The sequence below is a fragment of the Erinaceus europaeus genome, chromosome 7 (genome assembly GCF_950295315.1).
Source record: "Erinaceus europaeus chromosome 7, mEriEur2.1, whole genome shotgun sequence".
In the NCBI taxonomy this organism is placed as follows: Eukaryota; Metazoa; Chordata; class Mammalia; order Eulipotyphla; family Erinaceidae; genus Erinaceus; species Erinaceus europaeus.
The window spans coordinates 48,680,524-48,752,612 of NC_080168.1; the positions used below are offsets into that span (position 1 = coordinate 48,680,524).

At 37.2% G+C, this 72,089-nt stretch overlaps 2 protein-coding genes across 2 annotated transcripts; one reads left to right on the forward strand and one right to left on the reverse strand.

Annotated features, from left to right (window-relative positions):
* Nucleotides 1-3,208: 3,208 nt before the first annotated feature.
* LOC107522149 (natural killer cells antigen CD94-like) lies at nucleotides 3,209-11,289 on the reverse strand. The gene is made up of 5 exons (XM_060193504.1): nucleotides 11,127-11,289; nucleotides 9,434-9,505; nucleotides 9,144-9,295; nucleotides 7,532-7,638; nucleotides 3,209-3,589 (listed from the first exon to the last, which is right to left on the reverse strand). The coding sequence occupies exons 1-5, from the start codon at nucleotides 11,287-11,289 to the stop codon at nucleotides 3,472-3,474; spliced, it is 612 nt and encodes a 203-aa protein (XP_060049487.1). The 3' UTR covers nucleotides 3,209-3,471.
* Nucleotides 11,290-26,382: 15,093 nt separating this feature from the next.
* Nucleotides 26,383-42,237, forward strand: LOC132539281 (C-type lectin domain family 7 member A-like). The gene is made up of 8 exons (XM_060193439.1): nucleotides 26,383-26,537; nucleotides 27,866-27,960; nucleotides 32,532-32,627; nucleotides 34,047-34,142; nucleotides 36,982-37,089; nucleotides 38,807-38,958; nucleotides 41,148-41,254; nucleotides 41,629-42,237. Exons 2-8 carry the CDS (start codon nucleotides 27,891-27,893, stop codon nucleotides 41,750-41,752), a joined length of 753 nt encoding a protein of 250 aa, XP_060049422.1. The 5' UTR covers nucleotides 26,383-26,537; nucleotides 27,866-27,890; the 3' UTR covers nucleotides 41,753-42,237.
* The last annotated feature ends 29,852 nt before the right edge of the window (nucleotides 42,238-72,089 follow it).

Below are 72,089 nucleotides of genomic sequence, written 5' to 3' on the forward strand. Positions count from 1 at the left end.
TCCCTATTTGCAGATGACATGATAGTATACATAGAAAAACCTAAGGAATCAAGCAAGAAGCTGCTTCTGGAAATCAGGCAATCCAGTAAGGTGTAAGGCTGTAAAATTAACATTTATAAGTCACTGGCATTCCTCTATGTTAACACTAAGTTAGAAGAATTTGAAATCCAGAAATCAATATCTTTTACAATAGCAATAAAACATCTAGGAATAAACCTAACCAAATAAGAGAAAGACTTGTATACTGAAAATTATGAGTCACTACTCAAGGAAACTGAAAAAGACACAAAGAAGTTGACTGATATTCCATGTTCATGGATTGGAAGAATTAACATCATCAAAATGAATATATTACCCAGAGCCATCTACAAATTTAATGCTGTCCCCATCAAAATCTCAACTACATTTTTAGGAAAATAGAACATATGCTACAAATGTTTATCTGGAAGCAGAAAAGACCTAGAATTGCCAAAACAATCTTGAGGAGAAAGAACAGAACTGGAGACATCACGCTCCCAGATCTCAAATTGTATTCTAGGGCCATTGTCATCAAAACTGCTTGGTACTAGAACATGAATAGACACACTGGCCAGTGGAATAGAATTGAGAGCCCAGAAGTAAGCACCCACTCTTATGGACATCTAATCTTTGACAAAGGGGCCCAGACTATTTAATGGGGAAAGTAGAGTCTCTTCAACAATTGGTGTAGGAAAAAAATGGGTTGAAACATGCAGAAGAATGAAACTGAACTACTATATTTCACCAAATACAAAAGTAAATTCCAAGTGGATCAAGGACTTGGATGTTAGACAGGAACAATCAGATACATAGAGGAAAATATTGGCAGAACTCTTTTCTGCAAAAAATTTTAAAGACATCTTCAATGAAAGGAATCCAACTGCAAAGAAGACTAAGACAAGCATAAACCTATGGGACTACATCAAATTAAAAAGCTTCTGCACAGCAAAAGAAACCACTACCCAAACCAAGAGACCCCCTCACAGAATGGGAGAAGATTTTTACATGCCATACATCAAACAAGAGTCTAATAACTAAAATATATAAAGAGCTTGCCAGACTCAACAACAAGACAACAAATAACCCCATCCAAAAATGGGGAGATGACATGAACAGAATATTCATCACAGAAGACATCCAAAAGGCCGAGAAACACATGAAAAAATACTCCAAGTCTTTTATTCAGAGAAATGTAAATCAAGACAACAATGAGATACCACTTCACTTCTGTGAGAATGTCAGACATCAGAGAAGGTAACAGCAGCAACCTGCTGGAGAGGTTATGGTGTCAAAGGAACCCTCCTGCACTGCTCTTGGGAATGTCAATTGGTCCACCCTCTGTGGAGAACAGTCTGTAGAACTCAGAGAAGGCTAGAAATGAACCTACCCTATGATCCTGCAATTCCTCTCCTGGGGATATATCCTAAGGAGCCCAACACACCCGTCCAAAAAGATCTGTGTACAAAATATGTTCTTAGCAGAACAATTTGTAATAGCCAAAACCTGGAAGCAACCCAGGTGTTCAACAACAGATGAGTGGCTGAGCAAGTTGTGTTCTATATACACAATGGAATACTACTCAGCTATTAAAAATGGTTACTTCACCATTTTCAGCTGATCTTGGATGGACCTTGAAAAATTCATGTTAAGTGAAATAAATCAGAAACAGAAGAATGAATATGGGATGGTCTCACTCTCAGGCAGAAGTTGAAAAAAAAGATCAGAAGTGAAAACACAAGTAGAAACTAAACTGGAACTGGCGTATTGCAACAAAGTAAAAGACTGGGGTGTGTGGGTAGGGAGTGGTGGAAATACAGGTCCAAAAGAGGATGACAGAGGACCTAGTAGGGGTTGTATTGTTATATGGAAAACTGGGCAATGCTATGCATGTACAAACTCTTGTATTTATTGTCGTATGTAAGACATTAATTCCCAATAATGAAAAAAAAAGAATAGGGAAGCTATCAGGGGAGGGGAGGGGATATGGAATTCTGGTGGTGGGAATTGTGTGGCATTGTACCCCTCTTATCCTATGGTTTTTGTCAGTGTTTCCTTTTTATAAATAAAAGTAAAAAAGAAATATAATGTGAAACACACACACACACACACACAAACTTGGGAAAGGTGAGGGATACAGCAAACACTTTTCCCTGCATAAGGCTCTGAGTGTGAGTCTGAGCCCTGGCACAACAAGAAACCGTCATGAACAGCAAGAAGAAGAGTTCCATGCATGCTAGAGGGGTGCTTTAATGTTTCTCTCTCGACCTCTCTCTCTGTTTCCCTCTTCTCCTCTCTCCCTTTCTCTAAATATAGAAATTTTGACAAGGGTGGGGGGGCACTCAGTGGTACTACACAGTTATAAGGCCCTTGATTAATTCCATGCTGCACCATAAAATGAATGTATGAATATATACATAAATTTAATTAAAACTTGAAACAGTCTGGGACTTGAAAGGAATCGATCCAACATCAATTAGAAAGTAATCTTTGACAAGAAATATATCTCCTATATGAAAAAAGAAGTTAAAGATATAAATAAAATTGGTGTACTTAAAAATATGCTTTTGTCAAGCCACAACTCCCCCACTTGCAGGAAGGAGGCTTTACAAGAAGTGAAGCAGTGCTACAGGGGTCTCTCTCGCTCGCTCGCTCTAGCTCTCTCTCCTTTGCTTCCTTCTTAATTTTTCTGTCTCTACTCAAAATAAATAAATATTCTTAAATCTGCTGTTCCTATATGTTAAATGAAATTAGTCAGAAAGTGAAGTGAAGAATAAATACTAGATGGTCCTATTTACAGGTGGAGCTTAAGAAACAAGAACTGGAAAAGCAAAACACAAAGCAAAACTTGGACTGGTTGAAGTGTACTGCACCAAAGCAAAAGAATCCAGAGAAGGAGGGGTTGGGAAGGCGTGAAAAGGATCTTGGAGTATTGATGTAACCCTATGTCAACAACTGTGCTATAAGCCATTAACTCCCTGCCCCAATAAAATTTAAAGAGTGAATTTTTTATTTATTGTTTCATGTTACTATTGACATTTCTCTATATATTTATCATTTATTTATGTTATAAATTAAACCACTAATCATATATATTTTACATTGTATTTGTTCTAAAGGTTAGATTCAATGGAGACATAATCCTGAATGAATACATTTAGAAATATAAAAAATAGCCCCCCAAAACTAAGTATTCATGGCAAATGATATGTTTATTAGGTCAACTATATATAAACAGCTCTCACAAAATCAATGTGCTCCTAAATTTCTAATTTGGGGGGCTCTCCTATCATTTCCCATAGTCTTGTAGTCCACCCTTCTTTTATCATAGATTCATTTATCAGTTTCTGTGATGAAAAAAACATGAAATATCAATAAAAGAAATCCTAGAAGATCATGAATCTGGAATATTAAGAAGTGAACTTTCTAGCTTCCCTTTTAACTATCTTTGATCACTTAAAGGGCTTTCTTCACACATGCACATGAAAAGGACTGGCTGCAGTCAGCAGTCTTGGTGGTGTGTTCCATCACATACGCACACTTCGAAATATCCAGACTTGGTTCCAGTGAACTCCTGAGAAATTCAGAAAATACAAATGATTGGCCATACTCACTGTGTTCCAAGTGAATAAGTTTACTTAAGAGCTTACTGGTAAAATTATGTTACCGGGGTTATGTAAGGGACTCAAGGCTATAGAGACACGTGCTCTTCCTACAAGGGACTTCGACATTTATAGATGAGCTTGAGACTGGCATGCGAGTAATAAACACCAAAAGCTTTATAGACTATGATAATTGATATACATATTGAAAAGCAAGATAAATCTGTATAGAAAGAAAGATGATCTGACTTTATTTATTTTTTTTAAAAAAGGCCTGTCCTCTTTTTTTTTATTTTAAATTTATTTATTCCCTTTTGTTGCCCTTGTTGTTTTATTGTTGTAGTTATTGATGTCGTCGCTGTTGGATAGGACAGAGAGAAATGGAGAGAGGAGGGGAAGACAGAGGGGGGAGAGAAAGATAGACACCTGCAGACCTGCTTCACTGCCTGTGAAGTGAGTCCCCTGCAGGTGGGGAGCCAGGGCTCGAACTGGGATCCTTATGCCGGTCCTTGTGCTTTGTGCCACCTGCACTTAACCCACTGACCTACAGCCCGACTCCTGATCTGACTTTAAAAGTGACAATATTCCCTGGACAGACAACCCCAGCAATGTGTCCTAGAGCTCCGCTTCCCCAGAACCCTTCCCCACTAGGGAAAGAGAAAAGACAGGCTGGGAATATGGATCTACCTGTCAATGCCCAGGTTCAGCAGGGAAAATTAATATGCAGCTTGACGATACGAGAATCCGGCATGAAGCCCAGCCAGTCTATCTTAGCGTTACTCTCGATCGCACTCTGTCATTTCACGAACATCTCATAAAAACTGCAGCAAAGGTGGGCACGAGGAATCACATCATTGCAAGACTGGCCAGCTCCTCATGGGGCGCGAGCGCTTCCACACTACCATCATCATCTCTGGCATTATGCTATTCCACTGCAGAATACTGTGTCCCAGTATGGTTCTGTAGCCCCCATGTCCACTTGGTCGACTCCAAATTATACTCCTCCATGAGAGGATAATTTCTGGAACCATCCATTGCACCCCGGTTCCATGGCTGCCAGTTCTTAGCAACATCGCCCCGCCAGATATTCATCGGGATGCGTCATCATCTAAGTTCATTTCCCACATCTACGCTCAACCGGACCTGCCAATATACCCGGATATCTTCGCCCACCCTGTCCAACGCTTGACGTCTCGTCATCCAATCTGGTCTCCTACGCCTACACTGAACTTCTCTGTTCCAGACTTGGAAACAGAGCTGGCAGTCAGCTGCGGTAAAGAACAAACACCTCATCACAGACCCCTGCAAGCGTCAACCCGGCTTTGACCTAGCACATTATGATTGGGCCCTCCTCAATCGCTATCGAATAGGCCATGGCCGGTGCGCCGCTATGTTCCATTGCTGGGGAGCCAGAGACGACCCGAATTGCCCCTGCGGCTACAGACAGACTATGACCCACATAGTCAACGACTGCCACCTCTCCAGATTCAAAGGAGGTCTCGAAACTTTACATCAGGCTCAACCTGATGCTGTTGTCTGGCTACGGAAGAAGGGCAAAGGCTAGAAGAAGAAGTGGGGAAGAAGCTAGACCTTCTACCTTACAGAAGCCAGACCTTCCACCTTCTACATCTCACAATGATATTGGGTCCATACTCCCAGAGGGATAAAGAATAAGAAAACTATCAGGGGAGGTGATGGGATACTGAGTTCTGGTGGGGGGAATTGTGTGAAGTTATACCCCTTTTATCCTATGATTTAGTCAATGTTTCCTTTTTATAAATAAAAAATTAGATGAAAAAATATCTGATTTTGATGTTACTTGAATTTCTGTAGCAAGTAACATTTATATGTATTTATATACTCTAATAAATTAATTAGAGAAATAAAAAAATAAATACATAAAATGTGGCAATAGAAGAGATACAAGATAGATGATGGAGAATTTAAACTTATGTTAAAGTATAGGTTGGCGTAACAGAAAGCTCTCAGCTGTTCATGTACAATTACAGTTGGAGGTGATATACTTATTTTTTGCCACCAGGGCTATTTCTGTGGTTCTGTACCTTTGTGCTTCCATGGATTCCAATTGACTCATAATTTTTAGATAAAGAGTGAGATGCAGAGAAAGAAAGGCAGACAAATAGAAGAAATACAACACCACTGTTCTACGACTCATGAAGCTTCTCCTGTAGAGATGTTCTCATCTAGTGGCCAGGGATTCAAACCCAACTTCTTTGAGATAGTAAAGTATACCCTCTACCAGGTGAGCTATCTCCAAACTGCCTGAAGGAGGAATATTTTAGTCCATAATACACCACATTAGATATGAAAAGTAAAGGTCAGTATAAATGTAGAAATAGGTACGATGGTCTCTCTACAAAAGATAATAAGTTGTCAGAGTAGTGTCTAACTCATTATTCTTTAATTATTAATTTTTATATATTTATCACATATCAAAAAGGTAATATTTAAACCACTGAAGTAAGTTTTTATGTCATTTTATTATTATACAAATAGTAATTATAAATGACTATTATTATAATTTTGTTCATAAAATTTGTATATTTTTCAGGGCTTGAAGTACTTTTACATGAAAAATTGAATCTATTTACTTTCATGGTTCACCATTTTGACATTAGAAATTCATGATGTGAGGACATGATGGTGGCACAACTGGTTGAGCACACATTACAATGCACAGAAAGCCCCAGTCCCCACCTTCAGGGAGAAAGCTTCACGAGTGGTGAAGCAGGGCTGCAGATGTTTCTCTTTTTTTCTCTCTCTCTCTCTCTTCCTCGTTTCCTCTCAAGTTCTGACTATCTCTAGCCAATAAATAAAGACAATAGAAAAAAATGATATATAAAAAGAGAAATTTGTGATGTGAACGTTTTCCTCTACCTCAGACTTTCAGGTCTTCAGCTTTATTTCTCACATCTCAAAATAAATATCAAATCAAGGCAACTGCTGCATATCTAAATGTGAATATGTTCACATGTTAAATGCAAATCAATTTAAAAGACAAATTGCTAAAGGAAATAAATAAGGCTTGTTTTAAAGAGTAGCTGCAAATTTACCATATAAGATATCACTGGCACACAGTGGTGAAACAATTCAATAACTGTTTGCCATGGCTGTTCAGTGGAATGTTTCTGGATGGCAATTTGACAATATGCACTTAAACCCGGCTCCAGCTTATTTGGCTTAAGGATGATTCTGTACTTCTGGATAAAAATACTAGAGAGTTCCCAAAACTCACATACAGTTCCCTATATTACACTCATTATCCAAAATCGTAACCAGACAGATCATCTAATTATCAAGACATATTTATGAAAATTATGAAACATTTAAATAACTATTTCTAACAATATAATACAAAATAATGAATTATTTAGATTTTGTTTCCAGTAATATATGTACTCCAGATCTTTAGGCAAAATACTTTTATTTTTTTCTAAATAGGAAGAAAGAGAAAGAGGTAAGTCTACGGCCATACCACCCTGAACACACGCTATTTCATCAGAAAGAGGAGAGACACCACAGCTACACTCCACCACTAGTAAATCTTCCCTTAGCCTGCTGCTTCCATGTGGTAGCCAGAGACGCAAACGTAGATTATACAAGACGAAGTGTGCACTCTGCTAGATGAGCTGACTGTCAGTCCTGAAAGAGACTTTTTAAAAGTGATCAAAATGTGTCTGGACACATTCCAGTGCACAAGGAGCCGGGTTCGTGCCCTTGGTCCCTGCCTGCAAGGGGAAAGCTTCACAAGTGGTGAAGCAGGACTACAAGTGTCTCTCTGTCTCTCCCTCTCAACCTCTTCTTCTCTCTCCTCTCAATTTCTCTGTCTTTATCCAATAATAAATATATTAATAAATATATAAATGAACGTGTATCATGTGCTAGAAACTTACATGTCAGAAGAAGGCAAGGAACCATCTTCCCACATCCATTTACTTTTCTCTTTCTTATAAGACAGGCCAATCCAAGTATGATTTACTGCAAGTAAATTCATAATTATCTGTGTGGAGCAAAAATACATGACAATATTAATACTAACAACAGTAATGTAGGATTTGTGTCAGATGAGAAGAGACATCTATAGCCATACCACCCTGAACACACCCGATTTTGTCAGGGAAGAGTCATAAAAAAGTCGATATGTAAAAAAATGCAATTAAGGAGGCTGGATGGTGACACACTGGGTTAATTGCACATAGTAGGAAGGGCAAGGACTTGTGCAAGTATCTTGGTTTGAGCCTCTGGCTCACCACCTGCAGGGAGGCCACTTCACAAGTGGTAAGACCAGTCTGCAAGTGTCTTCCTGTCCCCCCTCCTCTATCTCCCCCTCCCCTCTCATTTCTCTCTGTCCTATCCAAAAAAAATTTTTAAATGGCTACAGAAGCAGTAGATTTATAGTGCAGGCATTGAGCCCCAGATATAACCCTGAAGGCAATAAATAAATATAATATAAAATAAAAAATGCAATTTGTAAATATTCACTTATGAATGCAATAAAGAATTAAGTATCTCATCACTGCAGTGTCTATACACTTCCCAAAACAATCATTAGATAACAACAAAAAGATATAACTAATAAAAGCATGCGCTAAAGGAAATCCTAACTTTTTTTTTCATAATTGTATCCTTTATTCGTCTCTATGCCTATTCTTTAAACTTGAGGTACATTATTAAGCAAAAATGAAAAAAAGCAAAGATACCTGAGGTGGGAGAATCTGGAGCTAGATAATTAAGGACATATAATGTGAGAAGTAATGAGTACTATATAAATGAGAGCATGCCTAAGAGTAATATAGGAGGGGACCTGGGATTCACAAACACAGATTATTATTTTAAATAGGGTAGTTAGAACAGGTGTCATTAAGAATGTGGTGACTGGGGGCCCAGTGGTAGTGCAGCGGGTTAAGCGCACTTGGCGCAAAGCACAAGGACCAGTGTAGGGATCCTGGTTTGGGCCCCCAGTTCCCCACCTGCAGGGGGGTAGCTTCACAAGTGGTGAAGCAGGTCTGCAGGTGTCTATCTTTCTCTCCCCCCTGCCTTCCCCTCCTCTCTCCATTTCTCTCTGTCCTATGTAACAAGGACAACAACAACAACAGTAATAACCACAACAACGGTAGACAACAAGAGCAACAAAAGGAGAACAATGGCCTCCAGGAGCAGGGGATTAGTAGTGCAGGCACAGAGCCCCAGCAATAAGCCTGGAGGCGCAAAAAAAAAAAAAGGGGGGGTGGTGACTGATTAGTTCAAGGAAGTGAAGTGGAAGGTAATATCTATACCTGAGAGAAAAGCACTACATGCAGGAGAAAGAAAAAAAAAAGACTAAATGCAGTATCTATAGTGAGGACTTGCCCAGTGTGGAGGGAAACAGAAAGTTGTGTTGAGGAGGAGTTCACACAGGAAAGAGTAAAGAAACAAGGAGCAGGAATGTATGTACTCTGTCCTAGTTTTACAGAAGTTTCAACAGATAGTCAGAGTCCAGAAGTAAAAACTGAAACAGAGCCTCACCATCGATTTATTCCTTTCTGTCATCAAAAAAGTAGCGTTCAGAGAGTCACAAAGATGGGAACAGTTTCTCCAAGAATTCATTTTCAGGGTTCGGAAGTAGCAGAAGCCTCTGTGTTGTACCGGAGTATGCAGAGGAAGTTCACACTTGTCTCCTAGAAAATGCATATAGCTCAGAGGCCACAGAACTTGACAAACAAGGCCTCAGAGCTTCATGTCATTTTTGTCTTTGGAAAAAAAAAGAGGTTGTTATTAAGAATTATTTCAGTTTAATTTCCTCACTTCCTGATTACCTTGCTTAATCCTTAGTTCATGCAGAGACTCAGTGAGATACTCATTCTGATTTTGGAGCCACCTTAGGGTTTCTATATGGAACAAGAAGAGTTAAGTCAGAGAAAAATGCATACTCACTGGAATTTTTTATATCCAAGTCATGATAAAATAATGACTGGAGGGAAAGCTGTACAGCATCTGGCATAGCTCACGCATTACAGTAGGCAGGGACCCAATTTTTCCCACCTGCAGGGGGAAAGCTTCATTTCACAAATGATGAAGCAGGCTACAGGTGTTTCTCAGTCTCTTTCCCTCACTATATCCCTTCCCTTTTCAATTTGTCTCTATCCAATAATAAATAAATAAAAATATTTATTTAAAAAGGTAATGACCAAGTAGAAAAACATAGGAATAATTTTAGTCCAGTTTCTTTCCCTACTACATAAATTTCAATAATGATTGAAATGCTTCCTTAGAAAGCAACTTGAAAAAATGCAAAACACAGGACAAGGGATTTTGCATAATGGTTATGCAAATAGACTCTCATGCCTGAGGCAACAAAGATCCCAGGTTTAATAGCCTGCACCACCATAAACCAGAGTTAAGCAGTGCTCTGGGACAGAAAGAAAGAAAAAGAAAGAAAGAAAGAAAGAAAGAAAGAAAGAAAGAAAGAAAGAAAGAAAGAAAGAAAGAAAGAAAGGAAAAAGGAAGGAAAGAAAGAGAGAGAAAGGGAAGGAAGGAGGAAGGGAAGGAGGAAGAAAAAGAAGAAGAAACAAAAGAGAGGAAGAAAACAAAAAAAAAAAAACTAAAAAGAAAGAAAAAAAAATAAGAATGTAAAACCTAGATTACTGTCAACGGTGTTGTATTACTTAGTCTAATTGTCAACTCATCATCCCCCAAATGAGTATTGTGAGCTGTGAAAAGGAGATGAGCTAAAACTACTATAGTAATCAGACTGTAATCCATAAATACAGAAAGCCTACATATTGGGCACTTCAAAGTTACTCCTTGTATGTTAGTTGTCTCTCATTAAAAGAAAAAAAAAAGAAAGAAACCAGCCTTTTAGCATTGATACTTTAGGACTCTCAAATAGTCGATTTTATTTGAAGTTCACTAGACCTGAGTATTTCACAAGAAGAAAAAAAGCTGCACTTTTAGTGGAAGAATTTTGTAAATATTTTCACACATTTTTATATTATAAGTTAATTAGCATAAGTGAAGCTCTATGATTATTCTGGAAGCTTTAACTCCTTTCCTCTGAAGTTACTTGGAAAATGAAAAGCATTGATTTTTGAGTATTGCTGTTCTTATATTGCCATGTGACCAGAACACTGACACAAATGTCTATTTCACACCTTGACTTCTGGATTCATTTTTTTATTTATTCAAATCACCAAAGGACAGAGTTCATATTGTAATTATTATTGGTCACCAGCCAGCCAAGTGACCGACATACAGTGTAGACTGAATGAACTTTAATGCATAAGTGAATTAATCAACAAATCAACTAATATAGGAAGCTGTGTTTTATATGTGTAAAATTCACTCCATTTCAGAAACTGGTGTGAAGAACAAAAAAAGGTATATTGTATCAAAATTATCAAATTGTTGCCTTAGTGGACCGCTTTTGCGTCATGTGACCAACATTTTGGGACTACAACACAAAAAATACAAACTAGCATTCTGTACCGATAGTCCTAGCTCCAACATTACCTTTATTTTCCTCAAGAACATTTTGGATCTCATTAAACTTTGCTTCTATTTTTGGCAAAGACTCGATCCTTTGGTTCACATTCTTCACAGCTCTGTCTGATGCCTGAAGACTTTCAAAGTCTAAGAATAAAAATTTTTTAAGACAGGTATAAAAAAAATACATGTTAAATAATAGGATCAGAGTAATCTATTAAGAGCTTTAATTTTTTAATAATGTTCCCCATAAATATTTTCAAAAACCCTAAAAAAGATCAAAGTGTGTTTTCACTTACCTACTAGTTATTAAGTATTATTTATTAATGATACAGAGAGAGGGGAGAAAGAACCAGAGCATCACTTTGGCGCATGTGATGCCAGGGATCAAACTTAGGATCTCACATTTTGAAAGTCCACAGTTTAGTCACTGAGCCACCTCCTGGAATACTCCACTATTATTTTGCAAGCTTATCTCTACATTTAAAATATCTAAATTCCTTATGCTATTGAATCTATTTATGTAAATATGGGAATGGTACAATTCCTTTAAAGAAGACACAATAATAAAAACCACATTAGGTGAGTCCTTTGGCACCATAACTAGTTGGTTTAACGTTCAGAAGTTTACTTCCTAATCCATATGGTAAAATTTTGAGTTTTAAATTGTGTCATGAGTGAGAAACTACTCTTTTAAAGTAACCAGTTGCAAATAGTTATAATAATGATGGAAACTATCTAATAGTCTAATTTAGACTTCTGAAAACATGTCTTACTTGAGTACATTATAGAGAAGTTAATTTCTACCTTCAAAATAAAGACAACTAAAAAATCATTCAACTAAATTTCCTGGTGAGCTCTAATTTTCAAAATATTGGTATTATTAGTTTGTACTTACTATCAATATTCCCTGCAGAAATTGTAACCATACAGTTTTCATAGGAAAAAAAAAAAAATCAACAAGACCAGAAGGGACAACACCAAGCGAAACTTGGACTGGAGTTGGTGTATTGCACCAAAGTAAAAGACTTTGGGGGTGCTGGGGGGAAGGTTCAGGTCCTAAAATAAATATATAAGAAAAAAAAACACAGTAAGAACTAACAAGGTCAAATGCATTCTTATAGTAAGAAGGTATGAAACTTTCATGTAAACTTTTTCCCTGTTTTTCTTGTTGTCAGGGAGGGGATAGGATACAGAGTTCTGGTGGTGGGAATTGAGTGGAGTTGTACCCCCTCTTATCCTATGGTTTTGTCAATGTTTCCTTTTTGTAAAATAAAATAAAATAAAATAAAATAAATTAAATATAAAAAGAAAGAAAATGGTAAAAGCTGCCACATGAAAATGATTTAAATAAATGATAACTTGGCAATCTGTCATTTCTGCCCTTCTCCAATTAACCAAACTTACAGTGATAGCCAAAGAATCCACACACCATCAGCAGAAGCAGACTGAGGAGTCCCAGGATCAAAGGAATTGTTCCATACAGACAAATGGAGAAAGAAGCTATGAAATAGAGTGGATTCCTGTTATCGGAATAGTTAGTAGCATTTTCCATATATTATTGTTTTTAAAGTGACCTAAATTTCCTGAGATGCAATATCTACTGTGGGAATGACTATGAATTATTAATCCAAAGAAGAAAAAAAATAATTTCAGTTTATTTGGTCTTTTTGTTTCCAGGGTTATCACTGGGTCTCAGTGCCAGCATTATGAACCCTCTGCTACTGGCAATCATTTTTTTTCTCCTCCTCCTCCTCCTCCTCCTCCTCCTCCTCCTCCTGCTCCTTTTGCTCCTCCTTCTCCTTCTATTTTTATTGGATAAGACAGAGAGAAATTTAGAGGGGAGGGGAAGATAGAATGGGAAAGAGAAAGATACCTGCAGACCTTCCTCACCATTTGTGAAGCATCCCAGCTGCAGGTGGGGATAGGGTCTCGAACCCAGGTCTTTGCACATAGCACTATGTGCACTTAACCTTGTACACCACTGCTGGACCGATGAAAAAAATAATTCTAAGAGGATATGCAGGAAATAATTAACATAGCAGCTCTTACTATTCTGTAAGTTCTGTTTATAAGGTTAGTCTGGGCTGGCATCCAGAATCTGGAATTTCAGAAGCATTCCCACCTTGATTGACTGAGAGTGTCTGACTTTGTCTATAATGGACAAACAACATGGTTGCTGTGGAACATCTGCTTTCCTCCTAGAGTCTGGAGTCGCTGCATGCCAGTCAGACATTGTCTTTGTGATTAATTCCCAGTTTAATTTGAAGACACACATTTCTGATGAGTATCTTGATTGGCAACATTTGACATAGGCTGTCACAATTGGTTGTGAAGGGACTTCACGTGACCTGTATAGCTCTACAGGCAGAGAAGCTTTGGAAGCTTGATTCTTGCCCACCAATAAACTTCCCTCTTTGAGTTTTTTTTTTCAATTGTTATGTGTATTTGTTTTCTGAGTATTGTCATAAATCTTATCTATAACTATATACAGAGTCCTATGAGTTCCATTAATAAGATATTAATCCTGGCCATAATCTTGAGGATTTGTTTTTTAATTAATTAATTATTATCTATTATTGGATAGAAATATAAAGAAATTGAGAAGAAGGGGAGATAGTAAAGGAAAGAGATAGAGAGACACCCGCAACCCTATCTCACCATTCATGAAGTTTTCCCCAAGTAGTGGGAGACCAGGGCTTAAACCCAGGTCCTTGCATACTCTAGTGTGTACGCTTAACCAGGTGCACCAACCACCTGGCCCCTAATCTTGAGAACTTATAGTATAGATAACATTATGCATGTGATCATTATTAAAAATCTTTAAATATAAGATATAAAAATTCAGTTAGATTAGATCATCCTCATTAATATAATCAAATAGGGGACATGCTTATTAGTCATTTTAAATCTGTTATTAAGAATTACTTAATTTTATGAATACTATAAACTGGTGATTATCACACAGGTGGCATTCATAAATATGTAGAGACAGTTCTAGAGAAATGCCACTGGCACTGGCTGGACAAAATCTAAGGGTTATTGTAAGCATCCTACACACAATGGACAGTTGCCACCAACACAGTGTTATCTACCTTACAAATAACAACATTACTGAAGATATTGAGAAACACAGTTCTAAGTTTAATTAGGATCAAGAAGAGGCAAACATGTAGCGTTCTTTTATAGTCTTATCTTTTTCCAAATTTGTTAAATTTTAAAATTTGACCAAGCTTAAGTCTTTCATTTTCACGAAGGATATGTCTAAATTTCAACAAATAGCGTGCTTTAAATATGCACCTCAACATATGACATTTCCTCTATCTAAGAAAAGTTGTTTGGCTTCCATATACTTTTAAATGTTCCTTGCTTTGGTGTTTTGTTAATTTTAATGTTTCCAAATAATAGCAAATAGAAGTAAAATCAGGGAGGCAGGCATAGCTTAATATAACAAGAAAAGAATGCAAGTGAATACCGTCTGACATACCAGGTTTCCCATCCAAGATGGTGGGCTCAGGAATTGGTCCCCATTCATCCTCTGGAGTAGATGCAGAAAGAGGAGGAAGAGGAGAATGAGGAGGAATGGCAGGAGGTGGCTCCGAGTCCATGATAGGGATTGTCTCTGTCTCCTCTGGGGCTTCTTTTAATACAAAATATATATGTATATATATATATATATATATATATATATATATATATATATATATATATATATATACATGTGTGTGTGATTAAATTATAATCTTTGAACACAAATTGAGATTAGACCTGAAAAAATGATTCACTTCTATTTTCAAAGATTGCTAAAAGAACAAACATACTTAGAGTAAAATTAATGAGTATGACAGCATGCAATGTGAAGACATGTGAATAATTCACCTGAAACATAGACAATCTTACAAACCAGCATTATTTCAAGAAAAAATGCTTTAGTCCTAAATAAAATAAACTATTCTCCAAATCACAGTTCCACACTATAGCCCATTCAGAGCTATCAAAACTGTTCAAATTTAAGGACTATATTTGGAAGGAGACAATTAATCTATTTCTTGTAGTCATATTTAAGATCATTTGTCCAGATATGTGGGAAATATAAGAAAAATAAGAGATTAATGCCTCTCTAGTCATAACCAGTGCTGATAATAGACAAAAAAATCACTATAAATTCATTTTGTTAAAATGCAAAAGTACATTAAAAAATACCTGGAGGTTGCTCAGTGTCTGAAGAACTTGACATGATACAACCTTCTTGATGATTTCTTTGTCCCAACAGCGAGCAAATGACCACAAAGCTGTTGGTAGATGAGTGAAGAAATATTTCTGCCACAACCCTTCTCAAGTTCAAGTCTAGACCTGACCTGAGGTGGGGCAGTTTTGCACAGTTGTACGAAGCTAACTTACTTTGATAAAAACCACAGAGGAAATATGAATTGATAATCGGGCATGCTTCTAACACATCTGCTAAAATAAGAATTGCCCCTAATAATTTAAATTTAATAATACCTGGTTTGGAAGGGTGGTACTATATAATTCCAGAAAGAAGTTGGAAACATCCACTAATGTAAAAAATTATAATCAACTCACCAGCATGTTAGCTATCAGGTTCAGGCAAAAATTAGTAAAGTCATGGGTACTTTGGAATATACCTAAAATAGACTTCCTAGCTTCTTCCCACACAAAGACCTTTAGTTCCATCTGCTCTATTCTTACCTTTAGGTTCCTGATTGTTAAACAATTTGTCTTTCTTTATATCTTACTGCTTTTCAGCACCAAGTTGCAGACACTACCATGACACACCATCTTGACCTCCCTGGGCAGATAACCTCACCAAATGTTTTCTGAAACATACCCTCTCCAGATCCCTATTCTACTAGGGGAAAGATAGAAGCAGGGTGGGGGGTATGGATCCACCTGCCAATGTCCACGTCCAGTGAAGAAGCAATTAAAGAAGCCAGACCTTCTACTTTCTGCATCCCATAAAGAATTGAGGTCCATACTCCCAGAGGGAGAATTGTATGGAATTTTACCCCTCTTATCCTACAATCTTGTTAATCATTATCCAATCACTAATAAAAAATAAAAATAAACGGGGCCAGGCGGTAGCACACCTGGTTAAGCGCACATAACTACAGTGTTCAAGGATCCGAGTTCAAGCTCCTGGTCCCCATCTGCGGGGGTGAAGCAGGTCTGCAGGTGTCTCTCTGTCTCTCTCCCACACTACTGCCCCCTCCCCTCACAATTTCTCTCTGTCTCTATTCAAGATAAATAAATAAATTTTAAAAAAAGATTAAAAAATTAAAATTAACTATAATTGAGTAGTTTAAAATGAAAATTCTCACGAATATATATATATATATATATATATATATATAGTGAAGGAAGGCATATACATATAGTGAAGGAAGGCATAATGTATATGGACACCTATATCCTAGACAATCAGAAAGAATAAGTAAACTGAATACATAAGAAACAACATCATTTATCAAAACTATGGTAAGTCTAATACACAGGTAGTATAATTCTATATCCCTTAAATTTTACAACACTGCTAACCAATATTAAATCAATAAGTTTTAAAAGATGGATTCATATGGCAAATAATAAGAAATGACATTAGGCAATAAAAATTAAAAACATGTTACAAATCAGTATATCCAGATATTTGTAGTTGGACCCAAGAATATTTGGTACCATCTCCCCCAACATTTTCACATAGATACAAGTCCTATTCATAGAACTTGTCTTTTGCTACGTGTTGAACACATAGGAACAAAATTTGACATTTGTAGCACTTAGAAATAGATTTTGCACCTAGACTAAAATAGACATACAGACTCCTCCTGAGGTTGCAACCTCATAGAAACAAATATATATTTTAAACAGCCTGTGCAAACCACATAGCATTTCAAACATAGGAAGCTGTATTAAACTCCATGTTCCTATGCCTGGGTAAGATAAAATGGCTTTGCAAATAGTCTGAAATTTATATGTTACCTATTTTTTCTTTAATTTTTTTATTGGGGGATTAATGCTTTACAGTCAAAAGTAAATGCAATAGTTTGTACATGCATAACATTTCTCAGTTTTCCACATAACAATACTACCATCGTGTTCCATGCCCTGAACCCTCCACCACCATCCCTCCACCCAACCCAGAGTCTTTCACTTTGGTGCAATACACCAATTCCAGTCCACGTTCTGCTTAGTGTTTTCTCTTCTGATGTTGTTTTTCAACTTCTGCCTGTGAGTGAGATCATAACCTATATTCATCCTTCTGTTTCTGACTTATTTCATTTAACATGATTTCTTCAAGCTCCATCCAAGACGGGCTGAAAATAGTGAAATCAATATATCCTAAGGAACCAAACACCCCCATCCAAACAGACTTGTTTATACCTATGTCTATAGCAGCACAATTTGTAATAGCCAAAACCTGGAAGCAACCCAGGTGTCTAACAACAGATGAGTGACTAAGCAAGTTGTAGTGTTTATACACAATGGAATACTACTCAGGCATATGTTACCTATTAATATGTGTAAGACTAGACTGAATAAAAAGAAAATTTTACTATTCATTCCAATATTTCAGTACAGCTTGGGACTGGAAATGCAGAAGCTTGTTAAGATAATGTACATATCTTCTATACTCCCAGAGGGCTAAAGAATAGGAAGCCTCCGATGGAGGAGATGGGATATGGAACTCTGGTCATGGGATTTCTATGGAATTGTACCCCCCTTATCCCACAATCTTGTTGCTCATTATTAAGTCACTAATAAAAAATACATTGTACATATCTCAATTTTAAAGTTCTCATATCTATTTATTCATGCACTGTAATATATTATAATTTTGTTTATATCTTGCCTCTTCTAAATATGACTTTATTTTATTTCAGTAGGATTTTGCTGTATCAGATACAATAGAAACAAGTAGAACAAGCAAATCAGAAGCCTGATAGGGCTAATCATGAACATTTAATCATTATATCCTTAAGTGAACATGAAAAAAAATCCAATATGGGAGTATTATTGCATAGTGCTGTCTATTCTATTTGAATGAAAGAGTCCTTACTAGAATTAATTTCTTTATTTCAATAGTTATTAATTTCTTTATTTCAATATGTCCATGCATTTTAAAGAATTTAGAATAGTTAAAATGTTTGTGTTGGTTACCACAGGCAAGTAAGTCTATAGAAGGGTTTGCTTCATTGCTAGGGTTTTTGTTTGTCATATTTTAAAAATAGGAAGCCACGAATACTTATTCACCACTGTTCCACATATTGGTAGAGGTGTTAATTTGCGATTTTTCTTCTGTAATACACTTGTCATTTCATTTAGAAGCCAAAGCGGCATAACACACCCATTTCTGTCTCTCTTTTAGCTTCCTTTTAATGTCTATCTATTTCTAGGAATTTATAGGAATAACATCACTTAAAATCCATTTATTCTAGTTAAACACACTGAAAGTCCTAGGTTGAAATTTCTTTCTTTTCATGCACACCTATGTTATCATAGCACTATTGCAGTGGGCCAGCTATAGAAACTTTCAAAGAGATCAAGCACAGATGAGTGAATAAAAGAAAGTATAATATATTTACACACTGGGATACTATTCAGCTGTACGAAAATTAAAGTAAAATAAAATAAAACAAAATGATATATTGTCCTTGTCCACAAAATGAATGAAGATAAAAAGAATCATGCTAAATTCAGTAAGACAGAATAAGGTAGTAAAAACCTGAGTCAAGAGATAGCTTACTTAATAGCGTCCACAATTTACAGTGTGTCCTCACACCAGATCTGAGACTCTAGCCACAAAGGGAAGCTTCACAAGCAGAGAAACAGGGTAATGGTATTGCTCTCCTCCTCTCTGTCTTTCCCATTTTGTCTCTATTTAAAAAAAGAAGAGTACACCAAGACCAGGATAATTATATATATATATATATATATATATATATATATATATATATATATATATATATATATATAGCCCCAGACAGAAAAAGGCGTAAAACTTTTAAACAAAATATAGGTTACCAGAGAGAGAGGAGAGTGGAGAAAAATAGAAAGAAGTAAGGTTACAGGGGCCTGACGGTAGCGCCGCAGTTAAGCACCTATGGTGTATAGCATAAGGAGCCTTGTTCTATCCCCTGGCTCTCCACCTGCAGAGAGCTCAATTCGCAAGTGGTAAAGCATGTCTACAGTTGTTCATCTTTCTCTCCCCCTCTCTGTCTTCCCCTCCTCTCGCGATTTCTCTCTGTCCTATCCAACAACAACAAAATGGACTAAGCCTCAGCAATAACCCTGGAGGCAAATAAAGAAATAAAGGAAGGTTACTTGTGAAGCGGACATTGACACCTTGGTTGTGGATGAGGATTTTGAAGAAAGATGAAAGGATTGGGAGAAGCATATGGGAAAGTGGGCCTTACCGTAGGGTCCCAGGACTGGGAGAAGTTTAGGCTCTATAGTGCAAATGTGAGATAATATTGCGTCTGCTGATCACAACCTAATCAACGCAATGAGTGCCACCCCAGGATGCTTCACTTCAGACTGTGTCTAGAGACTTCAGGTGTGGAACGACAACCATTCAGCTTCATCACTCAGGTGAGACCTTTCCTTTCATAGTATTCTCTAATTCCATCCCAGGTTGTTCACTTCCTAAAAAAGTCCCAAAACCTAGATATAGACCAGGTTCCAGGAGATAGAGCATATGTTCATATGTATCCATAAACTAGGGCAAATATATACCTGAAAGCAGTAGTACACTAGAGTTTGCAGTGAGTACCCCCCTAACACTTCCTCTCCACTATTCCAAGCTTTGGGTCCATGATTGCTCAGCAATTTGTTTGGCTTTGTATGTTAACTCTCTTTTCAGCCACCAGGTTCCAGATGCCATCACAATGCCAGCCAGGCTTCCCTGGACTGAAGACCCCACCAATATGTCCTGGAGCTCCGCTTCCCCAGAAACTCACCCTTCTAGGGAAAGAGAGAGGCAGACTGGGAGTATGAATCAACCAGTCAACGCCCATGTTCAGCGGGGAAGCAATTACAGAAGCCAGATCTCCCACCTTCTGCAACCCACAACGACCCTGGGTCTATGCTCCCAGAAGGATAGAGAATAGGAAAGCTATTGGGGAGGGGAGGGGATGGGATATGGAGATTGGGTGGCGGGAATTATGTGGAGTTGTACCCCCCATCCTATGATTTTGTTAATGTCTCCTTTCTTAAATAAATTTTAAAAAAAGATGAAAGGGCTCACCTAAAACTTCCAAGTCTTGTAAATCATAATTTCCTCAAAGAAAAATAACACATACATACTACACAGAACTTCTAACTTTAAAATTACTCTCACTTAATATGGGTGAAAAAAAATTAATGAACCTATTTTTGTGAGTTGGAATTCTAAATGTCTCTTTTCATGAAGCTGACCTATGATTCAGCCTATGTAAGGAGCAAATGTTCAAGTTAAATAATCAAAATGTATAAAAGAGCAAATCCTTATAAGATCTACTGAAAGCTCAAGTGCACACATAGGTCAGACTATTAGAATATGACTTAGAAAGGTAAATTAAGAAAGGTTCTAAGACATTCTGCACTGAAGTAATAACTGTTTGCTATAGTAAAAAAAGCACATTGTGGAATTTCATTTTGTCAACGTATTTTGGTGAATTCTTATTCAAGCTTGGCAGCATAGACAGACCTTTTTTATTTTAAATTATTATTTATAAAAAGGAAACATTGACTAAACCATAGGATAAGAGGAGTACAACTTCACACAATTCCCACCAACAGAACTCTGTATCCCATCCCCTCCCCTGATAGCTTTCCTATCCTTTAACCCTCTGGGAGTATGGACCCAAAGTTATTGTGGGATGCAGAAGGTTGAAGGTCTGGCTTTTGTAATTGCTTCCCCACTGAACATGGGCATTGACAGGTAGATCCATACTCCCAGCCTGTCTCTCTCTTTCCCTAGTGGGGAAGGGCTCTGGGGAAGTGGAGCTCCAGGACACATTGGTGGGGTTGTCTGTCCAGGGAAGTCTCATGGGCATCAAGCTAGCATCTGGAACCTGGCGGCTGAAAAGAGAGTTAACGAGAGTCAGACGGTAGAGCAGCGGGTTAAGTACAGGTGGTGCAAAGAGCAAGGACCAGCATTAGGATCCAGGTTTGAGGCCCCCCCCCCACTCGCCACCTGCAGGGGAATCGCTTCACAAGGGGTGAAACAGGTTTGTAGGTGTCTATCTTTCTTTCCCCTTTCTGTCTTCCCCTCCTCTTTCCATTTCTCTCTGTTCTATCCAACAATGATGCCATCAACAACAATAATAACTACAAAAATAAAATAAGAGCAACAAAAGGGAATAAATAAATATTTTTAAAAATTTTTAAAAAGGAAGAAAAAAAGAGAGAGTTAATATAAAAAGACAAACAAACTGTTGACCAATCATGGACCTAAAGGTTGGAATAGTGCAGAGGAAGAGTTGGGGGGTCCTCTATTTTGTAGATAGCTAGTAGGCATATTTTAGTTATATTCCAAAGGGCCTGTGGCTATACTAGTGTTTGTTGTTTTGTTGTTTTGGTTTTTTTTTTTGCCTGAGCCTCAAATCAGATAATCAGATATGCAGCTGGAATTATTGTCTGGGGAGATGATGTCATGGCTGGAAGAAGACCAGAAAGCTGGATTAGGTGAGGGAGTAGATCCCAAATATTAGAAAGGTGTATAAATATTGTTGACTGTGAACATCATGGATTTGATGTGATCTGGCGCTGATATTCAGCTTGGGAGCCTATGTGACCTCTGCACCACAGTAGAGCTCACATTCTGTGGTCATAAGTAGGAACATTCCAAGCTGCCCCAATATCAGGACCCATCTTCTTCAAGGGTAGCATAGAGTATATTGTTCAGTCTCCCATAGGAGACCATTGTTGATCCAAGTTGAGGGCAAGGTCCTATGGGGGCCCACAAAGGGTCTATCGTGTTGTTCCTGATAGAAATGACTGGTAATAATGGAGGGATTTATATGAGGTCTAGGCCCATCATGTCTTTTTGGGAATCTCAAGACTCACTGATTAGGGACCCAGCTGATGAGGTGGCCTGACAGTGACTAAAGAGTCATCGTTAAAGTATGCCAGTCACAGTTTTTGCAGTCCTTGCTTTGATGAGGTTAGCTTTGGAGTGAGTGAGAAAACTATAATAGGAAGTAGGTGAGGAGTATATCTAAGTCTAAGTAGATACTATTTCATTATGAATTTTATACTGACTCACTACAGACTATTGTGTATTTTTGCTTTCAGGTATATATTTTGTCCTAATTTATGGATACAAGTGAACATATGCTCTATCTTACAGGATCTGCTCTATATCTAGGTTTTGGGACTTCGTTAGGGAGTGAACCCACTGGAGCATAATTTGAGAATACTATCAAAGGAAAGGTCTAACCCAAGTAATGAAGGTGAAGGGTTGACATTCCATGTGCAACGTCTCAAGACAGTCTGAGGTGAAGTGTGCTGAGGTGGTACTCCTTGCATTGATTAGGTTGGGATCGGCAAATGCAATATCATTTAGTATGAATTGAGAGAAGCATGCAGGAAAGTGAGCCCCACCATAGAGGTTCCAGGACTGGGGGAAATATAGGCTCTATAGAGGAAGCGGGAGGTTCCTGCTGTATTAGGGTTTAAGAAGACAATAGATAGTTATTGCTATAATCACATTATTTGGCAATTGGGTTAACTTTGAAATATCCCTTTCATAGGATTTTTTTTTATTTTGCTGCAACAGTGAATGGGAGTGATTTCTGGATGTCTTCTTCTAATTTAGTGTTTGCATAGAGAAATGCCACTGATTTTTGTACATTTATTTTGTAGCCTGACACCTTGCTATATTGCCTAATAACTTCCAGTAGTTTTCTGCTAGATTCTTTAAGGTTTTCTATGTATAATATCATCTCATCTGCAAATAGTGAGAGCTTGACTTCTTCCCTTCCAATCTGTATTCCTTGAATTTCTTTCTCTTGCCTGATTGCTATGGCAATAACTTCCATTACTATGTTTAAGAATAATAGTGATAGTGGACATCCCTGTGTAGTCCCAGATCTGAGGGGGAATGCTTTCAGCTTCTGTCCACTGAGTATCATATTGGCTGTAGGTTTTCTCTATATGGACTCCACTATCTTGAGGAATTTCCCATCTATTCCCATCTTCGTAGTGTTTTGAGAATGAATGGGTGTCACATTTTGTCAAAGGCTTTCTCTGCATCTATTGAGATAATTATGTGGTTTTTGGTTTTGCTTTTATTGATGTGGTGAATGACATTGATTGACTTACCTATGCTGAGCCAGCCTTGCATACCTGGGATAAATCCCACTTGATCATGGCGAACAATCTTTTTAATATGCTGCTGTATCTGGCTGGCCAGGATCTTGTTTAATATTTTGGCATCCATGTTCATCAGAGATATTGGTCTGTAGTTTTCCTTTGTTGTTGTGTCCCTATCTGCTTTTGGTATCAGGGTGATGTTGACTTCCTATAAGGTGGAAGGGAATGTTTCTGTTTCTTCAATCTTGTGGAAAAGCTTTAGAAGTATAGGTATTAACTGTTTCCTGAAGGTTTTGTAGAATTCATTTGTGAAGCTATCTGGTCCAGGACTTTCGTTGTTGGCAAGATTCTTAATAACTGTTTTGATTTCTTTGTCTGTGATTGGTGCATTTAGGTTTTGTAGATCTTATTGGTTCAGTTTTGGAAGGGCATATGTTTCTAGGAATTCTTCCATTTCTTCCAGATTCTCTACCTTGGTTGGCATATAGGTCTTTGTCGAAGTTTCACGTGATAGTTTGGATTTCTGTGGTGTCAGTTGTGATATCTCCTTTATTGCTTACAATTCTATTTATTTGGCTCTTCTCCCTTTTTTTTTTTTTTAATGAGTCTGGCTAGGGGTTTTTAAAATTTGTTTAATTTTTCAAAGAACCAACATTTGGCTTCAATGATCTTTTGTATGGTTCCTTTATTTTCGATGTTTATTTCTGCTCTATTTTTAGTGATTTTATCCTTCTGGTTACTTTAGGGTTTCTTTGTTCCTCTTCCTCTAAGTCCTTAAGGCATGCAGTAAGATTGTTTATTTGAGCTTTCTCTTGTTCTCTAGTATGTGATCTTATGGCTATGAGTTTCCTTCTCAGTACTGCTTTACCTGTGTCCCAAATATTTTGATAGCTTGTGTCTTCATTTTCTTTTGTTTCCAGGAACATTTGAATTTTTTGCTTGAGTGCCTCTCTCATCCAGTGGTTCTTCAGCAGTATGTTGTTGAGTAACACTGTCAAATTGATCAGCTACATAAAAGACAGCAGGACTTGGGAAGTAACACAGTGGAAGATGCAAAACACACAAACAAGTCTTGGGGGATATCTCTTTTTAGTTGCTAAATAAATTTTTTAAGTGATAATTTAAATTTGAATTTTAGGTAGAAGACAACAACAGGAAAAAATCTCCACCACTATTAGTAGAATAAAAAATGTGTCCCATTGTTTATTTGAAGTACAAATTTAACTGGGCATGGAATATTTTATCAAGTCTCTATACTCTAATCAATAGAGCTAAAAGAAATTATTCCACCATTATACACTGGGATGCCATCCCTTCCCCTTCTTATCCAGACTCCTCTCTTTTGGTGCATTACACCTTCACGTATATCAGAATTCAGTACACATTTACTGAATAAAAACATTATTTAATGTTGACTAAAATTGAACAAATGGGTTGATAAAGCTTCTTTCAGACAAGCTACATGTCATCTTATTGAAGTACATATCAGGTTCTGTAACTGCTTAGGTTGTAAGAGGGGGGAGATTATATTGATTACATAAATTTGAGAGTAATAAACAGTTTTATTCTCATCTTAAAACAAAAAATTCCAGCACATTTGCCTGAGGCCTGCATTGTTGTGTTTAAATATATGCCCATATTTTGATCATTCAAGAGTTAATCTGAAAAAGAATAGTTTTAAATTCAAGGAAAAAACAAAATATTTCACTACGTTTTATTTATTAGGAGTGGTTAAAATGCTAAAGGTGTAAAAATTATAATTAGTTAACTTTTTTTGTCACCACGACAGGAACTCAGTCTTAGGGGTCAGGTGGTGGCTCACCTGGTTAAGCACATACTTCACAGTGTGCAAGGACACAGGTTCAAGACCTGGGTCCCCACCTGCCACTTGTAGGGGAAAAGCTTCATGAGTGGTGAAGTAGGGCTGCAAGTGTCTCTTTCTCTTTCTATCTTCCCCTCCCTTCTCATTTTGTGTCTCTTTCTATCCAATAATAAATAAATAAGAATAAAATTATGTTTAAATAAGGAAGAAAAATTCAATCTCTAATAGATTCCAGCACCCATGTTCAGTGGAGAAGCAATTTGAGAAGCCAGAACTTTCACCTTCTGCATCCCATAATGATGCTGGGCCTATACTCTCAGAAGGATAAAATGCAAGAATGTTTTCAAGGGAGGTGATGGGATATAGAGTTCTGGTGGTGGGATTGTGTAGAATTGTACCCCTCTTATCCTATAGTCTTGTCAGTATTTCCATTTTATAAATAAAAATTTTTAAAAATTTAAAAAATCCTCTGCTTCAACTGCATTGTTATTATTTACTCACTATACTGTGGAAAATACTACAGCAGGCCAATGAGGCAGTTAATATATATACATCCTTTGCAATTACAGCACAGAGTGGAGAATAAGAACCAAAAAGTTGAAATGTAGTTTACATCTTGTCTATGATGAATGACAGAAAGAAAAAAAAAACATGTTATAGGGGAAATGTTTTGATGGACATGATTGTGCTTTGATCTATTGTAAAGGAAGCAGGAACTAAGTAATTCCTAATCTACTATGCTATAAAATCATATGACTTTATTACTCAAAGCTCCCCTTCAGATAAAAGTTTAGAATGATAGAATATTGAAGTCCATGTGTCTTCAGTTGCCTAATGACATAGTAGTTAGACAATTAATGCAAATGTCTTATTATGAACAGTTACTATTTAAACTGCAAAACATTAGTATCTATTACTAGGACTATATTTAGAAAGATTATTTGGTGGTGGTCGTAGTGGTGATGATGCTCTTTTTTTCTTTTCAGTTTACACTGTAGATTGTGAAAACTGGGCAAGGCTCTTTACTGATTCATCACCTCTGTTAAAAAAATAAAAAGCATATTTCTCAGTATATTGATGTGAGTGGGTGAGGCTTGAGGCACAGAGATGAACTGCTTCCTCAGGACATCGTGTATAGCTGACAAATACTGAAGGCTCTTGGCTAATCAGAACAGATACTTCAAAGAACACAGAAGAACCATCTGCATTCCAACTCACACATCTGTCCTACCTGGCTGCCACAATTTATCTCTTCCCTTGGACTCAACTATTTTGCCTGCAGAAAACTGACCACATCAAAACAGGTATCGCCAGCTGAATGTAGAGTTATTCCTCTTATCGAAGCTCATTGTTGCTAGTATCTCTTAACGGTGAATAGAGATCTCTATTTTTAAATTCCAGAAAAATTGACTTAATTTCGGTTTGAAAATTGTAAGTTTACTAAGCCGCCTGCCAGCTTCACATAGTTCACCAGTGAATATAAATGACAGTCTTAGTAGCAAAGATTCTGTTACATTTCTTGGATTAATCAAGTATGTAGTAGAGAAAATGGTCACAATATTGTGAGTAGAATATGCATAAGTAATTATTGAATCAGCTGTTAATTTTTGTTGTCATTATAATAATGTTTATATGTTTTATATCCTTGTCACCTAGACTCTGCTTATTTATGTAATATTAATACTATGGAACTATCTCAGAATTTGCAAGGTATTTATTTTTACAAAATGTTTACTGTTTATTTTAATGAGAAAGAGATAAACCAGGGCACTATTCAACTGTAACATTGGTGGGTATCTAGGACTGAACCTGAGATCACGGGGAATTCAGGCATGAAACTATCTCCTCAGAATGCAAAGAATTTTTAGAAAGCATTTTAAATGTGAAAGCATTTTAAATTTTTGAAATAGAACGCATTTTAGAAATAGAAAACATTTTAAACTTTAAATTTTAAATTTAAGTATATTTTCTCATGAAAGGATATTCATGAAGAATTATTAAATTTAATAGTAAGTAGTATGAACAAAAAGAGATCTGTATGTCTTAAACAATATATTAAAGATAGCAATAAAACATGAATTCCCAAGGAAATTAAAATATAGCAGTAAAAGGGCAGGTGTACATAGCATAATGGTTATGTAAAGAGACTCTCATGCATGAGGCTTGCAGGTCCCAGGTTCAATTCCCCCACCCACAGTAAGCCAGAGCTGAGCAGTGCTTTGTAAAAAAAATAAAATGAAATATAGTAGTAAAGTATTTAAGTTGATAGATGGTACACTGGAAACTGAGGAGCATATGGGGTCTTTAAATGTTTATGTAATATAAAAAGATATTACTTAAAATACTTTAAAAAGGTTACTTAACATTTGGGCGGTATGGAGAGCAAGCTCAGGGCATACATGCAAGGATGATTAATATATTATATATTACCAATAAATTATTTTCAGGGAGAATTGATGTTTTTACCTATGTCTTTAAATATTATTTATATTATACAACACACCACTCAAGAATACACCTCATTTTTAAGTGGTATGAAATAATGATTTCATCGAGATACAAAAAATCCAGAAAGGATTTGAACAATAAGCTTATTTTTTCACTGGTTTTGTTTTTTGTTTGTGTATTTTAGATTTGTGTTTCAAAATTGTATAGCAATGGATGAAAAATATATGATATATACAGAAGTAAAACGTCCTCCTTGTCAGAAAAAAGTGAAAAAAGACAGTGAGTAATTTTTTAAAATTTCCCCAGCCCCTACAAAGTTTCTTGTTAAATAATTTCTTTTTTTTTATTTAAGAAAGTATTAATTAACAAAACCATAGGGTAGGAGGGGTACAATTCCACACAATTCCCACCACCCAATCTCCATATCCAACCCCCTCCCCTGATAGTTTCTCATTCTCTATCCCTCTGGGAGCATGGACCCAGGGTCATTGTGAGTTGCAGAAGGTAGAAGGTCTGGCTTCTGTAATTGCTTCCCCGCTGAACATGGGCGTTGACTGGTTGGTCCATACTCCCAGTCTGCCTCTCTCTTTCCCTAGTAGGGTGGGTCTCTGGGGAAGCGGAGCTCCAGGACACATTGGTGGGGTCTTCAGTCTAGGGAAGCCTGGCTGGCATCCTGATGACATCTGGAACCTGGTGACTGAAAAGAGAGTTAACATACGAAGCCAAACAAATTGCTGAGCAATCATGGACCCAAAGCTTGGAATAGTGGAGAGGAAGTGTTAGGGGGGTACTCACTGCAAACTCTAGTGTACTTCTGCTTTCAGGTATATATTTTGCAGTAGTTTATAGATACGTGTGAACATATGCTCTCTCTCACAGAAACTGGTGTATATCTAGGTTTTGGGACTTTGTTAGAAAGTGAACCACCTGAGATGGAATTAGAGTATACTATGAAAGGAAAGGTCTCACCTGAGTAATGAAGCTGAAGGGTTGTCATTCCACATGTGAAGTCTCTGGACACAGTCTGAAGTGAAGCATGTTGAGGTGGCAATCGTTGTGTTGGTTAGGTTGTGATTGGCAGATACAGTATTATTTGATATGGATTGGGAGAGGCATACGGGATAGTGGGCCCTATCCAAGGGTTCCAGGACTGGGGGAAGTAGAGGCTCTTTAGTGGAGATGTGAGGTTCCTGCTGTCTTAGGGTTCAAAAAGATAATCGATAGTTAATGTTATCATCACATTATTTGGTAATTGGGTTAACTTTGAAAAGTCCTTTTGTTAGGGTTTGCTGTACATTACCCAGTATCTTATATATAGCTGTGCTATTGGTTGCTTCTGATCTACTTGGTCTAGGCTTTTGAGAGAGTCTGCATATCAATTACACAACCTATATATTGAAAAGATTCAGTTTGTGTTTTGAAAAACTTCAAGACATACAATTAATTTTCCCCCTCTCATATTAATTAGTGATTTATATGACTACATTTTACTAGAAGTGTACATAAACACCATTCCCACCACCAAAAGACTGTGACCCATCCCTCCCACCCAATCCCACCCCCCACTGGCCCAGGAAGCTGCATGTCTACCCCTCACCACAGGGTTTTTACTTTGGTGCCCTACTTACAATTTGGTCAGGTCCTGCTTTTAGTTTCCCTTTCAGATCTTCTTCCTCAACTTCTGTTGATGAGTGGGATCATCCCATACTCATCTTTATCTTTCTGACTTAGCTCACTTAACATAATTCCTTCTAGCTCTGTCCAAGATGGGTCAGAGAGGTGGGTTCATTGTTCTTGATAGCTGCATAGTATTCCATTGTGTATATATACCACAGCTTTCTCAGCCACTCATCTGTTGTTGGGCGCCTGGGTGGCTTCCAGGTTTTAGCTATTATGAATTGTGCTGCTATGAATATAGGAGTACACATCTTGTTTTTGGTTGGGTGTTATGGAGTCCTTGGGGTATATTCCCAGGAGAGGAATTACTGGATCATATCGAAGGTCCATGTCTAGCCTTCTGAGAGTTTTCCAGACTGCTCTCCACAGAGGCTGTACCAATTTACATTCCCACCAGCAATGTAATAGGGTTCCTCTGTCCCCACAGCCTCTCCAGCATCTGTTGCTGCTGTCCTTTTTGATGTATGCCATTCTTACAGGAGTGAGGTGGTATCTTAGTGTTGTCTTAATTTGCATTTCTCTGACAATCAGTGACCTAGAGCAGTTTTTCATATGTTTGTTAGCCTTTTGAATCTCCTTTGTAGTGAATGTTTTGTTCATATCCTCAGCCCATTTTTGGATGGGGTCATTTGCTTTTTTGGTGCTAAGTTTGCTGAGCTCTTTATATATTTTTGTGATTAGTTTCTTGTCTGATGTATGGCATGTGAAGATCTTCTCCCATTCTGTGAGGGGTCTCTTGTTTGTTTAATAGTTTCTTTGGATGTGCAGAAGCTTTTCAATTTGATGTAGTCCCATTGGTTTGTTTCTGCTTTAGTCTTCCTTACAATAGGGTTTGATTCATCAAAGATGTCCTTGAGGTGTAGGTGGGAAACTGTATTTGATTGTTTCTGGTCAGACATCTAGGTCTTTGATCCACTTGGAGTTGATTTTTGTTTCTGGTGAGATAAAGTGGTTCAATTTCATTCTTCTGCATGTTACAACCCGGTTTTCCCAGCACCATTTATTGAAGAGAGCCTCCTTTTTCCATTTAATCCTTTGGGCCCCCTTATCAAAGATTAGATGTCCATAGGTGTGGGGATTTATTTCTGGCCTTTCCATTCTGTTCCACTGATCTGTGTGCCTATTTTTGTTCCAGTACCATGCTGTTTTGATGATGATGGCTTTATAACATAGTTTAAGGTCTGGGAGTGTGATGCCTCCATTTCTGTTTCTTTTCCTCAAGATGGTTTTGGCAATTCTAGGTGTTTTCAGGTTCCAGATAAATGATTGTAGTGTTTGTTCTATTCTCTTAAAGAAGCTTGGTGGAACTTTGATGGGTATTGCATTAAATTTGTATATGGCTCTGGGGAGAATATTCATTTTGATGATATTTATTCTTCCAATCCATGAGCATAGGATATCTTTCCATTTCTTGGTATCAATTTCTATTTCCTTGAGTAGCGACTCGTAGTTTTCAGTATATAAGTCTTTCACTTCTTTGGTCAACTTTATTCCTAGGTATTTGATTGATTTTGCTGAAACAGTGAATGGGAGTGATTTCTGGATGTCTTCTTCTTCAGATTTAGTGTTTGCATAAAGAAATGCCACTGATTTTTGTACATTGATTTTGTAGCCTGATACCTTGCTATATTACGTAATAACTTCCAGTAGTTTTCTACTGGATTCTTTAGGTTTTTCTATGTATACTATCATATCATCTGCAAATAGTGAGAGCTTGACTTCTTCCCTTCCAATCTGTATTCCTTTGATTTCTTTCTCTTGCATGATTGCTATGGCAAAAACTTCCAATACTATGTTGAAGAGTAACGGTGACAGTGGACAGCCCTGTCTAGTCCCCGATCTGAGGGGACTTTCAGCTTCTATCCACTGAGTATTATGTTGGCTGTAGGTTTGCTATATATAGACTCCACTATCTTGAGGAATTTCCCATCTATTTCCATTTTTTGTAGAGTTTTGAGCATGAATGGGTGTTGGATTTTGTCAAAAGCTTTCTCTGCATCTATTGAGATAATCATGTGGTTTTTGGCTTTGCTTTTATTGATGTGGTGAATTACATTGATTGACTTACAGATGTGAACCAGCCTTGCATTCCTGGGATGAATCCCACTTGGTCGTGATGAACAATCTTTTTGATATGTTGCTGGATCCAGTTAGCCAAGATCTTGTTTAATATTTTGGCATCTATCTTTATCAGAGGTATTGATCTGTAGTTTTCCTTTTTTGTTCTGTCCGTATCAGCTTTTGGTATCAGGGTGATGTTGGCTTCATAGAAGGTGGAAGGGAGTATTCCTGTTTCTTCAATCTTATGGAAAAGCTTAAGAAGTATAGGTACTAACTGTTTCCTGAAAGTTTTGTAGAATTCATTTGTGAAGCTATCTGGTCCAGGACTTTCGTTGTTGGCAAGATTCTTAATAACTGTTTTGATTTCTTTGTCTGTGATTGGTGCATTTAGGTTTTGTAGATCTTCTTGGTTCAATTTTGGAAGGGCATATGTTTCTAGGAATTCTTCCATTTCTTCCAGATTCTCTACCTTGGTGGCGTATAGTTCTTTATAGAAGTTAAATAATTTCTGTAATGAATTTTATTATAAGTTAGACTACGATATGTTACATTCAACTTACGTTCAACATTTTGTCTTTTTAAATATGTATTATGTGCTAGGGGAACTATTGCTTTGTCAGGAAAGGCATGGCACACTTTTGCACTGAAAAACACATCATGACTATTTTTCTGACGTCCCACTAGTACAGGGGATTATGCCACAGACTTTTATGCCTAAGGCACCAGAGATCCCAGTTTCAGTCCCTGACATTACCATAAACCAAAGCTGAATAGCACTCTGGTTAAAATATTTATGTATTTTGGTCCATACTCCCAGAGGAATAAAGAATTGGGAAGCTTCCAATGTAGGAGACAGGAATACAGAATTCTGGTGATGGGAACTGTATGGAATTGTACCCCTGATAGCTTATAATCTTCTTCCTCATTATTAAATCACTAGTAAAAAAATTAAATATACATCTATATATTTATTTTATGTACTTTGCATGATAAGAAGAAAATAATTACACAGATCTTTTTTTCTGGAAAAAAATCCTATACTGTCGACTCTCCTCATGCTAGCATTATGAGAATGTGAATATGAAATAAGTGTACCTTCTGTTTATCTCCAGAGAAAAATGAACAGTTAATTTACTCAGAAGTGAGAACATATCCTAAAAACTCCAATCAAAGAAAAAAAACAAAAACTGAACCACCTAAAGGAAAAGGTAAAGTTTATGTTACTGACCTGTCTTCCAATTGTTTAGCATTGTGTTTGTGACTCAAGTCATTGAAGACAGAAACCATTGCCTCAAGTTAGTTCAGTCAGCTTTATGAAGTTGCTTCAAATATATCTTACAATATACATGAAGAAGTTGTGTTGGAAAAGAGAGCATATAAATAAAATACATGCCAGAGAATTATATAGTTTTCATGTTATATGGAAGAAAGTTTTTCTAGGGCATGGGTAGATAGCATAATGGTTATGCAAAGAGACAGGTTCAATCAGCTATACCACCATAAGCCAGAGCTGAGCAGTGCTCTGGTTAAAAAAAAAAAGATGTTTAAAGACAAAATACTTGATTGATATAACTTTCTATATGTTTGTGATTACAATTTATTTTATGCAACAGCTATGACTATTCCTGATGTTGAGGAAAAGCTGTGAGATTGAGAAAATGTTCAGATTTATTTTTGTATGTAAGCACATGATATTTACAAAATAACATTGTTATTGTGGGTTAAGAAAAGTGATATGGGTGGTCCGGTGGTAAGCGCAGTGGGTTAAGCTCATGTGGCGCTAAGCCTAAGGACCAGAGTAAGGATCAGGGTTCTAGCCCCTGGCTCCCCACCTGCAGGGAGGTCATTTCACAGGTAGTGAAGCAGGTCTGCAGGTATCTGTTTTTCTCTCCCCTCTTGGTCACCCTTCCTCTGATTTCTCTGTCCTATCCAACAACAACAACAGGAATGGTAATAATGATAGCAACAAAGGCAACAAAATGGGAAAAATGGCTTCCAGGAGCAATGGATTCATAGTGCAGGCACCGAGCCCCAGCAATAACCCTGAAGGCAAGAAAGGAAAGAAAAAAGAAAAGAAAAGGAGAGAAAAGAAGAAAAGAGGCATAGATGCATTTTTAAATTTTTTTGTATTATCTTTATTTATTTATGGGATAAAGACAGCCAGAAATTGCAAGGGAAGAGGGTGATAGAGAAGAGAGAGACAGAGACACCTGCAGCACTGCTTTACCACTTCCAAATCTTTCCCCAATGTTGAGTACATTGTAATGAGCACTCAACCAGGTGTGCCATCACCCACCCCCAACAGATGCATTTTAGAAGTGTATTTGCATTTTTATAAAACAAGAAATAGCCTACTTTGCATTCGTAAATCATTGAAGTAGATCAGAGAATAAGTGACTTTTCTAGGAAACACATAGCAACAGAATAGGAAGAAAAAAATGAGACATCTCTCAGCTCTTGGTTTTTTTCAAGTTGTCAGCATTCTTATCTCTTTATAATTTCAAATTTGAAGATATTTAAATACCAGGGTCATTATTTTATGGTGATGTTAACTTCAAAACCCTCTCTTCATATAATTCAGTCATTTTCTGCTAATTTCATCAGCCTCTTGCTTTTTTTCTGGGCAGGATCTTTAGTCCCCTTGGCCTGGTATCTTGCTGTAGTGATTCTTGGAATTTTATGTTTCTTTCTTCTTGTAACAACTGCAGTCTTTGGAATCATGGGTAAGTTAAGCTGCATCTGTAGCCTGAGTTAGTATCTCCTTCTAAGGAAACACTGTACTTATTAGGAAAGGTTTTTTTTTATTATTATTCATAGGCTTTACACAGAATAATAGCAAGGTATTCCATGCCTAGATTCAAATTAACTGTTCTGAAAATATTTCTAATGCAAAGGATAAGAAAAACACCTGAAGATAAATTGAAGGAGGGGGACTGAAGGAAATAATTGAGAAAGAGAGGATGAATAGCAGATAATTTCATTCATAGATAGGGTTTAGGAAACATAGAAGGGGAAAATACAGGGTGAACTTTAACTATGGTTTATTGAAACAGATCCAAGATCTGTAAAGGGAAGAAAATAAGAGGGTCATAAGGATTCTGGTAACCCAGCATCCTAAAATGGAAGGATGTGACAATTTGGTGAAGGTATGATATGCTGGTAACTATCACAGGGAGATGTGAAATAGTAGACCCTATGATGGTAACAATTTTGTGAATTAATATTTTCTAAATAAAATAGTCTAAAAAACTGTAAGTAATTTCAAAAAAATAAGTAGGAAGAAATTTATAAAGGAATGTATGTCCACACTGGAATTTAAACCGGATTGGTTGTAGGAGGTAAAGCATAAGAATAAATAAAATTGTAAGTCCAAAATTTGGGGTCATCTTATGTGAATAGGTGGCTTAAATGAAAAAAAAAAGTTTTATGAAAAATGCATAGTTTAAAAAATATTTCTTATTTTGGATATAGAAAGAGAAAAGTGGAGGCCAGGTGGTAGCTCTCCTGTTAGTGTACACATGTTACAGTGCCACAGGATCTAGGTTCTAATCTCCTGTCCCCACCTGCAAGGGGGAAGCTTTGTGACTGGTGAAGCAGATGAAGCAGATCTGCAGCTCTCTCTCTCTCTCTCTTTCTCTCCCCCTACCCTCTTGATTTCTGGCTGTCTCTATCCAGTAAGTAAAGATTTTTTAATATTTATTTATTCCCTTTTGTTGCCCTTGTTGTTTTATTGTTGTAATTTTTTTATTGTTGTCATCTTTGTTGGATAGGACAGAGAGAAATGGAGAGAGGAGGGGGAGACAGAGATAGATAGAGAGAGATAGACACCTGCAAACCTGCTTCACTGCCTGTGAAGCGACTCCCCTGCAAGTGGGGAGTGGGGGTTTTGAACTGGGATCTTTATGCCGGTCCTTGTGCTTTGTGCCACCTGCGCTTAACCCGCTGTGCTACTGCCCAACTCCCAAGATTTTTTTAAAATATCTTTAAAAGAAAAGAAAGAGAAAGACAGAAGTTGAGCAGAAGAAGAGAGATAGAAAGGAAGAGGAAGATAGACATCGGCAGCAGCACTGCTTCACCAATTGTGAAGACTGCCCCCAGGTGTAGATGGAGGGGGCAAGACTGGAACCCAGGTAGGTGTAGATGGAGGAGGAGAGACTGGAACCCAGGTCCTTTGGCACTGTAATGTCTGCACTCAGTTAGGTGCAGCACTGCCTGACTCCCAGAAAATGCATAGTTTTTTTTTAAAGCTGTTAAGTTGTATATGGGTTTTAGATTTTAACTGCTAAGTAATATCCAGTAATTACAGGTATGGAATTACAGCATGGAAAATAATTATGTTTCTGAATTATCCTTTATTTTTCCAGAATTTTTGCATTTCTATTCATCCTTTGCCTGCCAATAAAATAATGTTTTAAAATATGGTCATATTTTTAATATATGATTATTACAGTTTGACCATACTATTCAGTGGCTTGAAAAGCTATTAATAATTCTCAAGGAGTAACAAGTTCTGAGGGTGGTGAAGTGTTTATTGAGTAATTAAGGTCCTTAGAATCATTAACAAAGTATTGAATATGACATGTTTCTCAAGAGTATTGGTGTAAAAATAGGAAATTTTGAGACTGTAGGTCTTAGGTTGTAATTTAAAGTATTGCGTCCCTATAAAGTTTATTTTAATTATGTGTTTTTGCTATATTTTAGTCCTGTCCCCATAAAATCCCTCATATATCACCTAGCTTCAGAATCGATTGAATAACTTTGGACTACCCTACTACATAGTGATCTATACATGATTCTTCTTTGGAAAACAGTAATATAGAATTTTATTGTCTAGGCTTTTCAATTTCCATTTGTTTGTCACCCACAGAGGAGAAAAACAAATTTATGATCAGCACTAATATGTGAAGTGTTATTCACCTCTCACACTATTCTAGAATGTATACAGTCAACATTCTTCTGACTTATTCCAATAACTGTGGATTACCTTTGTTACACAGAAATCTGATTGCAGCATTTCTTTATTATTATTATTTTTGATATTTATTTATTCCCTTTTGTTGCCCTTGTTTTATTGTTGTAGTTATTGTTGTTGTTATTAATGTCATTGTTGTTGGATAGGACAGAGAGAATTGGAGAGAGGAGGGGAAGACAGAGAGGGAGAGAAAGATAGACACCTGCAGACTTGCTTCAGTATTTGTGAAGCAACTTCCCTGCAAGTGGAGGGTTGGGGCTCAAACTGTTCCTTATGCTGGTCCTTGCACTTTGTGCCACCTGTGCTTAACCCGTTGCACTACCACCCTACTCCGGATTGCAGCATTTGTATATAGTCACTTGAGTTCCCTGAAGACAGACTTTGCATTTCTCATTGTTGTGTCTTCACTGTCCAATAAGCTGTCTTAGCAAATGAGATATAGGCGTGGAAGCCATATCTAGAGAAAAGATGCCAAAACCACTATTATAAAAGTGATCCTTACTCCTGAATATTACATGAATATTAAAATTTAGAGGATGTATTTCACTCATTAATTGTTACATCTTCCTGAAGCTAATGGTATAGAATAGTTTTGCAGGGTCATCAAACAAGTCAATCACAGAACCCTTCCTTGAATGCAACACAATGCAAGTGCATATCTGAAAACAAAGGAAATGAAGAAAAACAACTTAACTCAGGTATGCAAATGTGATTAAAAACCCAGAAAAAGGAGCCTCCTTTCTCAAACTCCTGATATTCTGCTTAGATTGTTCTTGTAGATAGACTTTGAAGTACAGTTTATATTCTTATTTAATTGAAAGCAAAATGTTCTTGACCAGGGTTAGTTTATTTTTTATATACAAATCATATTTATTTACACTATCATTTCTCAGAATAATACTTTTTCTCAGAACTTCATCCCCCACTTAGATCTCCTTTATCGTATTCTCAGTGTATTATTATACTTATAGGTATGAATATTTAAATAAGGTACAATTTTAAGATGTGCATTGCACTTGCAGATTTTACTCCACTTAGGGAATAAAGACTGCTGTTTCCTATTGTGAAATCCTTAGAGACTGTAAGGGAAAACACCAATTTTGCCAAAGTTATCCCTAGAAAATTTTAATAATATCATGCATAGATTTGGAGGGATATAAAAAGAGATAACTAGTGTTTTCTTCCAGGGTATCATTTGTTGTGTCTGCATTTCTGATGACAATTATTTCAAACTCTTCACTCACTCCTGTGATTATTTTCTTAACTACTGTTTGGATGTTGACCTTATTATTTTGTGCTTCAACCTTTGGGGGGATTTTAGCTGGACTCTTGTCCTAGTTCATTTCTCCAATATTTCTTCTTGTTAGTTTAACCATTCTATAGAGTATGTTATGAAGTCCCTCTCTCAGTGGTTTTCAAATTACTGATCACTCTTGCCTGGATTGACTTGTATCTAAATAAAGTACTTAAAGTGTTCACAGTTGTGGAAATTGACAGTTGTTTCAATATTATTTTAATCCTTGAGATTGAGTACAGTGGCTTTAAAAGCCTCCTTTGTTCTTTTTCTTCCCTGTAGGCTATAAGAGCCTGAGGGCTTTTAAACTATAAGTAAGCTTCTTAGCTTACTCCCTCACTCCTGACCAAGAGGGGTAGGGGAGAGATAATACAGTGGTTATGCAAAGAGACTCTCACACATGAAGGATCCAAAGCTCAAGACTCAGTTCAGCTTCTCTGCCAAGCCAGGCATCACTGCTGGGCCCTGTGAGTTTCTAAACAAGTCACATTTATAGTCTGTAGGTTCTGAGGCAAATATTCAAATGTTCTCATCAGGAGAACAATACGGAAAGGCTCCCACTGCTAGACCACCAAGGTGTAGATCTTCTCCTGAGATTCCTGGTCAGTTCTCTGTTCCCTGGTGTCAGCACGGGGCCTCCCCCTTGCTGTTCCAGCCTCTAAGGGCTGTAGCAATGGAGACTCACAATTGTGTTTGGTGAGTCTTAGGGGATTCCTCTCCTCCATTCACCAGTCTTTTTGTTGGTAAAACAGACTGGAGGTGGTGCTTCAACTGGTAAACTGCCAGTCTGTTACCAAGCACTTAATCTCTCCTTAGAAAGCTCGCTGTCCATGAGCCACACGTGTTTGCACTCACCAGTGATCTGGTGGGTTCCTGAAGTAGTTCTAGTCCTGCCTTGTTGAGGTCCCAAATAATCTCCTTTGGTATTCCTCAGGATATACAAAGAGACCAAAACAAGACCAAGGTTTGTCTTTTTTTTTTTTTTTCAGAAAACATAAATATAGCTCATCAAAGACAAGGTGTTAAAAGAACCGGGAAGGGTTCATATCATTCCTCTTAGGATAAGGGGATAAGACCACTAAGTACTTAATGGTCCCTGGGGAATATCTTTTGTTTTCAAGGACCCAGTAGCAATACATGCAAAGCTAAATGGTTATGCTGTGGAGAGAAATGTTACTTTTTCTCACCTGATACAAAGAACTTTCAAGAGAGTAAGAAATTCTGCAGAGAAATGGGCTCCACACTTCTTAAGATAGAAGACAAAAAAGAGCTGGTGATGTACATTTTTTTTATCTCTTTCATGTACTATGTTAGTAGGTCTAGTCATTGTGTTGCCTAAATATTAACTCTTTGTGGTAGTTGAGTGTCTTCAAAACAACTTATAGCAGTAAACCAATTCAGAGCTAGATAGTGCTTATGTTAAAGTGGCATATACATTATCATTAAGCACCTGTCATTCATCCACAATTAGTGAATTTCCACAATTTCCACAGTGTAGTAGATATGAAGGCAAATATAAAGTAGTAAAGAGGGAGTCAGGTGGTAGTGCAGCAGGTTAAGCACATGTGACGCAAAGAGCAAGGACCGGAGTAAGGATCCTGGTTCAAGACCCGGGCTCCCACCTGCAGGGGCGATGGCTTCACAGGCGGTGAAGCAAGGTCTGCAGGTGTCTGTGTTTCTCTCCCCCTCTGTCTTCCCCTCCTCTCTCCATTTCTCTCTGTCCTATCCAACAACGACATCAATAAAAACAATAATAACTACAACAACAATGAAAAATAACAAGAGCAACAAAAAAGAGAGAATAAATATTTAAAGAAAAAATGGAGATAAAAAAAAGTACTATGTTACAAATTAAATAAGGAAGCCAAAATAGTTAAGAAAACATTCAAAGGGAGGCAGAGTGGTAGCACAGTGGGTTAAGCACATATGGGGTGAAGTGTGCAAGGACAGGCATAAGGATCCAAGTTCAAGCCCCTGGCTCCCTAGCTGTAGGGGGGTCGCTTCAGAGGCAGTGAAGCAGGTCTGCAGGTGTCTTTCTCTCCCCCCTCTATCTTCCCTCCTCTCTCAGTTTCTTTCTATTCTATCCAACAACAGCAATGGCAATAAGGTCAAGTGAGATTATATATATATACTATACATATTATGTATTTATATATTATTTTATATATTATTTATCTATATATTTATAGATATATGCACAATTACAACACTTGAAGTACTAGATGGCTATCAGTTCCATTGTTTATCAAGTAATGATCTAGTCAATTACATAAATAAGTCATGCCTCCTTGAGATGCCCATTTAAACAAAATAGGCTGGACAGTGGTACTCCAGATCGAGTGAACATATTCCCATGCACAATGGCCTGGGTTCTACCACCCGATCTACAGCTGCAGGAAGAAAGCTTCATAAGATATAAAACAATACTGCAGTTCTCTATCTATCTATCTATCTATCTCTCCTTTGGTATATCCTCCTCTCTTTCCCTGTAAAATTCTCTTAAGAGGAAGAAGAAGGGGAGTCGGGCGGTAGTGCAGTGGGTTCAGCACACATGGCTCAAAGCGCAAGGACCATTGTGAGGAACCTGGTTCAAGCCCCTGGCTCCCCACCTGCAGGGGAGTCGCTTCCCAAGCAGTGAAGCAGGTCTGCTGGTGTGTATCTTTCTTTCCCCGTCTCTGTCTTCCCCATCTCTCTCCATTTCTCTCTGTCCTATCCAACAACGATAACAATAAAACAACAAGGGCAACAAAAGAGAATAAATAAATATTTTTTTTAAAAAAGAAGAAGGAGAAGAAGAAGACAAAAAAAAAAAGGGAAGGGAAAGGAAGGGGAGGGGAGGGGAGGGGAGGGGAAGGGAAGGGAAGGGAAGGGAAGGGAAGGGAAGGGAAGGGAAGGGAAGGGAAGAGAAGAGAAGAGAAGAGAAGAGAAGAGAAGAGAAGAGAAGAGAAGAGAAGAGAAGAGAAGAGAAGAGAAGAGAAGAGAAAAGTGTCCAACAGGAATAGTGTATTTCTCATGCAGGTACCAAGACTTAGCAATAACTTATATAGTAAAATTAATTAATTAATTAATTAATTAAAATAAAGTAAAACTAAAGAACAAAGCACCATAAGATGGAACCAAAATTTAAAACAACATCAGTAGAAATCTCACAATTATCCCATCTGTACCCCAATATAAAAATCATACTAGTCAGAACTCATTTTTGAGAGCAATCTTTTAAAGGACAATATGAGATCAGTACTAAATCCAAATAAACATAACTAAAATTAATGCTATTTCACCTTTTATTTATGTCTTTATGATTCATTAGATATAGATAACTGAAATTCCTCCATTTATCTACAGCTTGAATAGAATCAGATAGTCTTGAGTGTCATACTCTTACTACCTACAGCAATAAATATTACTTCATTTCAAAAGCATAAGATATGGTTCTCATAAAATGTGTTTTGTTCATTGCAGAATTTCATTCAAAGTCATCTGTCTTATTTTTATTGGATTGGTCTTTTCCGTGCTGGAACTAACAGTCCCTGGACATGGGAAGACAAATCAGCACCCTTTCTCAGAATGTAAGTGCCTAAGATTAATTCTAACTAATATGTTCTCTAATCATAAAGAATGACTTACATTCCTTCTATATAAAGGGAAAATGCATATATATGCATATACATACATATCCAAAGGTCTCAAGTTTAGCTCTGAAGATGAGAACATGGAGAAAGGAGGGAGGTTTTCAAACATCATGATGATGTATCATAACATACTCTTTAGGAATGTTTAGGGCATCATGGGATAGTTTTTATAAGGAAACTATATATACATGTGTGTATACATATATATGTATATATATATATATATCACCGCAAACTGGATCCAATACATATATTTATATCTTCATTAATGAATGCATATTTTAAAACATCAGTTTGTATTTTATGTGCAGGGACTGGAAAGAGTCACAAGATGGAAACTGTGCCTGTCTAGCAGCACGGAAGATAGCTGCTCATAGTTGTTCCCAACTACGGAAATTTATCTGTGAGAAGAGAATTACATGTCTTCCTACCTAGTGATGGCAAAAAATAGCAACTACAACTGAGATACCTGTCACAAGCTTGACTCGCAAAAACCAAGATCCTTGGAAGTTGTAGAGTCTCTCTTTTCCTCATTTCAATGTACTTTTGCTTTTTACCTTTTTGTGCAATATACCTATGAGGTAGCCTGTTACTGAGGTGAGGTGTATCAGAATGGGGTACATCAGACCCTCCACTTTTTCCCCTTTCACTTGTCAATTGCCGAGTCATATGAAGGGTATTAGAGTTTCTGATAAGGAGCAGGAAGTGGAGTTCTTCATGACCCCCTTCTGCCATTTACACAGATTTGTAAATAACCTGAAAGCTTCAGTTACTATAATGCGTATTTTGTCTGGGAATGCATGGTGGCAGGAATAAAGTCATTGCTCTGCATGAGCTGTGTGTATGTTTCTTTTTATTTGTGGTTTTCAAGAGAAAGAGTGTGGCATAGTGGAAAGAGAAAATATTTAATCAGAACTGAGTTTAAGACCTATATCATGGCTAACCACTACCTGTGCTCTGTCAAGCTGAAAGTCTCAATCTTACTTGTATTTTAGGTATATAAACTACCAGGCTAATGAAATAGCTCACTTAGTGTTTCTTTGTCATGTGTATGATCCAGGGTTCAGTTAGGTCCCTAGTATATTGAAGGTTGATTTTGATGCTAGAGTCTCTCCCTTTCTCTCTCTCTCTTTCTCTCTCCCTCTCTCTCTCTCTGTGCTTTCTCCAGCTTTACAATTTTTTTTAAATTAAAAAGAGGTATATAAACTACCAAACTATTTTCGAAAATCTCTGGCATTTTTACATTCTTATCAGTAGTTGTTTGCATCCTCTTAATATTTTTTTAATTGGGAACTTAATGGTTTACAGCCTCTTGACATTTAATATCACTACTGTTAAAAACATTTTCACAGTGATGTAATGTATAATTTAATTATGGTCTTAATTTTTATGTCTCCTTTTTCATTTTATTAATTATTTTTATTTATTTATTGGATAGGCACAACAAGAAATTGAGAGGAAGGGGGTGATGGGAAGGGATAGAAACAGAGACACTAGCAACATTCCTTCACCACTTGCAAAGCTTTCCCTCTGCAGGTTGGGGATTGGTGGCTTGAACCCAGGTCCTTGTGCATTGTAACATGTGCTCTCAACCAGATGCACTAACACCTGGCCCCTTTAACATGCTCTCCAGAGAAGTTTTTAGATATTTAAAAAAGTAGAACTTGATCTTTTCAAGTCTGTTTTCTAATCTTTGACTTTGTGTGTGTGTATGTCTAAGATTATTTGATTAAGAGTAACCCTTTTTCCTCTTGTGAAGTATAGTGAGAATTGTGTTTACATTGAAGTCTACATTTCATTTCAAGCTAATTTTTTTTTTTTGCCTCCAGGGTTATCACTGGGGCTCGGTGCCTGCACCACGAATCTGCTCCTCCTGGAGGTCATTTTTTTCTTTTCCCTTTTGTTGCCCTTGTTGTTTATCAGAGTTGTTGCTACTGTTATTGTTGTCGTTGTTGTTGGATAGGACAGAGAGAAATCAAGATGGGAGGGGATGTCAGAGAGGGGAAGAGAAAGATAGACACCTGCAGTCCTGCTTCACCACCTGTGAAGCAATTCCCCTATAGGTGGGGAGCCTGGGCTCGAACTGTTATCTTTATTCCATCCCTACTTTGTGCCATGTGCGCTTAACCGGCTGCGCTACCACCCCGCCCCCCAAGCTAATTTATATGGCTTTAGTTCCCTATTTCTAAATAAATGCCTACTAAAGTCAGCAGTAGGTTATTTTTTTGGTTTTTTTTTTTAATTTTTATTTATAAAAAGGAAACACTGACAAAAATCGTTAGATAAGAGGGGTGGGTACAACTTCACACAATTCCCACCACCAGAACTCCATATCAAATCCCCTCCCCTGAGAGCTTTCCTATTCTTTATCACTCTGGGAGTATGGACCCAGGGTGATTATGGGGTGCAGAAGGTTTGGCTTCTGTAATTGCTTCCCTGATGAACGTGAAGGTTGGCAGGTGGACCCATACTCCTAGCCTGTCTCTCACTTTCTCTAATGGGGCAGGCCTCTGGGGAAGCAGGGCTCCAGGACACATGGGGGGGGTCATCTGCTCTGGGAAGCCCGATTGGCATCATGTTAAACATCCGAAACCTCGTGGCTGAAAAAAGAGTTAACATATAAAGCCAAACAAATTGTTGACTAATCATGAACCTAAAGGCTGGAATAATTTAGGTGATGAGTTGAGGGGGGGTTCTCCGTTTTGTAGATAGTTATTAGGCCTATTTAGGTTATATTCTAAAGGACCCATGACTATACTAGCTTTTTTTTATTTCCCTGAACCTGACATCTGATATGCAGGTGGATTTTCTTTAAAATAATTTGTGAGAGTTCAAATATTATATTTACTGATAAAATATCAAATCAGTATTTTGCAATTTTTTTCAGTATTCATTCTGAACAGTCATTCTGTTTTATTCATTTTACTGGGGAGAAACAATAATTTACCATGTATTAATAGTCACATACATGCTTTCTTTTTTAAGACTTTTTTGTATTTATTTATTCCATTTTGTTGCCCTTGTTTTATTGATGTAGTTATTGATGTCATTGTTGTTGGATAGGACAGAGAGAAATGGTGAGAGGAGGGGAAGACAGAGAGGGGGAGAGAAAGATAGACACCTGCAGACCTGCTTCACCGCTTGTGAAGCGGATCCCTTGCAGGTGGGGAGCTGGGGGCTCTAACCGGGATCCTTGCACTTTGAGCCCCGTGCACTTAACCCCCTGCAGTACCGCCGGACTCTCCATATATGCTTTCTTATATCATTAAGCTAGATGTGTGCATCTTACATGCACCACTGAACTGACAACTTCCTCCACCATACAGCTCTCGACCTGCAATCTCTTTTCAGCCTGTTCTTCCTTAAGAGTCTTGGATCTGCTGTGATAGATCTTGTTTGAATTTTAAATTAGTTTTGAGATGAAAAGGCTGGGTTGGGTCTTTTTTAAAAGTAATTTTGTGTATGCATGTCTAACGATTAGATAACTATCTGAGAAAAAGTCTATCAGAAGACTTTTATCAAGAATCAACATCATTTATACCTGTGAACCTATTTGTACAATTTCTATTCTATCCATTGATCTGAGTGCTCACTTCTTCCACTATATGCAGTAAGTCTTAAAGTATTGTGACTCCTCCAACTTAGTCTCAGTTTTTCATTTCTACTTTGTCTTTGTTTTTCTATTTGGGTAAATGTTATTTTACACTACTATGCAGTCTCAGGGGAACAATTACACATTTCCCCAGAATGTATGTTAGCAAACCTCACTTCATCCTCCACTACAAAGTCTAGGCTACCTTTCACTTTTGCACCCCTTCCCTTTACTGCTTTTCCCATTTGTAACTTGAGATCTTTAATGTAGACTTGTTTCACTTTGCTTCCTTTGTCCTGATTCTTACATCCCACTTATAAATGAGAGTATCCAGTATTTGTCTTTCTCTTTCTGACTTATTTTACTATGATCCTTTCCAGTTCTATTCATGATGTAGCCCAAGGAAATATCTTTTCTTAGAGTTGAGAAGTATATCTTCATTTTATTCATCTTTGTGCTTTACACTTGAGTTAATTCCATGTTTATTTATTGTATAGAGCATTGTAGTGAACATAGGTGTACACATACCTCCCCTGAAAAGTGTTCTTGTCATCTTTAGACAGTTACTTAGGAGAGCGATTGTTGGTAAATGTGATTAGGTCATTTTCAATTTTCTGAGAAGTGTCCAGTCTGTTTTCCACATTGGTGGATCAATCTATATCCTCAACAGTGTATGAGGGTTCCTTTTGTCCACACTCTTGTAAGAACTTTCTTTTGCTCTTCTTGATCTAGACAATTCTTACAGATATAAGTTGGTATAACACTGCTCAACTCTGGCTCATAGTGGTTCAGGGGATTGAATTTGGGATTTTAGAGCCTCAGGAATGGAAATATTTTTTGCATAACTATTATGCTACCCTCGTGGCTTTGTTTTATTTTATTTTTATAATTTTTATTTATTTATTTATTGGCTAGAGATAGTCAGAAATGGAAAGGGAAGCGGTAGATAGAGAGGGAGAAAGACAGAGAGACACCTGCAGCCCTGCTTCAGCTCTAATGAAGCTTTCCCCTGCAAGTGGGGACTGACTGGTATTGTGCATTGTAACATGTGCACTCAACCAAGTATACCATCACCCAGAACCCTATTTATTTTTTTTACAAGATCAGTGGTGCTTGGAATTGCCTCAGGTACAAATCATTTTGCATAACTATTATGCTATCACTCCAGCTCTGCAGTTTCTTATAAAACATGAGAAATATCCTATGTACTGATAGTAAATTTAATGCAAATTGTATTTTTATTTTATCAGTTTAACATTTGCAACATCAAAATATTTCAGGCAATATATCATCAAATTAAGAAATATATATATTTGGAATAACCTGTAAAACACTAGATATGTTTCTTTCTGAAAAAGTAACTAGGTTAATAAAAAGCAAATAAAAAGAATTTGTTCATTATGTCTTGCTTCTTATATTTTGAACAACATGAATGTATTAATTACCTGGTCAAATGTTTAATCTAATTTAATGCTTAGAAAAAATCTTGAATTCAGAGGGTGGGCATTAGCACAGCAAGTTAAGCTCACATGGTACAAAGTGCAAGCACTGGTATAAGGACCCCAGTTTGAGCTCCCAGATCCCCACCTACAGGGAGGTAGCTTCACAAGTGGTGAAGCAGATCTTCAGGAGTCTGTCTTTCTCTTCCCTCTCTGTCTTCCCAGCTTCTCTCTATTTCTTTCTATCCTATCCAACAACAACAATAGCAATAACAACAATAATAATAACAACAATGATAAACAACGAGGGCAACAAAAGGGGAAAATAGCTTCCAGGAGCAGTGGATTCACAGTGAAGGCACCAAGTCCCAGCAACCCTGGAGGCAAAATAAATCTTGAATTCAATCAAAATGAAGATATTCATTTACTATATATACAATTTCTTGTTGAGAAATCATAACCCTAAATCATGCAGAGTAGACCAACTAGAGTGAATATCGCAAAGTTTTCCTTAATAATTTCTAATAAAAATACCACCTTTGATTACACTAATTTTAATCACTTCTACAGTTAGACTTCTTTTCACAAATGATTATAAATTGTTTTGTACAAACGGCAGTAGAAATAGTGGTAACTTGGCAAATCCAAGTCCTTCCACATGGTAATATGTGAACTCAACATAGTGTGGAAACTGCCTGGCCACCTTGCTCTATTTCTCAAGTCAAGATGAAAAATGTACCCTAAAGAGGGCTAGAGGGCTGCATGGCTGCAGGGCTGGAGATTTCAGTGGCCAAGTGGGCAGCACATTGGTAAATCACAGGACTAGCAAACATGAGGTCTAGAATTCAATCCATATTATTTCATGTACTAAAGTGAAACCCTGCTCTCTTCTTCTCTCCTCTCCTCTCCCCTCCCCTCTTCTCCTCCCTACTCCCCTTCTCCTCCTCCTCTTCTTAATCTTCTATCTCTCTCTCTCTCTCTCCCTCATAAATTGTCTAAAATACACCATGTTGCAGTTGTCTCTCTCCCCCCGTCTTTCCTTTTCTCCTTCTTTCTAGAGTTCTGTTTTTATCTTCTATTTTTTTTTAAAAATGGTCACATGAAAACAGTGGTGAATAGTGCAAGCACCAAACCCCAGCAAAAATATGGGTGAAAACAATTTTAATTGTAAAATAGACTTCAGTTTAGTTATACTAGGCACATTTTGAGTGTTTAGTATCCAAAATCAGCCATATTTGTGCTTTACTGTATGACTCATTATGATAGGGTGATGCACAAATAAAAGTACTTGTTAATCACATAATTTCTATTGGACAATGAGGGAAATCTTTTACTGGGGGAGATCAAATGCTTACAGTAGATACAGTTGTTGGTACATATGTAAATTTTCATGACTTTCTGCAAACACATCCCCAGTCTAGGTCCTCCTCCACAATCATCCACCAGGACCAGAAAGCCCACACTCTCCTATTCTTGAGTTTTTTACTTTGGTAGAAAACACCAGACTCTGTCCATGTTCTACTTTGTATTTCCCTATTCTGTTCTTGTTTCATAACTTCTGCCCATGAGTGAGATCATCCCGTAAACATGATTCCTTCAAGTTCATCCAAGATGATGTGTCAATTTTATAATAAAATAAAATAAATGGAAGTAATAGTACTAATACTTGCCATATATCCATATATATGGATGTATCCCACATATAGGAATCCTACTGCTATTCAACCTACAGAGCTTATTATATCACTCTTCTATTTCATTAAGTGAAGGTTTTAAATTCTTTTACTATAATTTGATTTTTCATATTCTTGTCTAGCATAGGTTTGGCTATGAGTATTTTTCTCTGCAACACTGTGTGTCCCTTGTGAATTTTTTCCTAAAATTATCTTTGATTTGGCATATAAATTTGGAGGAATTGTTTCAAGTGACTTGATTAACAAGCTTTTGGTTACAGTCGAATCAACGATTTATGCAATTTGTCACTTTTTTCACACTTTACAGGATGTTTTGAAATGATATAAGCTTAACTTCAATGTAATTTTTTGCAATTTTTATGTATAGGTAATTCATCCCCATTGTGCTTAAAATAACCTTATTCTTTTTTTTATTCTTTTTGATGTTATCAGTACCTCATACAAGTGTGCTAAAGCCTTATTTGGACTCTCAATGCTATTCCAATCATCTATGTGACAATCTGTGTTCTAGTAGCACAGAATTTTGATTAGTGAGTGCTGGTTTATTACCCTGTAATGAAGATGGAAGTCAGGAAGCATGATGTATCCTTTTTTTGGTATTCTTTATTCATGATATAATAGTGATTTACAAGATTATAAAATAAAAGAGGTATAATTCCGTACCACACCAACCATCAGCCTTCTGTGTCCACACCCTTACTCCTGTTAAAAGGTAACCACCTTAGTTCTTCATTCTTGTTCTTTTGTTCTCAGGGTTGCTTTGGCAAAATTCTGAGGGTTTTTGCAGTTTCAAATATTCAGTTAACAGTAGCTAAAATGAAAACAAATTCCTGATGAATATTGTACGTTTATTCTCTTTATCTACTTTTATTACTTTCTCCCTTTCCTTCTGTTTGGCAGTATTCTACCTCTCCTATTCTAGCTCCCCATGGTAACAACTTTGACTGCTGGCATGAAAATTTCTTCCAAGAAAAGCATTTAATGAGATATTTCTCTGTAGGTGCTGATTTAACTGCACCACACAATAATGACAATTTGTTTACTTTCATTAAATGCAAATAAGTATTTTTCAAAATGTTAGCTGAAGTAACATTGATGATTTAGAAAAATACATAAAAGAACACTCACATACAGTACATCATATTTTTGCAGCCCTAGGAAACTAACATAATACTCAAGTAACCAGTAACAAGATGATTAGATCAAATATTTTGAGCATTTGAAAAATTTTCCTCTGTGGTCCAGGAGGTGGCACAGTGGATAAAGCACTTGACTCTCAAGCATGAGGTCCTGAGTTTGATTCCTGGCAGCATATGTACCAGAGTGAGTCTGGTTCCTTTTCTCTCTCTCTCTCTCTTCCTATCCCTCTCACTGATAAATAAATAAAATGTTTTAAAAAAAAAAGAAAATTTTCCCTTGGACATTATTTTAGCCATAATAATTATAATTGCTATTTATCCCAATTATTATTCCTTTGAGAGATAATTATCCTACCAATTGAACAACAAACATTAATCTGTTTGCATTTGAATTGTATAAGTAAATATGGATCCCAGTCACTTTCAAAGCCAGCAACAAGCAGCTCCTGACAGCTTTCAACCTGACGCTGTTGACTGGCTATGGAAGAAGGGCAAACGCTAGAAGAAGAAGAAGAAGTAAATAGAATTTTATAGAGTTAATAATTCTGTGTCTAGGATTTTTCTTTTTGTTTCTGTGCCAAAATTTGTTAAAATCCAAATGAGGATGATCTCAGGAAATGTTAAATATCATCTGGAGACTCATGATGTTTAGTATATGTAATATTGTCTCATATTTGCTCACAGACTTTTGAGCCATAATCCTTTCTAAGTCATGCAGAGTAGACCACTCACAGTGGAAATGTTAGCTTTTATCCCTACAAACACAGATCACAACTTGGACTGGGTGTGGAGCATTGCAACAAAACAAGGGAGTCTGGGGAAGAAGGCAGTAGAAAGGAGTGAAAAGAACCTTGGGGTTCTGTTGCATGATGATGTCAAAGGACCAAATTTATGAGTGACAATCTCTGCAGAGGACAGGTAGATGAGAAACTGTAGCCACTTGTCAGCAACAGCGCTGTAATCCCACCCCCAATAAAATAAATAAGTTTTCTCTAGTAACTATTAATGAAAACATTACCTTTGGTTATACTTATTTTAATTACCTCTACTGTTAGACTTCCTTTCACAAATGAATGGAAACTTTCTTGTACAAGCAGCATTCTCAAGACGTGATACTTTGATGTATCCACAACTCATACCACTTACTTTAGTCGGATGAAAGTTCCTGCATCAGAGAAAATTTTTCTTTTAGAATGTCATTCTCAAGGCAAATCTATATGTGCAGGGTATGTTGACATGTTGATTCATTGCTACAGCCTCAGTGTGTAGAACAGTTACAGGCAAATGCTGTGCACTTCTGAATAGTATGTTGCACTATCAAAGCTATAATTTTCCCCATGTAACATAAACTCAATTTTTTAAACTTTTTATTAGCTGTATTTATTTATTGGATAGAAACAGCCAGAAATTGAGAGTGGAGGGGGGGGGTAGGGAGGAAGAGAGACACCTGAAGCACTGCTTCACCATTTGCAAAGCTTTCCCCCTGTGGGTGGGGACCGGGGACTCGAACCTGTATCCATGCACATTGTAACATGTGAGCTCAACCAGGTGCACCACCACCCAGGCCCATAAACTTAATTTTAACAAAAAAATTTCTTCATTTCCTAGAATTTCTTTCTGAATGTCAACCAACAAATTTATGCTCAGTTACTAATGGAAATGATAATTACCAAAATCATATGAACTTGTGTAAAATAATGACATTAAATATTAATTATAAAATTTGAGTACTCAGTTTGCTAAATGTTTTTTTATTATTTACTGCTATTTGCTGTTATTTTTCTCCTTTTTACTTATTGCCACAAGGGTTACTATAGAACTCAGTGCCTTCACTATGAATTCACAACTCCCAGCAACCATTTTAATGGCTATGCAAAAGGCTTTTATGTCTGAGGTCCTAAGGTTTCAGATTTAATTCACAGCACCACCATAAACCACTTCTGAGTAGTGCTCTGTTCTAAAAATTAATTAATTAATTAATTAATTAATAAAAATATATGCACTCTAAAATCAACCTTTGTTTCTAACCGGAAAAGGTTATCAAATGGTATTAAAGATGGTCCTTACATCACCAAGGATCTTTTTCTGCTCTTAGTGAATCTGTTAACAGGAAAGAAAAGAAGGAAAACTATGAAATACTTACAGCTTTTGAGAATAACTTGAGCCATCCAGCCACATCCAGGGAACATTATCTCCTTTTCTCTGTAATCCGATCCAATAATTGTAATCTATTCTTGACTCAATGAAACTCTGTGAAACAATGAGAATAGCTCTTAGTGTATATTTTATCCATCATAACACTTTACATACCAAAGAGACACACTGTATTGAACAAATCTGTCATCAAACCTCCAATGATAAATGGAGCAAGCACCAGTTTCTCTATTGTGCAAACACAAAATGAAAAGTGAAAAGACATAGATGAATGAATCACTCAAGAAAGTGATATAGTGGATTTAAAAAATCTCCACAGAGAATAGATATATAAATTCAAGTACACTAAAGTGAGATTTTTACCTTCATCACAAGATACCTTATAGAACATGGTAAAAAAAAAAAAAAGAAGAAGCTTAATATCTGGAAATACATAATGTAAAATACTTTAAATAATGAATAAATAGTTATTAAAACCAACAATAAAATATATTTATCCAAAGGAAAAAATGGAGGGCTTGGTATTGGCACACTTGGTTAAGGACACATAAATACTGTGCCAAGAACCTGGATTCAAGGCCCTGTTCCCCACCGTGAAGGACATTTCATGATCAGTGAAGCCAGCCTACAGTGTCTCTCTTTCTCGCCCCCTCTGTATCTCTCCCTCCTTTCATTTTTTTCTCCATCCTATAAAATAAAATAGAAAAAAAAGAAGGGGGGAAAGATGGCTGCTGGCAACAGTGGATTCGTAGTGCTGGCATCAAGCCCCAGTGATAACCTTGGAGGAAAAATAAATAAATAATATATGGAACAAAAGAAAATACCAGAAACAGTTATTTCCATTGAAACAAAATATATTTTTACTAAATTTGGGAACATGTGATGCTCATTACATATCAGGAAAATTCAATAAAAGTGAAAAGGGTATATTTTGCAATGATTCATAACAATAATTATAAAGAGCATCACCAATTTTTGTGGGATGATCTTTGAATTATGAGATAAATTTAACTTTAGTATGATCATAACCCAAAAAGTTCACACTAATATGATCTATGTATGATAAAGAGAAAACAATGAGAAAATAAGTACAAATGTTTGTCTATAAATTCTTTCTGAAAGTAATTAAACCTATATTATCAGTAAGCCCTCAATATGAATTCCTAACAATAAAAACTGGAAACAAGAGCTGGGGAGACAGTATAATAATCATGCAAAATACTTTTATGCCTGAACCTCCAAAGTTACAGATTCAGTCCTCACCACTTGCTTGAGTAGAACTACACTCCGGTAAAATAAATGAATAAATAAATAAATCTGGAAACATCTCAAATTTCCACATTGCTAGATAGTGAATAAAGTACTCAGTTGTCTTATACTCAATGAAAATGAAGAACCTATAGCTATAAATTTTCTTAATGTTATGTCATTGTTATATAAACTTAATGACTTTAACCTCCTTGAGTATTGTCCTTATGTCTGAAATGAGAATCATACCATCTGATTTGAATTAGTATATAGAATATGCCTGAAATAGATTTAACATAAAATAGTTAATTATATATAATTACTATTCCAATTGTTGTTTCCTTCAAATGTTTTCTTAGAGATGTAAATATTGAATATTAAGTTAATTTCTGTTTTCAAAGTAATATATTATCTCTCACACATATACATAGATATACACACAGAAACATGCACGTTTCTTTATTTTCTCCCTGGAGTTAAATTGTATAAGAGGAAAATTATGATCTTCTATTTGGTTCTTCCTATATAAAATACATCGATATTACAGGAACATGTCAAAATACTTTCTCACTTCTAGAACTCAAGAAAACACTGTCATTAAAATTTAGAAGCATTTTATTTGCATGTCTTTGATAAATGTTGAATATATATGTATGTATAAGATAATCTCTATTATACATTGGAGATTGCAGTCACTTGTTCACCTACATAATAGGCTTTGTAAATCTCCAAAAGATTGAAAATGCAAAGCCCTTTCTGCAAAAGTAATACTCAACTATATCAAAAACTTCCACAGGGACTGTGTAGTTATCATTATTCCAGCTGTAGATAATCAAAACATGGTAACTGTCCAATGAAGTAACATTAATCAACCTAAGTTTGATCTGACTCAAAGACCAATATCTTAAGAAAGTAAACAAAGCTGGATAATTTTTTGCTGTGGAAATATAAGGATGACAAGAATATGCAGTTTCATTAAAACCTTGAAGTCCGGAAATATCAATTATTGGAATAAAACTGAATAAATTTTATTTCAAACTGACAAAAAAAATCATAGATTCAGAAGAAAGTTAATTTACTGCATGGAATAAACTGAAGTTGTATAGAAATTGATTAGTAACAACTAAGATTTAAATTGATCAAGGAAGTTATGAGTGCCATTTGTATTTTTTATCTCTTTGACTTGGACCATGTTATTTTCTCGTGATTTCATACAGTGAAGAGTAATTCGACATACAACTAATTTTGATAAGATGAATTTTATTTTATTTATTATCTTTATTTATTAAATAGAGACATCCAGAAATCAAGAGGAAGGAGGATAAGAGAAGGAAAAAGACAGAGAGACACCTGCAGTATTGATTCACTACTTGTAAACCTCATTGTAACTTGTGTGCTTAACCAGGTGCACCACCACCCAGCCCCAATATGAATTTTATTTATAAGAAAAATTAGGAGTTTCACTCAACCTCCGTAAAATACCAATAGAAATATCATTTGTAGGATTAAGCATCATAAATGAACTTTAATACTTAAATTGAATCATTTGAAATTCACAGAATAAGTTTGATTTCATATACTCAACTTTTAAAATGGTGAAAAATTAGATCTTAATTTCCTATGCTGGAAAACAGAAGTCTCTGTTATCCTTCAGGAATATGAGTAGAACAAAATTCATTTTTCAACAGTAATTCCACCTTGTGTTTATCTCTTTGGTCCTCAGCCTATTTGTCCCAAGATCATGAAAGTGAGAGATTTGTCTTTCCTTGGAACTGTGAACCCTCCCAAATACTGATATTGGGAAATCAGAACTCAGTATACAAAAATGTAGAATGTCCATATTATTTGAAACATTTTTTGACAAGTCCAGAGAGTCTAAATAATGAGTTGTTTGGGGTGTGTGTGTGTGTGTGTGTGTGTGTGTGTGTGTGTGCGCGCGCGCATGTGCATTAAAAAGTGAAAATGCAACACATAGAATAAAGAAAATGAAGATCATCCCATGGCACCCACAGCAAAGCTTTTCTCCTTGTTTTCAGCAATGAATCTTCCAGGTCTCGGTTCCCTCATCTGTAGATAAATCTGCACTGGTATATACACTGTCTCAAAAAGAATCAACAAAACAACCCTGGTGGAATCCCTAAACAATTGTTGTGATTCAAGACCTATTTTTTCCACAAAGTACTCACACAAGTTTAACATATAAACAAACCTGTTTCATTTCATCATCAATCTTAATGAGGGTAGAACCCAAGTTTTGGCATGACATTTTACTCTCATCCCAAGTTTTCTCTTCTTTTGAATAATAGTAACAGTCTTTTCCACAGCAGGACCATTTTCCAACACACATACCAGGTGGATTTTGTTTACCTTGAAATAGCACAACAACATGGTGGATATCTCGCTAATGAGCATTTAATTCAAATGAATCGGTTTATCTTGAAAACAAAAGTCAACATGTTTCTTAATCCCATAACCAGTTAGAGATTTGGTTTACTAATTTCTTTATTTTTGTGAGGGTGGACCTCACTTGTGTGCCTTCAACTTCTTTTTCATTTGGGTGAAGAGACAGAGACAGAGAGAGAAAAGGAGCAAGTCTATAGCTCCCAAATATACTCTAACTTTAGTGTCATGTTACTCTAGTGTGTTGGGGCTTGAACATGGCCTCTAGCATGGCAATGACCTTGTCCTTCCAAATGAGCGATCTCTGTGACCCAAGTCTATTTTTAATATTTCTAATTGATTACTTAAGAATTACACAGAGAATGGGTCAGTTCCCAGTATTTCAGTAATCTTCATGTTACAAATAATTCTCTCATATTCTATAAGAATACTGTACATCTAAGATTATCTTTGATTGACACAAATCTCTCAAGATTACAGTGAGAAATCTTGACTTCTAGGGATCCACGATGAAGCACAATGGTTTACACAACAGCTTTCTATGCCTAAGGCATTAGAAGTAGCAAACAGGTTCATTCACAAGTACCACCATAAACCAGAGATTACTGGTACTCTGGGAAAGAGGCAAGGAAAGAAGGAGAGAAGAGGAGAGGAGAGGAGAGGAGAGGAGAGGAGAGGAGAGGAGAGGAGAGGAGAGGAGAGGAGAGGAGAGGAGAGGAGGGGAGGGGAGGGGAGGGGAGGGGAGGGGAGGGGAGGGGAGGGGAGGGGAGGGGAGGGGAGGGGAGGGGAGGGGAGGGGAGGGGAGGGGAGGGGAGGGGAGGGCAAGGGAGGGGAGGGGAGGGGAGGGGAGGGGAGGGGAGGGAAGAGTAGGGGAGGGGAGGGAAGAGTAGGGGAGGGGAGGGAAGAGTAGGGGAGGGGAGGGGAAGGAAGAGTAGGGGAGGGGAGGGAAGAGGAGAGGAGGGGGGAGAGGAGAGGAGAGGAGAGGAGAGGAGGGGAGGGGAGGGGAGGGGAGGGGAGGGGAGGGGAGGGGAGGGGAGGGGAGAGGAGAGGAGAGGAGAGGAGAGGAGAGGAGAGGAGAGGAGAGGAGAGGAGAGGAGAGGAGAGGAGAGGAGAGGAGAGGGAAAAGAAAGGGAAAGAGAGGGAGGAAAATGAGGAAAAGAGAATGGAAAGAAAGAAATCTTGACTTTTCAAGTACAAAATAATTTTAGTGATGTAGAACAGCTGATTTTACAGGAAGCTCTAGTGAAGAAGATGCAGGAATGTATTAATTCCAAGTGCTCAAAACTGAAAGATTCATGAGCAAAAAATACTCAGATAATCTTAACTGAATATGGCAACATGAAGGGGATTCAAATATTTTTGAAAATCAAGCATTTAAAAACTATAACATAGAAAACAAATTTGAAAAGGAAAAAATTAGTCTCTTCAGTTTTATACAAAGTTCTATATTATATTTTAAAATGTAACAGAAAGGGATAGTTCTATGAACAATATCTATAAGGTGTCAACATAAGAATTCAGTACATACCTGTAGGTGTAGGTAGAACTTCTTGATTTTCAACTTCAAGTGAGTTAGTAGAATTAGCTTTTGGGTCTTCCCCAGTTGCACATGAGGGAGAGTTCAAAAGGTCTTCAATCCAAATTATGCAATTAGGATAGTGAAGGGATAATACAATCATTTTACTATGTCCATTTACACTAATTCTCACTAATGCATTATATTGAGTTAATCAAACTACTAAGACTATGTTTAAATGCAACAACAAAAAGTGAATCTAAATTTGAAGAATATCTTAGTGTATATTGCTTTTAAAATCTGTAAGGCTATTTTCAACATTTACAAAATATGAAGTATAGGGGCTGGGTAGTGGCACACCTGGTTAAGCATATGTGCTACAATGCACAAGGACCCAGGTTCAAGCCCCTGGTCCCCACCTGCAGGGGGAAAGTTTTGCAAGTGGTAAAGCTTTGCTGCAGATGTCTCTCTTCCTCTGTATTTACCTCTTCCCTTTCAATTGCTAAATATATATATATCCTCCAGGGTTATTGCTGGGGCTCCGCTCCTGGAGGCCATTTTTCCCATTTTTTGACCTTGCTATTGCCCTTGTTATTGTTATTGTTGCCATTTATTTCAGTTGTTGTTGGATAGGACAGAGAGAAATTGGGAGAGGAGGAGAAGACAAAGAGGGGGAAAGAAAGTCACCTGCAGACTTGTTTCACCTTGTGAAGCAATGCCCCTGCAGGTGGGGAGCCAAGGGCCCCAACCCGGATCTTTACACAGGTCCTTGAGTTTTGCGCCATGTGTGCTTAACCAGCTGCACTACCCCCTGCCCCCTGAAATAAATACTTTTTTAAAAGAATCAAAATATGAAGTATAAATTGTAAATAAATACTGTTATCACACATTCTATTCTTCAAATACTAAAATGTTTATGCAACCCAATATTCACCATCTTATCATGTACTATTTCTATTCAGAGTTAAATGAGGAAATTTAGCTTTCCCTCTCATATATGTAAATGAAGTCAGAGAATATGCATGAGGAAGAACACGGTGCTTTTCTAATTTGCAAAAGGAAACTTGAAAATCTCTAAGAAGTATAGAAGTTTCTCTTAAAACTCTCAAAATAGGGAGTCGGGCTGTAGCGCAGCGGGTTAAGCGCAGGTGGCGCTAAGCTCAAGGACGGGCGTCAGGATCCCGGTTGGAGCCCCCGGCTCCCCACCTGCAGGCAGGTCCCTTCACAGGCGGTGAAGCAGGTCTGCAGGTGTCTGTCTTTCTCTCTCCCTCTCTGTCTTCCCCTCCTCTCTCCATTTCTCTCTGTCCTATCCAACAACAACGACATCAATAATAAAACAACAAGGGCAACAAAAGGGAATAAATAAATAAATAAATTTAAAAAAAAAACTCTCAAAATAAAACGAACAAACCTAAACTATATAGGCCTTGAAGTACAAGAGCATTTTAAATAATCCATTGAGCATTTGTTGCATCAATGAGAATTTTCAGTCCAATGCTTTTACCTACCACTCATCCTACTTCAGTCAAATTAAGTATATAGTTGTGGAAAACAACAATTGCACAGCCCTTTTTCTTAATTATAATAAATAGAACTTCTTCTTCTAGCGTTTGCCCTTCTTCCGTAGCCAGTTAACAGCGTAGCGGGACCAACAGCTTGAAAGCTGTCAGGAGCTGCTTGTTGTTGGTTTTGAAAGTGACTGGGATCCATGTGGATTCAGTCTGCTAGGAAGGATCGTCAGTTTCCCCAATGAATGGGTACTCACGGGATGCACCACAAGAAGGTCGATCCAATGCTATTGCTCCAAATCAACTATCCATTTAAATATTCATATCCTGTGCCTGAATTAAAAGGCACACCAAGACCTCTATTGCCTAGATATTCCTATTTTCTGTGATTAAACAGTTGTCTTCCCTTTTCGTCTCTCCAAGGCCATACAGTAAAGAATTAATTGTGATAGAACCTCCAGCAACCTTTCATCCTCATCTTTAGGCATGTCTAAACACAACTAACTTCAGGTCCTAGTACGTGATGGCACAGGAGGACCTAGTGGGTGTTGAAATGTTATGTGGAAAACTTTGAAGTGTTATGCATGCACAAACTAATGTATTTTACTGTTGACTGTAAACTCCCCAGATTTTTAAATTTAAAAATAAAAATAAATAAAAATAACCAACTCTGCAACACTTTATCACTCATCATTTCATCTCCTCATCTAAGCTTCAGAAAAACATAATAAAAAGTACAAAACTACACAGATACAGATGAGTAATCACCATTTACCCTTCAACAATAGGTGGTACACTTGAGCCAAACCCTTCTCTAAACTCAGCACTTATTTCGAATTTTTCACATTATCTACTGCATCTACCTGACTCTCACACAGAAAATGGCCTTATCAGCTACTTCACAGAGAAATGGCCACAATAAGCATATGTGAGTCTGGGCTTCTTGATTTTTCTCATCTAACTTACCAGGTGTTTGACCCTATTATCTCAGAAAAATATTTGCTCCCTGTTGAACACATCTAAAATTCTTATCCTAGCCTGGATTTCATCCTTTTTAATATTTGGTTATCAGGATCTCCTATTCTATTTATCTTCTGAATCCACTTGTTCCTTTTTTTTTTTTTTTTTGTCTTGGATATAATCACCTAAAGTAGCATCTTCCACAAAAATCCTTCTTCATTCCTGTTAGTGTTATTTCTTTCTTGAATTTTAGATCAAGATCACTCTTACACATTCCTTTATAATATATTCACTTTTCATTCATTCTCTTAGTTATCTACAACTGCAGCTAGAACTTTAACCATTTTTATATTAATATAATTTTTCTCTATCCTATCCCCCTGGTTCAAGGAGTATAACTGAATACCACACCAATGGCTCTCTTGATGCATTACTGCATGGCTTTATTATCTCTATAGATTTGCTATTACTATACTACTTGCTTTATTGTTCTGATTTTTTTACTCTTTTTCAAAGGCATGATATGAATAAAAGTTTTGGAATGTAGTCTTTCACTTCAAATTATTTTCTAAATATTCTGATTGATTAATAACAAATAGTTTGCTTAGACTGCTGTAGAAATTCTACTTTGGTCCAGGGTGGAACCAAGATGACAACTTGGAGGAAGCTGCTGGCATGAGCTCTGACAACAACTGTTGGATAGGGTAGGATACCAGGCCATCAGCAGGACGGTGAATTAGGGGTCCTAAGGATGACACCAAGGAGGTGACTATAGCTCAACTTGGGTTAGAAAACAGAGAAAAAAGTAAGGAAACCTTTTGATTATTTCTAAAGCGCACCCCTCCCCCCACTACATAACCAGAACCCAGGGGCTGATGAGCTGCTACTAGCAGGCTCCCCGCTGAGCTTTTTTTCTTTACCAAGATTCCTGGCTCACCAGAGGTGTGATTCCAATCCTTTTCCATTTTGATTTCCTTCTCCCTTTATTTCTTTCTTTCTAAGTGGCTGCAACTCTTATTTGAGTGACAAAGTATCTGACTAATCAGAGCCTCATACCAGCCTGGGAAAGTCTACTTGCAGGGTTTTTGTTTGTTTCTTTGTTTGTTTCCTTGTTTTAACAATTGGCTGTCTTTGCTCAGGCTGCCAGAGCCTGTCGGGAGCCATCCAAGCTGCAGACTGATTGTTAGGGTTTTTTACTCTGTTCTATTTTTTTATTATTATTATTAATGTGTGTGTTCTTTCCCCCTCCCTTAGATTGACCAAAATTAACTGTTACTGTTTTTTCCATTGCTAGGTGACTAAGTGTCCTATTCATTGTGAGAAGAACTTGTTTCACTCTACCTCCTCTATCACTCTCCTCTTTCTCCCTCCTCCTAGCTAATTTTTTTTAAAAAACTCTTTCCTTTCACTACTATATTTTTTCTTTTTCTTTTTTTCTCATTCTTGTCTTCTTTTCTTCCTCCTTCTTCTGCTTTCTGAATTCATTGATACTCACTTGTGAATTATTTTGGGGAAGAAATCTAATGCAGAGTGGACTCTCTCTGTGTATATCTCTTCTCTACTTCCCTTTCTCCTCTTGCGACCCCTAGAATTTACAGTGTACAGTAGATTTGCATAATTGTCTATTCTTGCTTACCCTTTTTCCCTTTCTCTTTATTCTTCATTTGGATTCGGTCACTAATTTTTCTTAGACTAGAGGCGTTGTTTGGCTAACTGGTATTGGTTAAACTGCATTAATACTTGCTTCGGTTACTATTCTTGTAATTTCTGAGGTTGGTGACTGCATCTGTCATAAAGGTATTTAGTATAGCATAGCTTGTACTCAAAACACGACAACTGAAGAACAACAGAACAGAAAAATAAAAAACACACCAATAATAAAAACTACAAAAATACATCAATAGTAATACAATAATAGTGGGAGACTTTAATACCCCACTCTAACACTCAGACATATTAACAAAGCAGAGAATCAACAAAGAAACAAGAAAATTAATGGAAGAGATGGAAAGAGTAGACCTCCTGGACATTTTCAGGGTACTTCACACCAAAAAACAGGAATGCACAGTCTTTTCAAATCCACACAACACATACTCAAGGGTAGAGCACATGCTATGCCACAAAAACAGCATCAACAAACTCAAGAGCATTGAAATTATCCCAAGTATCTTCTCAGACCACAGTGGAGTAAAGATAACATTTAACAACAGTCAGAAAATTACTAAAAGACACAGAATTTGGAAAATAAACAAAATACTGCTTAAGAACCACTGGGTCAGAGAGACACTGAAGCAAAAAATTCAAATGTTCCTGGAAACAAATGAAAATGAAGACACAAGCTATCAAAATATTTGGGACACAGCTAAAGTAGTATTGAGAGGGAAAACTCATAGCCATACAATCACATATTGGAGAACAAGAAAAAGCTCAAATAAATGACCTTACTGCACACCTTAAGGACTTAAAGGAAGAGGAACAAAGGAACCCTAAAGCAACCAGAAGAACAGAAATCACTAAAATTAGAGCAGAAATAAACAACATCGAAAATAAGAGAACCATACAAAAGATCAATAAAGACAAATGTAGGTTCTTTGAAAAATTAAACAAGATTGACAAAACCCTAGCCAGACTCACTAAAAAAAAAAGGAAGAATACTCAAATTAATAGAATTGTAAATGATAGAGGAAATCTCACAACTGACACCACAGAAATCCAGAAAATGATGTGAAACTTCTACAAAGACCTATACGCCACCAAGCTAGAGAATCTGGAAGAAATGGAAGAATTCCTAGAAACATATGCCCTTCCAAAACTGAACCAAGAAGAACTACAAAACCTAAATGCACCAATCACAGACAAAGAAATGGAAACAGTTATTAAGAATCTCCCCAAAAACAAAAGTCCTGGACCAGATGGCTTCACAAATGAATTCTATAAAACCTTCAGGAAACAGTTAATACCTATACTTCTAAAGCTTTTCTACAAAATCAAAGAAACAGGAACACTCCCTTCCACCTACTATGAAGCCAACATCACCTTAATACCAAAAGCAGATAGGAACACAACAAAAAAAGGAAAACTACAAACCAATATCTCTAATGAACATAGATGCCAAAATATTAAACAAGATCCTGGACAACAGGATACAGCAACATGTCAAAAACATTGTTCATCACGACCAAGTGGGATTTATAATTATCTCAATAGATGCAGAGAGAGTCTATGACAAAATCCAACACCCATTCAAGCTCAAAACAATACAAAAATGGGAATAGATGGGAAATTCCTCAAGACAGTGGAGTCTGTATGAAACAAACTTACAGCCAACATCATACTCAATGGACAGAAGCTAAAAGCAGTCCCCCTCAGATCGGGAACTAGACAGGGCTGTCCACTATCACCATTACTCTTCAACACAGTATTGGAAGTTCTTTCCATAGCAATCAGGCAAGAGAAAGAAATCAAAAGAATGAGATTGGAAGGGAAGAAGTCAAGCTCACTATTTGCAGATGATATAATAGTATACATAGAAAAACCTAAAGAATCTATCAGAAAACTACTGGAAGTTATTAGGCAATACAGCAAGGTGTCAGACTACAGAATCAATGTACAAAAATCAGTGGCATGTGATCCAGGAGGTGATGCAGTGGATAAAGTATTGGACTCTCAAGCTTAAGGTCTTGAGTTCATTCTCGGCAGCACATGTACCAGAGTGATGTCTGGTTCTTTCTCTGTCACTCCTCCTATTTTTCTAAAAAATAAATATAAATAAATAAATAAAATCAGTGGCATTTCTTTATGCTAACACTAAATCTGAAGAAGAAGACATCCATAAATCACTCCCATTCACTGTTGCAGCAAAATCAAAAAATATCTAGGACTTAAGCTGACCAAAGAAGTGATAGAATTGTATACTGAAAACTATGAGTCATTATTCAAGAAAATAAAAACTGATACCAAGAAATGGAAAGACATATCATGCTCATGGATTGGAAGAATAAATATCATCAAAATGAATATTCGCCCCAGCAACATATACAAATTTAACACAATATCCATCAAAGTTCCACCAAGCTTCTTTAATAGAATAGAACAAACACTAAAATCATTTATCTGAAACCAGAAGACACCTATAATTACCAAAACAATCTTGAGGAAAAGAAACAGAAATGGAGGCATCACACTTCCAGATCACAAACTATATTATAAAGCCATCATCATCAAAACAGCCTGGTACTGGAACAAAAATAGGCACAAAGACCAGTGGAACAGAATAATTGAAAGTCCAGATCTAAACCCCCACACCTATGGACATCTAATCTTTGATAAGGAAGCCCAAAGTTTTAAATGAAGGGAGGAGGCTCTCTTCAATAAATGGTGTTGGGAAAACTGGGTTGAAACATGCAGAAGAATGAAATGGAACCACCTTATCTCACCAGAAACAAAAATCAACTCCAAATGGATCAAAGACCTGGATGTCAGACCGGAAACTATCAAAAGCCTAGAGGAAAACATTGGTGAAACTCTTTCCCACCTAAACCTCAAGGACATCTTTAATGAAACAAATCCAACTGCAAGGAAAACTAAAACAAAAACAAACCAATGGGACTACATCTAATTGAAAAGTTTTTGCACAGCCAAAGAAACTATCACACAAAGAGACCCCTCACAGAATGGGAGAAGATCTTCACATCAGAAGATCACACACATCAGACAAGAGACTGATAACCAAAATATACAAAGAGCTCAGCAAACTTAGCAACAAAAAAGCAAAATATCCCATCAAATAATGGGCAGAGGATATGAACAAAACATTCACTTCAGAGGAGATCCAAAAGACTGACAAACATATGAAAAACTGCTCTAGGTCACTGATTGTCAGAGATATGCAAATAAAGACAACATTGCGATACCACCTCACCCCTGTGGGAATGGCATACATCATAAAGGACAGCAGCAACAAATGCTGGAGAGGCTGTGGGGACAGAGGAACCCTTCTACATTGCTGGTGAGAATGGAAATTGGTCCAGCCTCTGTGGTGAGCAGTCTAGAGAATTCTCACAAGGCTAGACATGGACCTTCCATATGAACCAGTAATTCCTCTCCTGGGGATATACCCCAAGGATTCCATAATGCCCAACCAAAAAAAATATGTGTACACCTATGTTGATAGCAGCACAATTCATAATAGCTAAGGCCTGGAAGCAAGCCAGGTGCCAGGTATATATACACAATGGAATACTATGCAGCTATTAAGAATAAATCCACCTTCTCTGACCCATCTTAGATGGAGCTAGAAGGAATTATGTTAAGTGAGCTAAGTCAGAAAGACAAAGATGAGTATGGGATGATCCCACTCATCAACAGAAGTTGAGAAACAATAACAGAAAGGGAATCTAAAAGTAGGTTTGATATGAAAAACTGTTCCAGGTCACTGATTGTCAGAGAGATGCAAATAAAGACAACATTGAGATACCACCTCACTCCTGTGAGAATGGCATACATCAAAAAGGACAGCAGCAACAAATGTTAGAGAGGCTGTGGGGACAGAGGAACACTTCTACACTGCTGGTGGGAATGTAATTGGTCCAGCCTCTCTGGAGAGCAGTCTGGAGAACTCTCACAAGGATAGACATAGACCTTCCATATGACACAGTAATTCCTCTCCTGGGGATATACCCCAAGGATTCCATAATGTCCAACCAAAAAGATGTGTGTACATCTATGTTCATAGCAGCACAATTCATAATAGCTAAAACCTGTAAGGAACCCAGGTGCCCAACAGCAGATGAGTGGTTGAGAAAGCTGTGGTACATATATACAATGGAATACTATGCAGCTATTAAGAACAATGAGCCCACCTTATCTGAACCATCTTGGACAGAGCTAGAATGAATTATGTTAAGTCAGCTAAGTCAGAAAGATAAAGATGAGTATGGGATGTCCCCACTCATCAACAGAAGTTGAGAAAGAACAGAAAGGGAAACTAAAAGCAAGGTCTGATTAAATCGAGAGCAGGGCACCAATATAAAACCCTGTGGTGAAGGGGAGGGTGGCCATTGGGCTTCCCGGCATGGCGGGGGGTGGGGGTCAGGGTGGGTGGTGGGGATGGGACACAGTCTTTTGGTGGTGGGAGTGGTGTTTATGTACAATCCTATTAAAGGGTAAACATTATATAAACCACTATTTAATTAATATGAGAGGCGAAAAACTGGTGATATGTCTAGAACTTCTTAAAACACAGACTGAGTCTTTTTAATACAAAGGCTGTCTTTGATATGTTCTCTCCCAAAAGCCTAGACCAGGGAGAACAGAAGCAACCAACAGCACAGCTATATACAAGATGCTGGGTATTATACCCCAAACCCTATCAAAGGGACTTTCCAAAGTTAACCCTATCACCAAATAATGTGACGATAACAATAACTATCAATTGTCTTCTTGAACCCTAAGACAACAGGAACCTCACATTTCCACTATAGAGCCTATATTTCCCCCAGTCCTGGAACCTTAGGGTGGGGCCAACTTTTCTGCATGCGCTCAATTCATATCAAATAATATTGCGTCCGTGGATCGCAACCTAATCAATGCAAGGAGTGCCATCCCAGCATGCTTCACTTCAGACTGTGTCCAGAAACTTCAGGTGTGGAATGACAACCCTTCAGCTTCATCACTCGGGTGAGACCTTTCCTTTCATAGTATTCTCTAATTCCATTCCAGGTGTTCCACTCCCCAATAATGTCCCCAAACCTAGATATAGTCCAGGTCCCCTGAAATAGAGCATAGGTTCACCCGTGCCCATAAACTAGGGGAAAAATATATACCTGAAAGCAGTACACAAGAGCATGCAGGGAATACCCCCAACACTTCATCTGTACTATTCCAGTCTTTGGGTCCATGATTGTTCAACAATTTGTTTGGCTTTGTATGTTAACTCTCTTTTCAGCCACCAGGTTCCGGATGCCAGCAAGATGCTGACCAGATTTCCCTGGACAGAGGACCCCATCAGTGTGTACTGGAGCCCCACTTCCTCAGACCCCCACCCTACTAGGGAAAGAGAGAGGCATGCTGGGAGTATGGATTCACCAGTCAACGCCCATGTTCAGCGGGGAAGCAATTACAGAAGCCAGACCTTCTACCTTTTGCAACCCACAACGACCCTGAATCCATACTCCCAGAGAGATAGAGAATGGGAAGGCTATCAGGGGAGGGGATGGGATATGGAGATCGGGTTATGGGAATTGTGCGGAATTGTACCCCTCTTATTCTATGGTTTTGTTAATGTCTCCTTTGTTAAATAAAAAATTTTTTTAAAAAGTAGGTTTGACTAAATCTGGCATAGGGCACTGCAGTAAAAACCCTGGAGTGAGGGTAAGGGTGGGCATTCGTCTTTTTGGGGAGGTGGGGAGGGGTGGGGGTGGGTGGGTGGGATGGGACTCAGTCTTTTGGTGGTGGGAATGGTGTTTATATACACTCCTATTAATTTGTAGACATATAAATTTCTATTTAATTAATGTGAGAGGGGAAAATTGATTGTATGTCTCAAACTTTTTAAATCACAGACTGAATCTTTTTAATACGTAGACTTAGTCTTTGATATGTTGACTTTCTCAAAAGCCTAGACCAGGGAGAACAGAACCAACCAGTGGCACAGCTATATACAAGATGTTGGTTATTATACAGCAAATCCTAACAAAGGGACTTTTCAAAGTTAACCCAATTACCAAATAATGTGATAACAATAACTATCTATTGTTTTCTTGAACCCTAAGACAGTAAGAACCTCACATTTCCACTATAGAGCCTATATTTCACCCAGTCCTGGAACCTTAGGGTGGGGCACACTTTCCTGCATGCTTCTCTCAATTCATACCAAATAATATTGCATCTGCCAATCCCAACCTAATCAACGCAACAAGTACCACCTCAGTATACTTCACTTCAGACTGTCCAGAAACTTTAGGTATGGAATGACAACCCTTCAGCTTCATTACTCAGGTGAGACCTTTCCTTTCATAGGATTCTCTAATTCCATTCCAGGCAGTTCACTTCCTAACAAAGCTGCAAAACCTAGATATAGACCAAGTCCCCTGAGACAGAGCTATGTTCACATGTATCCATAAACTAGGGCAAAATATATACCTGAAAGCAAAAGTACACAATAGTCTGCAGTGAGTACCCTCCAACACTTCATCTGCACTATTCCATCCTTTAGGTCCATGATTGTTCAACAATTTGTTTGGCTTTGTATGTTAACTCTCTTTTCAGCCACCAGGCTCCAGATGCCAGCATGATGCCGACCAGACTTCCCTGGACTGACGACCCCACCAATGTGTCCTGGAGCTCTGCTTCCCCAGAGACCCACCGTACTAGAGAAAGAGAGAGGCAGACTAGGAGTATGGATCCACCAGTCAACACCCATGTTCAGCGGGGAAGCAATTACAGAAACCAGACCTTCCAACTTCTGCACCCCACAATGACCTTGGGTCCATACTTCCAGAGGGATAAAGAATGGGAAAGCTATCAGGGAAGGGGATGGGATACGGAGATCTGGTGGAGGGAAATGTGTGGAGTTGTACCCCTCCTATCCTATGGTTTTGTTAATGTCTCCTTTTTAAAATTAATTAATTAATTTAAAAACAAAGAAAGAAAAAAATGCATATACCTAATACTCACACATATATCCTAAGCCTGAAGTTGTCAGCAGAAGTAAAAAACATAAAATTCCCAGATTAAGTGCAACGATATGCCATGGAACTCCTGTACAAAATGACAAAGCAAATTATATAGGAAGCATTGACAAAATCCTCACAATTACAGGAAACCAGAAGTGTATTCTACAGTCTAGAATTCACACTGCTATTTTCTGTAACAAATTGCATTGAATATTACATTTGAATGTACAGCTTAATATATAAAGAACCAGACATACAGTTCTAAATGTGTATCTTATTTCTTGACTTGCTATTAGTATCTTGGATATTAGAAAACAGATTACCTTTACCTCTATTTTTGTTAGTTGGGCGTCTTTTGTTATTCTTTTTTTTTGAACTGGGCAACTTAAGTTCCATGTATGTCACCTTCTCCTCACTCATTTCTAAGGGTTTCAAGGAAAAAAAAATTCAGCAAGAACTTTATATAAAATTTCATAAGTTATAAGTGGAAACAGTCATCATGATATAACAGAGCTGGATAAATGGTAAGCATGATAATTTGGAATTACTGAGCTAAAAAGCTTTTTTATCTCTGACTACCAGAAAAAGGGATATATAGCTATATATGAAGAAATATTGAAAATAAATAATACATATTTAGTTAAAATGTAATTTTATAATAATTAAGATAGACGGTTCTTCATATACTCTAAGCTTATATAAGCAATAATCTCAAAAATACATAATGTATTACCCCTAGGTAAATAATAAGCAATAATTCCAAGATAATATCTCAGTAAGTATACAGAAAGAATCAGACTAAGCAGAGTCCCAAGTAGATCTGAATCTTGACTTCTTAAAATATTTTAATATTTCACTATGTAATTTCTTTGCAGTTAGAGAAAATGTGATTTCAACAACCGTAAAACAATGATAAAATTAATTTATCCTTTCTTAAATAAAAAATAAACTTAAAAAAGCAATGATAAAACATGCAATACACTAACATTTGTTTTTCAAAACTATTTTCTCTACCAAAGTGACAAATTACAAGGTAAATATTATTTTAAAGTTGTACTTTCTAGCTAATGTTTTCTGCCTAGTTTTTTTATTGAAAAATCTATATGCCTCAGTAACAAGATAGAAAAATTAAAAATATAAAACTAGGTTTATTTTGATAATAAATAATCATTTCTCAAGACACTCAAACTTATCCAATTACTAACTGTAGGAGGCAAAATAAATGGATTTATTGTTAATCAGAAGATAGCATTTACAGAAGAAAAAAATTACAGGTCTATATAATCTAAAAAAGAATTACTATTCCTCAAAACATTTTTAAATAATCATATTCTGCATATAAGTATTTTGACCCACTATTATTCTGATCCACTTCTTTTCACCTGCAGAAGACAGCTAACATTAGTTATCAACTAAGAAGGGTCCCAAGACTAATTCTTTTCTGTAACAACCAAAATTCCTTTTAACTTTCCCCATAGCTTTACTATATAGCAAATTCCACCTTGTCCCTCTTTGCCCAATAGTATGACAGCAGAGGTCTGGGTCACACCCCACACTGGTTGGTAATACCTGCTGTGTCTGGGGAACTCACAGCTAGAGGACAAGCTTGATCAGGAGCACAGGGTGTGTGCTGGCTCTACTGCCCTTCACCTCTGCTCTCAGGCCAGGATGGCTGGTTAATGTGAGTAACTGGTCTTCAAAGAGACTGTGAAGAAAGAGAAAGAGCCAGTGATCAAGTGACCTCCGACATTCCCACACACAGTTTCCACTGCTGCATCTTATTTATAATCTCCCACTGTAAAAAAAAAACTGTGTGTGTGTGTGTGTGTGTGTGTGTGTGTGTGTGTGTGTGTGTGTGTGTGGTTATACAACCATGGAACAAACATATGTAGAGAAAATAGCTAAATTTCAAAATGTGCATAAATGCTGTGCTGCTTTTAACACATATTTTAATGCTATCCCTAAAGTTTAATCGATTCCGTTCAACAAAAATACATACAATGTTATAGAAATATATGCAATACTCCACACAAACATTAAAACACATACAAATGCAATATAAAACATGACTTCTTTTTCTGTGCTTTCTTTAAAATTGTCCGAGAAACAGACTTTCTTCTTAAACAAGAAAAATTAAGGCCGAAAAAAAGAATATAATACTTCTAAAGCATCAAAGTCAAAATGATACACTAGTTCTAATAATTTGAGCCAAAACTGCTAACTTTCAAACATTATCATTTGATATCAGTGAGATCCTCTATGCTCACTTGGCACTAGAAATAGATATCAGATGACATGAACTGAATTTTTTTTTATTTTTCCTTCTTTTTCATATTTAGCACATTGATCTATGAACCAGAAGGGTCCCCTCCCCGTGTTCTGATGCTTTAAACTTTTTTCTAGACATGTGTAGCAACAATGATCAAAATCTGTCTGTGTCAGCTCTCTTACAAGATGTGCTTTAAAAAGCTCAGTTTAAGATTCCTTACTCCACCAGCCCCAGAACAAATTTGTCTCATCTTCTAAATAGTGGTGGTATATTTGACAACTCTGATCTATTTGCCACTAAGTTTGTCTGAGGTTGATTACTCTATCGCTTTGTTGTAATGTGAATTCAGGGAGTTGGCTTCAGCCAAAAATAAAGATAATTAGAAAGTGTTCTAATTATTCTCCAGCCTTTATCTGAAAGAGCATTCTTAGATATAGCCATGCCCATGAACTTTCGGATTTGAAATTATTTTCTTCTCTTGGTTGCTGTGTATTGCTGTTTACTCTATGTCAGAGTCTACTATTGAAAATTGTGTCACTCCATGAATGCACAGTTAGTAATTTAGCTATAAAATAATATGCACTTGATTGGTAATTTATACTTTAGAAGAGACCAAACTGTGGCACTTTCATTGAGCTCACATGTTTCCATTCACAAAGACCCTGATTCATGGGAGTTGGGCAGTAGCACAGCAGGTTAACTACAGGTGGCACAAAGCACAAGGACTGGCATAAAGATCATGGTTCAAGCCCTCGGCTCCCCACCTTTGAGGGAGTTGCTTCACAAGTGGTGAAGCAGGTCTGCAGGTGTCTATCTTTCTCTCCCTCTCTCTGTCTTTCCTTCCTCTCTCCATTTCTCTCTGTCCTATCCAACAACAATGACATCAATAACAATAATAACTACAACAATAAAACAAGGGCAAAAAAGGGAATAAATAAATAAATATTTTTTTTAAAATAGCCTCCACGAGCAGTGGGTTCATGGTACAGGCACTGAACCCCAGGAATAAACCTGGAGGCAAAAAAAAAAAAGACCCTGATCCCTAAGCAGTGAAGCTGCATTGCAGGTGTCAATCTTTCTCTCTCCTTTTCTGTCTCTCACTTCCCCTCTCAAGTTCCCTCTTATCACATAAAAAATAAATAAAATTTGGGGCCAGGTGGTGGTGCACCTGGTTAAGCGCACACATTACAGTGTGCAAGGACCCGGGTTTGAGTCCCCAGTCCCCACCTGTAGGGAGAAAGCTTTGTGAGTGGTGAAACAGGTCTGCAGGTATCTCTCTGTCTCTCTCCCTCTCTATCTTGCCCTTTCACCTCAATTTCTGGCTGTCTCTATCCAATAAATAAAGATAATAATTTAAAAATTTAAAATAAAATAAACATTGTATAAAGAAAAAAAGAAAAATTGTTGTCAGTGGATTTGTCCTGAAGGTACAGAGCATCAGAAATAATTCTAGTGGCAATAAAAATATATATGTATATATATATGTGTGTGTGTGTGTGTGTGTGTGTGTGTGTGTGTGTGTGTGTAGACAGAGGATTGACTTTGAAAACCATGGTAGAAATTAGGTACTCACTCTTAGAGCCCTGTGGTCATCCAGTGGTGAGGAGAGTTGAAAGCTAAATGTAATGAACACTTGATATTCCACTGAAGCAGCAGTGTGTGAAGACATTAGCTTCTAGAAGCAACTAATTCTGGCAGGGAGTAGGTCTCCTAGCAATATTAAGAATACCCTGGAGGAGAAGAGAGTCTATAGACTTCCCTCCCAGTGATCACATACTTGCTTTGCATGAGAGCCTGGATTCTAACCCCACCACAGAGAAGCACCAGGCAGTTGGGGAGAGAACCCCATGGATGGTGGAGCAGTGCTACAGGGTCTTTATTCTATATCTTTGTTTTTTGTTTTGTTTTTTTATTCATTCCCTTTTGTTACCCTTGTTGTCTTATTGTTGTTGTTATTGATGTTATAGTTGTTGGATAGGACAGAGACAAATGGAGAGAAGAGGGGAAGACAGAAAGGGGGAAAGATAGATACCTGCAGACCTGCTTCACCGCCTGTGAAGGGACTCCCCTGCAAGTGGGGAGCAGGGGACTCAAACCGGGATCCTAATGCCAGTCCTTGTGCTTTGTGCCACCAACGCTTAACCCCCTGCACTACTGCCTGACACCTTCTATTCTATA

Coding starts and splice junctions, on each gene's coding strand:
- LOC107522149 (XM_060193504.1), bottom strand. CDS start 11,289: ATGTATTTTTTTTATACCTGTCTTAAAAAATTTTTATTCTTAGACTTT. Junction 9,506..11,126: donor TGTTCTTGAGGAAAATAAAG/GTAATGTTGGAG, acceptor TGTTCCATATAG/AAACCCTAAGGTGGCTCCAA. Junction 3,590..7,531: donor TCCTTGCCTTCTTCTGACAT/GTAAGTTTCTAG, acceptor TGAATTTCTCAG/GAGTTCACTGGAACCAAGTC.
- LOC132539281 (XM_060193439.1), top strand. CDS start 27,891: ATGGATGAAAAATATATGATATATACAGAAGTAAAACGTCCTCCTTGT. Junction 27,961..32,531: donor GAAAAAAGTGAAAAAAGACA/GTGAGTAATTTT, acceptor GTTTATCTCCAG/AGAAAAATGAACAGTTAATT. Junction 34,143..36,981: donor TGCAGTCTTTGGAATCATGG/GTAAGTTAAGCT, acceptor GGTATAGAATAG/TTTTGCAGGGTCATCAAACA.